Source organism: Gorilla gorilla, chromosome 10 (assembly GCF_029281585.2).
Source record: "Gorilla gorilla gorilla isolate KB3781 chromosome 10, NHGRI_mGorGor1-v2.1_pri, whole genome shotgun sequence".
NCBI lineage: Eukaryota > Metazoa > Chordata > Mammalia > Primates > Hominidae > Gorilla > Gorilla gorilla.
In genome coordinates, this window is record NC_073234.2 from 135,837,516 (window position 1) to 135,898,463 (window position 60,948).

At 47.4% G+C, this 60,948-nt stretch overlaps 4 protein-coding genes and 1 pseudogene across 4 annotated transcripts; 2 read left to right on the plus strand and 3 right to left on the minus strand.

Moving 5' to 3' along the window:
* The first annotated feature begins 25,229 nt into the window (after positions 1-25,229).
* On the plus strand, positions 25,230-28,027 carry COX6A1 (cytochrome c oxidase subunit 6A1). Its single transcript, XM_004053997.5, has 3 exons — positions 25,230-25,542; positions 25,692-25,834; positions 27,751-28,027. Exons 1-3 carry the CDS (start codon positions 25,275-25,277, stop codon positions 27,832-27,834), a joined length of 495 nt encoding a protein of 164 aa, XP_004054045.2. The 5' UTR covers positions 25,230-25,274; the 3' UTR covers positions 27,835-28,027.
* Positions 26,751-26,892, minus strand: LOC115930383 (uncharacterized; annotated as a pseudogene).
* Positions 28,028-31,460: 3,433 nt separating the features above from the next.
* Positions 31,461-33,909, minus strand: TRIAP1 (TP53 regulated inhibitor of apoptosis 1). The gene is made up of 2 exons (XM_004053999.4): positions 33,723-33,909; positions 31,461-32,453 (listed from the first exon to the last, which is right to left on the minus strand). Exons 1-2 carry the CDS (start codon positions 33,867-33,869, stop codon positions 32,370-32,372), a joined length of 231 nt encoding a protein of 76 aa, XP_004054047.1. The 5' UTR covers positions 33,870-33,909; the 3' UTR covers positions 31,461-32,369.
* Positions 33,910-33,932: 23 nt separating this feature from the next.
* GATC (glutamyl-tRNA amidotransferase subunit C) lies at positions 33,933-51,229 on the plus strand. Its single transcript, XM_031000684.3, has 4 exons — positions 33,933-34,058; positions 34,154-34,326; positions 44,543-44,646; positions 47,370-51,229. The coding sequence occupies exons 1-4, from the start codon at positions 33,978-33,980 to the stop codon at positions 47,420-47,422; spliced, it is 411 nt and encodes a 136-aa protein (XP_030856544.1). The 5' UTR covers positions 33,933-33,977; the 3' UTR covers positions 47,423-51,229.
* SRSF9 (serine and arginine rich splicing factor 9) lies at positions 49,145-57,915 on the minus strand. The gene is made up of 4 exons (XM_031000683.3): positions 57,582-57,915; positions 53,107-53,267; positions 51,430-51,602; positions 49,145-49,640 (listed from the first exon to the last, which is right to left on the minus strand). The coding sequence occupies exons 1-4, from the start codon at positions 57,767-57,769 to the stop codon at positions 49,497-49,499; spliced, it is 666 nt and encodes a 221-aa protein (XP_030856543.1). The 5' UTR covers positions 57,770-57,915; the 3' UTR covers positions 49,145-49,496.
* Between the last annotated feature and the right edge of the window lie 3,033 nt (positions 57,916-60,948).

Below are 60,948 nucleotides of genomic sequence, written 5' to 3' on the forward strand. Positions count from 1 at the left end.
TGGCACTTCAGCAGATCGCCCTTGCTACCTCCAACCCTGTCAAGCTGTGTGCCCTCTTTCTGTGTCCAAACAACTTGCCCTCAAAGAAACCTACTTGGGGCCCTGCTCCCTGGAGGCACCTGCGCCTCTGCCTTGGCTCAGGTTCAGCAGAAATCAAGGCCAGACCCAGGAAGCGTTGGCCCCAGCTCTAGCCTGATCCCGGCCCTGGAGAGCCAGCGCTCCCCAGCCTGGGGAGCGAGGGGCCCGGCGCCAGGCGAGGCCCTGGGCTCCCAGAGAGGCCTCCTTCCCGCCCGCTTTCTCTAGGAGTAATTAAGAGTGAAATCCTCCTCCTGGTGACCCCGTGCTCCAGGCCTGGGCTGATTTACACATGAAAGGTCTACGGAGGGCCTGGGCTTTCTCCTTTTCACATTCACAATGAGGCACAGCCTATAAATAAAACCTCTCTGAGAAACAAGAGGCTTCAAAATGTGTGTGTGTGTGTCTGTCCCCCAGAGGGAGTGTGTGTGTGTGTGTGTGTGTGTCCCCCAGAGGGAGTGTGTGTGTGTGTGTGTGTGTCCCCCAGAGGGAGTGTGTGTGTGTGTGTGTGTGTGTGTGTGTGTCCCAGAGGGAGTGTGTGTGTGTCCCAGAGTGTGTGTGTGTGTCCCAGAGTGTGTGTGTGTGTTCCAGAGGGAGTGTGTGTGTGTGTGTGTCTGTGAGAGAGAGAGACAGACCCAGAGGGAGAGAGACCAGAGGGAGAGGGGGAGTTTGAAAGGGCTAGAAAAGGGAAGGAGTGTGAATAAAAGCTGGTGTTAATTGAGTGCTTACTGTGTGCCAGGCAACCATCCTCACAGCAATCCTGTAAGGGTGGTTTTATGGTTCCCATTTTAAAGATGAAGAAACTGAGGTTCAAAGAGGGCAAGAGTTGCCCAAGATAACACAGTGAATTAAGGGGAAGGCTTGGACTTAGGAAGTGGGATGAACATAAGATTCAAATGATGGGCCGGGCGCAGTGGCTTACACCTATAATCCCAGCACTTTGGGAGGCTGAGGCGGGCGGATCACCTGAGGTCAGGAGTTCAAGACCAGTCTGTCCAACATGGTGAAACCCCGTCTCCACTAAAAATACAAAAGTTAGCTGAGCGTGGTGGTGCGTGCCTGTGGTCCCTGCTACTCCGGAGGCTGAGGCAGGATAATTGCTTGAACCTGGGAAGCAGAGGTTGCAGTGAGCCAAGATCACGCCACTGCACTCCAGCCTCGGTAAAAGGGCAAGGTTCCGACTCAAAAAAAAAAAAAAAAGATTCAAATGATGACCTGTGTCTTTGTGTCTTGATTGTGATGATGATTACAGGACTATGCATTTGCCACATATGTACTAAAAAGGGAGAATTTTACTGTATGTATACTGCAATAACCATGACTTTTATCATTTTTAATTTTATTTATTTATTTATTTTTGAGAAAGAGTCTCGCTCTGTTGCCCAGGCTAGACTACAGTGGCATGGTCTCAGCTCACTACAACCTCCACCTCCCAGGTTCAAGCAATTCTCCTACCTCAGCCTCCTGAGTAGCTGGGACTACAGGTGTGCACCACCATGCCCAGCTAATTTTTGTATTTTTTAGTAGAGATGGGGTTTTGCCATGTTGGGCAGGCTGGTCTCAATCTCCTGACCTCAGGTGATTCACCTGCCTCGGCCTCCCAGAGTACTGGGATTACAGGTGTGAGCCACTGTGCCCGGCCAATCCTGACTTTTAAAAAGGTAAAATAAAATAGGCCAGGTGTGGTGGCTCATGTCTGTAATCCCAGCACTTTGGAAGCCGAGGTGGGAGGAGCTCTTGAGCTCAGGAGTTCAAGACCAGCCTGGGCAACATGGCAAGATCCTATCTCTACCAAAAAAAAAAAAAAAAAATTAACTGGGCACAGTGGCACATGCCTGTAGTCCTTGCTAGTGGGGAGGCTGAGATGGGAGGATTGCTTGAGGCTGCAGTGAGTTATGTTTCCACCACTGCACTCCAGCCTGGACAACGGAGTGAGGCCGTGTCTCAAAATTTACAAAATAATAATAATAAAATAAAATACATACAAAAAAACAGAGGCCAATGGGCAGTGATTGGTGAGGTATCCTGGATACTTGAGGCCTCTCTATACCATTCCCTCTAGCAGGCCTGTTAACCTTATTCACCTCTGTATCCCCAGGCTCAGGGCTCAATAATGGGGAATGTAGATATTAGGGAAATGTTTGCTCAATTGATTGAATACATGGGCTAAGTCATTCTCTCTGGACTCATTTTGCCATCTATAAAATGAGAAAATGATGAAACACTATGGCAAACACCTCCTAATCAGCCTCAGAGGTCACCACCTGCAGGAAGTCTTCATGGATTCCCTTCCACCCGCAGATTGATCAAGGGCCTCTTCTGGCCTCTTACAGAGCCAGGTTGTGTTCCCATCCCTGCACTGACTATAGTGTACAATATTTGTCTGGTTCTGCTCTGTGGAGGCACCTGTGCCTCTGCCTTGGCCCGGGTTCAGCAAAAATCAAGGCTAGGCCTAGAAAGTGATGGGAAATACTCCACGTGAATATTCAGGTTCTTTGAGGTAGGGCCCATGTCCATTTTGCTCCTCTCTGTACCCCAAATACCTATCCCATAGCATGTAGAATGTTTGAGAAGTTAATGAATTAATGCATTTATGAGCTCTGGTCTCAGGTTCAAATGTGAATCATGGCTGGGTGCGGTGGCTCACGCCCATAATCCCAGCACTTTGGGAGACCGAGGAGGGTGCATCACCTGAGGTCAGGAGTTGGAGACCAGCCTGGACAACATGGCGAAACCCTGTCTCTACTAAAAGTACCAAAATTAGCCAGGTGTGGTGGTGCACTCCTGTAGTCCCAGCTATTTGGGAGGCTGAGATAGGAGAATTGCTTGAACCTGGGAGGCAGAGGTTGCAGTGAGCCGAGATTATGTCACTGCACTCCAGCCTGGGCAACGAGAGGGAAACTCCATCTCAAAAAAACAGAAAGTGAATCATGCTGGTGTTGGCTGGGGCTGGGCAAGGGTCTCAGGCAGCAGAAACCGGCCAATGGAGAAATCCCTGTGCAGTAAAGATGAGCTAAAAGGCCTGACTTCTAGAGACCCAAGAAAACAATCAGAAGGGCAGATGGTTTGGGGAAGCAGGGAGGCTCTGGTGAGTGGGCAATCTGCCTGCATCTGTTTGAGGCTGAGAGTGAGGTGGGGCATATGGATATGGTTAGGTCCCAGCTCTGCTACTTCTTAGCTATCATTCAGCCCCACCAACCCTCAGTCTCCATATCTGTGAAATGGGCAGGGAATATAATGATACCTGCTCCTACTTTAACATGTTTATTCGGAGGGTGAAGGTACACAATAAGGTCAAAGTGCCTAGTCAGAAATAGTTTGTAATTTATTTATTTAGAGACTGAGTCTCATTCTGTTGCCCAGGCTAGAGTGCAGTGGCGCGATCTCTGCTCACTGCAGCCTCCACCTCCTGGGTTCAAGTGATTCTCCTGTCTCAGCCCCCCGAGTAGCTGGGATTACAGGTTCCCACGACCACACCCGGGTAATTTTTATATTTTTAGTAGAGACGGGGTTTCACAATGTTGGCCAGGCTGGACTTGAACTCCTGACCTCAAGTGATTCGCCCACCTCAGCCTCCCAAAGTACTGGGATTATAGGTACTTATTTATTTTTATAGAGATGGGGTCCTACTATGTTGCCCAGGCTGGTCTTGAACTCCTGGACTCAAGCAATCCTCCTGCCTCAGGCCTCCCAGAGTGCTGTGATTACAGGCATGAGCCAATGTTCCCCACCAGAAATATTTTAAACTCCATAACATCTTTTCCTCTTTTCTCCCAAATGTTTTTCTTTCTTCCTTTTTTTTTTCCTTTGAGACAAAGTCTCACTCAGTTGCTCAAGCTGGAGTACAGTGGCACAATCACGGCTCACTACAGCTTCAATCTCCTGAGCTCAAGCCATCCTCCCAGCTCAGACTCCTGAGTAGCTGGAACTACAGGCACATACTACCACATGCAGCTAATTTAAAATTTTTTGTGGAGACAGGAGTTTCACTATATTCCCCAGACTGGTCTCCAACTCCTGGACTCAAGTGATGCTCCCACCTCAGTCTCCCAAAGTGCTGGGATTACAGGTGTGAGCTACCACACCCTACTCCCATGTTTTTCATCCTAATTAGAGCTGCCACTCATGAATTCCTAAAACTAATATTAGCTTTCCTAACATTTAGTGAGTGTCTTCTGTGTGTCAGGCACTGTACCTACACATATTATTTAATTTAACCTTCACAATCATTCTGTAAGGTAGGTCTGCTATTATTCTTATCAGAGAAGAAATAGGTTCAGAGAGGTGCAGTGACTTGTCTGAGATCACACAGCCTCTGAGTGGTAAACCTGTGAGGTGAGCCATCTGTTAATTTGAGGGAACACCAGAATCCTTTGGAGGGCTTGTTCAAACACAGATTTCTGAGCCCCACCCCAAAGTATCTGATGCAGCAGTTCTGGGGCGGCTCCCAAGAATTTACATTTCTAGCAAGTTCCCAGGCGATGTTGCTGCTGCCGGTCCTGGGGCACACTTTGAGAAACACTGCCTAATACCAAGATTTTTCCACTGTCATTATCCCAGTTAGGCATGTTATGTCAAGTCCAGCCTTTTACAATACGCTCGATTCAAGGAATTTGAAGTCTAGTATAGTTCATTTAGCCCTAGGCATATATGACCCTATAGTCTTAATTAAGTCTTCAAAACACACACACACACACACACACATCCCAACTTTCATCCACATTAAAGGTGCAAAAAGCTGGAAAATATAAATGAGTAAAAAGGACAGAATCAACCCTGGTCACTTCAATTACTCCAGCGAGATCACTTTTTGTTATACTTTTTGTTTATGGTTGTATAGGGAAAGCTTTCTGGATAAACCAACTCACTGGATTAAAAATTCATGGGAGGCCAGACATGGTGGCTCATTCCTGTAATCCCAGCGACTTGAGAGGCCAAGGTAGGAGGATTGCTTGAGGCCAAGAGTTCAGAAGCAGCCTGGGCAACTTGGCAAGACCCCGTCTCTACCAAAAAAAAAAAAAAAAAATCCCTGGAATTGGCTCACTAGCTTAACAAATGCTCGCTTTGCCTGCTATAAAATCTAGAACAATGTGAGGCCCACAGCAGCTGGTGGGTTCATTTCTAGTGTGACAAGCCACTAACTCCTATTGAGTGAAGATGTGACCATGTGGTTATCAAGAGTCAGGGGGGTTGGTTCTCCCATCAGTTACTCCTTTTTTTGAGACGGAGTCTCACTCCGTTGCCCAGGGTGGAGTACAGTGGCATAATCTCGGCTCACTGCAACCTTCACCTCCCAGCTTCAAGCGATTCTTGTGCCTCAGCCTCCCGAGTAGCTGGGATTACGGGCACATACCACCATGCCTGGCTAATTTTTGTATTTTTAGTAGAGACAATGTTTCACCATGTTGGCCAGGCTGGTCTCGAACTCCTGACTTCAAGTAATCTGCCTGCCTCGGCCTCCCAAAGCGCTGGGATTACAGGCATGAGCCGCTGCGCCCGGCCATCAGTTACTCTTGTAATTAAATCTTATAATTATATACGACAAACTGATGAAATATGAGTGGGAAAAGAAGACGGATGTTTCTATGAATGCAGTTGAATGCTTTGGAAAGACTCTAAAAAGTTAGTTGGTACATATCATTATACATCTGTCCAAACCCACAGAATGTGCAGCATCAAGAGTGAGCCATAGCTGGGCGCGGTAGCTCACGCCTGTAATCCCAACACTTTGAGAGGCCGAGGCGGGCGCATCATGACATCAGAAGATAGAGACCATCCTGGCCAAAATGGTGAAACCCCGTCTCTACTAAAAATACAAGCTGGGCGCGGTGGCTCACGCCTGTAATCCCAACACTTTGAGAAGCCGAGGCGGGCGCATCATGACATCAGAAGATAGAGACCATCCTGGCCAAAATGGTGAAACCCCGTCTCTACTAAAAATACAAGCTGGGCGCGGTGGCTCACGCCTGTAATCCCAACACTTTGAGAGGCCAAGGAGGGCGGATCATGAGGTCAGAAGATAGAGACCATCCTGGCCAAAATGGTGAAACTCTGTCTCTACTAAAAATACAGGCTGGGCTCGGTGGCTCATGCGTATAATCCCAGCACTTTAGGAGGTCGAGGCAGGTGGATCACCTGAGGTCAGAAGTTCAAGTGCCTGTAATCCCAGCTACTCGGGAGGCTGAGGCAGGAGAATTGCTTGAACCTGGGAGGCAGAGGTTTCAGGGAGCTGAGATCGCACCGTTGCACTCTAGCCTGGGAGACAAGAGCGAAACTCTGTCTCAAAAAACAAAAAAAGAAAAAATATAAAAATTAGCTGAGTGTGGTGGCACGTGCCTGTAGTCCCAGCTACTTGTGAGGCTGAGGCAGGAGAATCGCTTAAACCCGGGAGTCGGAGGTTGCGGTGAGCCGAGATCACGCCACTGCACTCCAGCCTGGGCAACAGGAGCAGAACTCTGTCTCAAAAACAAACAAACAAACAAAACACCACTCATGTAGGGTACGTTAATAATGGGGGAAGATGTGCCTGTGTCTGGAGAGGAGAGAGATATATAGGAAATCTCTGTACCTTCTGCTTAATATTGCTGTGAACCTAAAACTGCTCCAAAAAATAAAGTTTTTGTTTGCTTGTTTGTTTATTAAGACAGGGTCTCGGCTGGGCATGGTGGCTCACGCCTGTAATCCCAGTACTTTGGGAGGCTGAGGTGGGCGGATCCCAAGGTCAGGAGATCGAGACCATCATGGCTAACACGGTGAAACCCCATCTCTACTAAAAATACAAAAACAAAATTAGTCAGGCGTGGTGGCGGGCGCCTGTAGTCCCAGCTACTCGGGAGGCTGAGGCAGGAGAATGGTGTGAACCCGGGAGGTGGAGCTTGCAGTGAGCCGAGATCGCGCCACTGCACTCAAGCCTCGGCAACAGAGCGAGACTCCGTCTCAAAAAAAAAAAAAAAAAAAAAAGACAGGGTCTCACTCTGTTGTCCAGGCTGGAGTGCAGTGGTGCAATCATGGCTTATTCAGCATTGACCTCCTGAGCTCCTGTGGACCTCCTGAGCTCCTGTGATCCTCCTGCCTCCACCTTCTGAGTAGCTGAGACTACAGGTGTGCACCACCATGCCTGGTTAACTTTTGTATTTTTTGTAGAGACGTGGGTCTCACTATGTTGCCCAGGCTGATCTTGACCTCCTGGGCTCAAGCAATCCTCCTGCCTTGGCCTCCCAAAGTGCTAGGATTACAGGCATGAGCCACCATACGTGGCCAATAAAGCTTAATTAAAAAGAAAAGAAGCCAGGTGCGGTGGTTCATGCCTGTAATCCCAGCACTTTGGGAGGCTGAGGTGGGTGCATCACCTGAGGTCAGGAGTTTGAGACCAGCCTGGTCAACATAGTGAAACCTCATCTCTACCAAAAATACAAAACTTGGCCGGGCATGGTGGCGGGTGCCTGTAATCCCAGCTACTCGGGATGCTGAGACAGGAGAATTGCTTGAACCTGGGAGGCGGAGGTTGCAGTGAGCCAAGATCTGCCACTGCTCTCCAGCCTGGGCAACACAGCGAGACTCTGTCTCAAAAAATAAACTACTGGGAGCCGTGACTCATGCCTGTAATCCCAGCACTTTAGGAGGCCGAGGCGGGCGGATCACCTAAAGTCAGGAGTTCAAGACCAGCCTGGCCAACATGGTGAAACTCCGTCTTTACTAAAAAATACAAAAATTAGCCGGGTATGGTGGCAGGCACCTGTAATCCCAGCTACTTGAGGGGCTAAGACAGGAGAATTGCTTGAACCCAGGAGGCGGAGGTAGCAGTGAGCCAAGATCGTGCCACTGCACTCCAGCCTGGGCAACAGAGCGGGACTCTGTCCAGAAAAAAAAAAAAGAGAGAGAGAGAGAGGAGATTGTGCAGTTCTCAATTATTTATCAATTTTGATTTCCTCTCTCTCCAGACCATAATACTAATATCGGCACCACACTTTGCAGCTTATAAAGCACTTTCAATTCTATTTTATTTAATTCTCGCAACCCCAGGCAGAAGGCTTTTATTACCCCCTTTCTATAGGCTGGGAAACTGAGGCTCAGAGAGGAGAAATGAAGGTTCCAAGTAGAGGTAAGTAAGGCATTCAACTGGGGCAAGAATTTAGAGTTACTTGATGAAGTGCCCAATTAGCCCCAGGGCATGGTGTTGACAAAGGAACTATAATGAAAACACTAAACTCTACCCTTTGTGGAGGAAGATCCCCTGGGGCGGGGGAAGGAGGTAAGGAGTAGAGACTAAGAAGTTGACCATGTCTGGTTCATCTGTGATCCTGGGCCAATGTAGGCCCTCGGGAAAGATTTGGTGCTGGGTTGAAGAAATAAGAAGTGAAGGAGGCCAGGCACGGTGGCTCACGCCTGTAATCTCAGAACTTTGGGAGGCCAAGGTGGGTGGATCATGAAGTCAGGAGTTCAAGACCAGCCTGGCCAAGATAGTGAAACCCCCGTCTCTACTAAAAACACAAAATTAGCCGGGCGTGGTGGTGCATGCCTGTAATCCCAGCTACTCGGGAGGCTAAGGCAGGACAATCGCTTGAATCCAGGAGGCAGAGGTTGCAGTGAGCTGAGATGTCACCATTGCACTCCAGCCTGGGCAACAGGAGCGAAACTCCATCTCAACAACAACACGGTGGCTCATGCCTGTAATCCTAGCACTTTAGGAGGCTGAGGTGGGCAGATCACGAGGTCAGGAGATCAAGACCATCCTGGATAACATGGTGAAACCCCGTCTCTACTAAAAATACAAAAAAAAATTAGCCAGGTGTTGTGGTGGGTGCCTGTAGTCCCAGCTACTCGGGAGGTTGAGGCAGGAGAATGGCATGAACCCAGGAGGTGGAGCTTGCAGTGAGCCGAGATCACGCCACTGCACTTCAGCCTGGGAGACAGAGCGAGACTCCGTCTCAAAAAAAAAAAAAAAAAACAACCAACAACAACCAAAAAAAAAACAAAAAGTGAATGAATAAATGAATGAATAAAGGGAGAAACTTGGAGCAAGACCCCTTCACCCTCTCTGGACTCAGTTTCCCCATTTTTTACTTGTTGACAGCTAAGTTTCTCATCCTTAGGAAAATGAGCAGACACAATATTGTACTCTATTTCCAGATGCACACAGACCACCCTCCTGAACCCCTACTGTGGATCCCTTGGGAGGGGGTGATCCACTGAACCCTATGTAGGGAACCCCTGAATTTGAGGATCTGAGATCCCTTCCAGCCCTGGTGTTAATAGTTGTAATAATGATAATAGTAATAATAATAGGATCCAGAAGTTTTGGGATATTGGCTCTGGGTCAGGCACTGTGCCAAAAGCTTTATCTCATGTAATCTCTTTACAGCCCTGTGACGCAGCCATGGTTATTATCATCTCCATTTTGCAGATGAGAAAACTGAGGCTTAGAGAGGCTAAATGACTTGCTCACGTTGCACAGCCTAAAAGTGAAGTCCATGGTTTCCAATTTAGCACTGCGGACACCAGAGCCCCAGCACTACCCCACCTCCATTACAGAAGAGTAGGACCTCCATGGGGCCTGCCCTTCCTTCCTTCCTTCCTTCTTTCCTTCCTTCCTTCCTCCCTTCCCTCCTTCCCTCCCTCCCCTTCCCCTTCCCCTTCTCCTTCTTCCTTCCTTCCTTCTTTTCATTTTGTTTTGTTTTGTTTCATTTCTTACTTTCTTTTTTCTTTTTCTTTTTTGACGGAGTCTCCCTCTGTCGCCCAGGCTGGAGTGCAGTGGCACGATCTCGGCTCACTGCAACCTCCACCCCCTGGATTCAAGCAATTCTTTTGCTTCAGCCTCCCAAGTAGCTGGGAATACAGGTGCGCACCACATGCCTGGATAACTTTTCTATTTTTAGTAGAGGCGGGGATTTCACTATGTTGGCTAGGCTGGTCTTGAGCTCCTGACCTCAGGTCAGCCACCCAAAGTGCTGGGATTACAGGCGTGAGCCACTGTGCCTGGCCCATGGGGCCATGGGGCTCTTTCAAGGGCAAACTCAAGTTGCTTTTTTCTTTTCTTTTCTTTTTTTTGAGATGGAGTCTCACTCTGTCGCCCAGGCTGGAGTGCAATAGCACCATCTCAGCTCACTGCAACCTCCGCCTCCCAGGTTCAAGTGATTCTCTTGCTTCAGTCCCCTGAGTAGCTGGGATTACAGGCACCTGCCACCACGCCCAGCTAATTTTTGTATTTTTAGTAGAGACACGGTTTCACCATGTTGGCCAGGCTGATCTTGAGCAGCTGACGTCAAGTGATCCTCCTGCCTCGGCCTCCCAAAGTGCTGGGATTATAGGCGTGAGCCACCACTCCTGGCCCAAGTTGCTGTATTTGAAGAGTGTATCATAACACTGGCAACCATTCATTAATTTAAGTATTCATTCAGAAATCATGTATGAGCACCTCCTATGTGCTAGGCACAGACTGGTTAATGTGGGCTCATGAGGATCATGGTCTCTGCCCTCAAGCAGCCCCACTTATTTATTATGTATTTATTTATAGAGACAGAATCTCACTCTGTTGCCCAAGCTGGAGTGCAATGGCATAATCATAGCTTACTGCAGCCTTGAACTTCTGGGCTTAAGCAATCCTCCCACCTCAGCCTCCTGAGTAGCTAGGACTACAGGTACGCACCACCATGCCCAGATAATGTTTTTCGATTTTTTTTTTTTTTTTTTTGTAGAGATGGGAGTCTTACTATGTGGCCCAGGTTGCTCTCGAACTTCTGGGCTCAAGCAATACTCCCACCTCTCCCTCCCAAAGTGCTGAAATTACAGGTGGCATGAGCCACCACACCTGGCCAGTCACATTTATTTTATTGTTCCTCTCCACCAGATTCAGGTGTGAGCTATTGCAGTGCAGAGTCTCGGACCCTGTTGTGGTCCCACAGAGTCGGATGCTTTGTGGTTGGAGCCCAGGAATCTGCATCTTACAAGCTTCCCAGATGCCTTGTAAACACTGAGGTGCGGGAACCCCTGGGTTGGGGCTGAGGTGACCTTGACAAGCAAAAATTCATCACACAGCAAGAAATGTTTGCTTTTTTCTTTTTTTTTTTGAAACACAGTCTCGCTCTGTCACCCAGGCTGGAGTGCAGTGGCACAATCTTGGCTCACTGCAACCTCCACCTCCTGGGTTCAAATGATTCTCATGCCTCACCCCCCCGCCCGAGTAGCTAGGATTACAGGCAGGCGCCACCACACCCAGCTAATTTTTGTATTTTTAGTAGAGCCCAGGTTTCACCATGTTGGCCAGGCTGGTCTTGAATTCTCCTGACCTCAAATGATCAAACTCCCAAAGTGCTGGGATTACAGGTGTGAGCCACCGTGCCCGGCCAAGGAACATTTTCTATAGGGATTATGGGGGTTGCCAGGGAAGGGTTTTGGGAGGAGGTAACCCTTTTTTTTTTTTTTTTTTTTTTTTAGAGACAGGGTCACGCCACGTTGCCCAAGCTAGTTTAGAACTCCTGGGCTCAAGTGATCTTCCTGCCTTAGCCTGCCAAAGTGCTGGGATTACAGGCATGAGCCACCAGGCCCAACCAGAGGTGACCTTTTAAGATGAGACCTGAGGGGTGAGTAGTAGTGAACAAGTCAACGAGAAGGGGGAAGAGACACGGCAATGTAGAAGCCCCAGTCCTTGCCCCAAAGGAGTTGACAGCCAGGTGGGTGGAGGGGATATAGTAATCTAGCATAGCAGATGATGCTCCCAGGAGGTTGTGGAAGGTGAAAGAAGCCCTGACTCAGCCTGAGGAATCCAGGTGACTTTGCCGAGGAGGACCATGTCTTCCAACACCCAGATATGAGTGCAGACTGCGGCACAACTTGGGTGAAGAGAATGGGTGTTCAAAAGAATCAGGGCAGGCCAGGAGTGAGGGAGGGGTCTCCTAAGTGTTAAAGGCCTCTTAACAGCCAACTAGTGATGGGTAGAAGTCCCAGTCGACCTCTGATCTGGATACTGTTTTCACCTCCATTGTCAATGCTAAGCCTTTGTTTGTTTGAACTAAGTCCTTCTATCTGGAGTCCTTAGTGATCCGGCAGTAAATGGTGTAAATGGTGACATTTAAGTGAGTGGAGGACTCCTTTGCAATGGGACCCAGAGAACACCTGCTAATTCAGAGGAATCTCAGGATCTCATCCCTCTCGAAATAACCTTCATGGCCACCATTGCTGAGGAGTGGGTAGTAGAACTCTGGCCCTGACCCTGGCCAGCCTTCATTCAGTCCTAACATGGCTGCTTTCTAATTATCTGTCCTTGGATACGTTGGATACGTGTTACTTAATTTTCTGATGCTGCAATCTCATACTCTGGCGAAGGAGGCTAATAATAGTACTTACTACTGCCAGAGAGTTATTTTGAAAACAGAATTAATTTTCTTATGTATTAACTTTTTTGTGTGAGCTAAATTTTCATTTACAAAAAAGAAATATATATTTATATATAATATATAACATATAATTATATATTTTTATTTATATATAATATATAATTATTCATTTTTAATTTATATATATTTATAATATATAAGTATATATTTTTATATATTTATAATATATAATTATATATAGTATATATATTTATAATATATAATTATATATAGTATATATGCATTTATAATATATAATTATATATAGTATATATATTTATAATATATATAATTATATATTATATATATATATATCGTGTGTGTGTGTGTCTATGTCTGTGTGTGTTTCAGACAGGGTCTCGCTCTGTTGCCCAGGTGGAGTGCGGTGGCATGAACATAGCTCACTGCAGCTTTGAACTGGGCTCAAGCGATCCTCCTACCTCAGCCTCCCGAGTAGCTGGGACCACAGGCATGTACCACCATGCCTAGGTAATGTCTTTTATTTATTAATTTATTTATATTTATTTATTTATTTGAGACAGGGTCTTGCTCTGTTGCCTAGGCTTGAGTGCAGTGGCGTGATCTCAGCTCACTGCAACCTCTGCCTCCCCGGTTCATGCCATTCTCCTGCCTCAGCCTCCTGAGCAGCTGGGACTACAGGTGCGTGCCACCACACCCAGCTAATTTTTTGTATTTTTAGTAGAGATGGGGTTTCACTGTTTTAGCCAGGATGGTCTCGATCTCCTGACCTCATGATCTGCCCACCTCGGCCTCCCAAAGTGCTGGGATTACAGGCGTGAGCCACTGTGCCCAGCATGTCTTTTATTTTTTTATTTTTAATTTAAAAATTTTTTTTTGAGGTGAAGTCTCGCTCTGTTGCCCAGGCTGGAGTGCAGTGGCGTGATCTCGGCTCACTGCAAACTCCACCTCCCGGGTTCAAGCGATTCTCTTGCCTCAGCCTCCTGAGTAGCTTGGATTACAGGTGTCCACCACCACACCCGGCTAATTTTTGTATTTTTAGTAGAAACGGGGTTTCACCATGTTGGCCAGGCTGGTCTTGAACTCCTGACCTAAAGTGATCCACCCGCTTCAGCCTCCTAAAGTGCTGGGATTACAGGTGTGAGCCACCGCGCTTGGCCATGTCTTTTATTTTTGTAGAGATAGGGGCTTGATCTGTGTCACCCAGGCTGGTCTCGAACTCCTGGCCTCAAGCAATCCTCCCACTTTGGCCTGTCAAAGTGTTGGGATTACAGGTGTGAGCCACCTGGCTTCACCCATGTTTTTTATTTGTAGAAGTTTATGGGGCGCATGTGTAATTTTGTTACTTCCATAGGTTGCCTAGTGCTCAAGGCAGGGCATTTAGGGTATCCATGGCCCGAGTACCATACATTGTACCCATTAACTAATTGCTTATCCTCCTCTCAACTCCCACCCTTGAATTTTCTTATGAAATCTTCTTAGGATCTAAGATCACTGCAGCCTCTGCCTGCTGGGCTCAAGTGACCCTCCCGCCCACCTCAGCCTTCCAAGTAGCTGGAACTACAGGCTCACACCACCATTCCATGCTAATTTTTTTGATAGGAGGTTTCGCCACATTGCCCAGGCTGATCTTGAACTCCTGGGCTCAAGTGATCCACCCGCCTCAGCCTCCCAAAATGCTGGAATTACGGGTGTGAGCCACTGCCCCCAGCCTTGTATGAAATCTTTAGAAGAGCACCTGATGCACAGTGAGACCTCAGAAAATGTTAAGTATTGTCATTTTATCAGTTATGTACCAAAAACTGTGCAAAGTGTTGGGGATACAACAACAACAAAGACAAGCTAAATAAGCTAAATGCTCTCGTGGAATTTATAATCTATTTTTTGTTTGTTTTTGAAACAGTCTCACTCTGTCTCCCAGGCTGGAGTGCAGTGGTACAGCGTGATCTCGGCTCACTGCAACCTCCACCTCCCGGGTTCAAGCAATTCTCCTGCCTCAGCCTCCCTAGTAGCTGGGACTACAGGCACGTGCCAACACACCGGGCTAATTTTTTTTTTTTTTTTTTTTTTTTTTGAGACAGAGTCTCGCTCTGTCGCCCAGGCTAGAGTGCAGTGGTGCCATCTCAGCTCACTGCAAGCTCTGCCTCCCAGGTTCACCCCATTCTCCTGCCTCAGCCCACCGAGTAGCTGGGACTACAGGCGCCCACCACCACACCCATCTAATTTTTTGTAGTTTTAGTAGAGACGGGGTTTCACCATGTTAGCCAGGATGGTCTCGATCTCCTGACCTCGTGATCCGCCCACCTCAGCCTCCCAAAGTGCTGGGATTACAGGCGTGAGCCACCATGCCTGGCACACCCAGCTAATTTTTGTATTTTTAGTAGAGATCACACCAGTGCACTCCAGCCTGGGTGACAGAGTAAGACTCCATCTCAAAAAAAAATAAATAAAAAGAATTTTTAAAAATAATAAATTATTATTATTATTATTATTATTATTATTATTTGAGATGGAGTTTCGCTTTTGTTGCCCAGGCTGGAGTGCAATGGCACGATCTCGGCTCACCGCGACCTCCGCCTCCCAGGTTCAAGCAATTCTTCTGCCTCAGCCTCCCTAGTAGCTGGGATTACAGGCATGTGCCACCACGCCTGGCTAATTTTGTATTTTTAGTAGAGACAGGGTTTTTCCACACTGGTCAGGCTGGTCTCAAACTCCCGACCTCAGGTGATCCACCCGCCTCAGCCTTCTAAAATGCTGGGATTACAGGCGTGAGCCACTGCACCCGGCCAAAATGATTTTTTGAGACAGGGTCTCACTCTGTCCCCCAGGGTGGAGTGCAGTGGTGCTCATTGCAGCTTTGACCTCCTGGGCTCAAATTATCCTCCCACCTCAACCTCCCACTGAGTAGCTGGGTTTATAGGCACTCACCACCACGCCCTGCTAATTTTTTTGTTTTTTGTAGAGATGGGAGTCTCACTTTGTTGCCCAGGCTGGTCTTGAACACCTGGGTTCAAGCAATCCTTTCACCTCAGCCTCTGAAAGTGCTGGAATTACAGGTGTGAGCCACCACGCCTGGCTTAAAAAAAAAGTTAAGAACAATTAGTGTTTGTTATTACTCTGCAGACTGTCGTGGGAAATGTAGACAGGACTGTGGTGATTGCCTGGGTGGAGTTTAGAAAATAGCTGTGGAGCACATGAATCTGCTAGATAAAAACAGAATTCATAATTCATGACCTGTTATATTGCACTGTAAGAGTCCAGACATTGTGTCAAAATTTAAAGAAGCAGAATTGACTTGTGTGTATATGTATGTATGTGTGTATATATATATATATATTTTTGATGATACATATATATATATGTATAAAGCTGGGTGTAGTGGCACATGCCTGTAATCCCAGCTACTAGGGAGGCTGAGGCAGGAGAATTGCTTGAACTCAGGAGACAGAGATTGCAGTGAGCCAAGATTGGGCCACTGCACTCCAGCCTGGGTGACAGACTGAGACTCTATCTCAGGAAAAAAAAAAAAAAAATTAAGCACTTTGTTTGTGTCAGGTACTGTGTTTGGTGTTGGGATATAGGAGTCAGCAAGACAGACAAGCTCCCTGCTCTCGTGAAGCTTTTTCCAGGCGACTTAGAAGTTAATGGGGGAGGGGGAAGAGCAGTCCTGGGACAGGGAACCGCCTGAGCGAAGGTCCTGAGGTTGGAAGGGGCTTGGCACATTTCAGAAACAGAAGGAAGCCTAGCTCGGAGGATGGATGTGGTGTCCCTAGGGATAATGGTGGAGATAGGCAGCGATCGTATTCCTTAGCACCTTGGAGGTCAGAGTAAGTAGTTTGAGTTCTATCCTGGGGGCAACAGGGTTTCAAACAGGGATGGTGGGATAGGCAGATTATACTTTAGAAGGATCTCCTGGCCAGGCAACCTGGCTCACACTTGTAATCCCAACACTTTGGGAAGCTGAGGCAGGAGGATCACTTGAATTCAGGAGTTTGAGACCAGCCTGGGCAACATGGTGAAACCCCATCTCTACAAAAAATACAAAACTTGGCCGGGCGTGGTGGCTCACACCTGTAATCCTAGCACTTTGGGAGGCTGAGGCAGGCGGATCACCTGAGGTCAGGAATTCCAGACACGCCTGGCCAACATGGTGAAACCCGGTCTCTACTAAAAATACCAAAATTAGCTGGGCATGGTGGCGGACGCCTGTAAATCCCAGCTACTCAAGAGGCTGAGGCAGGAGAATCGCTTGAACCCGGGAGGCAGACACGATTCTCCTGCCTCAGCCTCCCGAGTAGCTGGGATTACAGGCATGTGCCACCAAGCCCGTTTAATTTTTGTATTTTTAGTAGAGACAGGGTTTCGCCATGTTGGCCAGGCTGGTCTTGAACTCCTGACGTCAGGTGATCCGCCCGCCTAGGCCTCCCAAAGTGCTGGGATTACAGGCGTGAGCCACTCTGCGCCTGGCCGAGGTCTTTCTCTCAAAGCGATCACTAACCTGGCGCCACTGAACTCCAGCCTGGGCGACAGAGACCTTGTCTCTAAAAAAATTATTAAAAAAAAAAAAAAAAAAAAAGAGTCCTTGAGGCCCAGGAAGGGTCCTCTACAGCCCTCGCACAAGCTCCACCTCCCCTCCTCCTCCAAGGATCCAGAGACCAGACAGCCACGTATAAGGTGGCGGGCGTGACTCCTCCGGCCAGGCTCGTGGGCGGCGCCCGCGCATGCGGAGCCTGCCACCCACTGGGCGAGAGCGGTACTGCAGACGCGGCTGTCAAGAGTCGCCCCACCCGGTGGCTTTGCTGTAAATGTTCACTGAGCGCCTTTTCTGTTCCAGGCAGAAGGGGTCCCTGCCCTCATGTGGCTTACAATCTAATGGAACTAATACCAGCAACGGAAGTGCTGCTAGCGACTTGATTAAAACTTTTTTTTTTTTGAGACGGAGTTTCGCTCTTGCTGCCCAGGCTGGAGTACAATGGCGCAATCTCGGCTCACTGCAACCTCTGCCTCCCGGGCTCAAGCGATTCTTCTCAGCCTACAGAGTAGGTGGGACTACAGGCGCCCGCCACCACGCCGGGATAATTTTTTTGTATTTTTAGTAGAGACGGGGTTTCACCGTGTTAGCCAGGATGGTCTCATCTCCTGACCTCGTGATCCACCCGACTCGGCCTCCCAAAGTGCTGGGATTAGAGGCGTGAGCCACCGCGCCCGGCCAATTTTTGTGCTTTTAGTAGAGACAGGGTTTCATCATATTAGTCACAGGCTGGTATCGAGCTCCTGACCTCAGGTGATCCACCCACCTCGGCCTCCTAAAGTGCTGGGATTCCAGGTGTGAGTCACCACGCCTGACCTTTTTAAAATTTCTTTACAGCAATGCAAGAAAAAACTTTTTTTTTTTTTAATAGAGATGGGATCTCCCTATGTTGCCCAGGCTGGTCTTAAAGTCCTGGAATCAAGCAATCCTCCTGCCTCAGCCTCCCAAAGTGTTCCGATTACAGGCATGAGCCACCACGCCTAGCCTATAGCAACTTTATAATCTGCTTTTTGATGAAAGCTTTTGTTCTTATAATACAAGTACTATACGTTCATGGTAGAAAATTTAAAAAGAAAATTTAAAGCCCAGACATAACTTCTGTCAACATGTGAGTGTAGCCCTTACAGAATTGTCGTGTGTTTTACAAAAATAGAAGTATACATTTAATATTTTGTAGCCTGCTTTCTTGTTTTTAACAGCTTTATTGAGATATAATGTAAGAGGGACCGATATCAATACATTCCAATATACCACCTTTTCATATACAATATATCTGCTTTGTTTTAAACTTAATGTAATAGTGGTTTATTAATAATAATATAACACAAATCACTGCTATAGGTTGAGGAAAGTGCTAAGTGCTTTACACACATCATCATGTTCAGTTCTCCCAAAAACCCTAACAGTAGCTACTATTATTTTCCTAATTCTGCAGATGAAGAAACTGAAGCATAAAATTACTTGTCCAGCAATAGCAGCAGAACCTGGATTTATTTTTATATTTTAAGATAGGGTTTTGGCTGGGTGTGGTGGCTCACGCCTGTAATCCCAGCACTTTGGGAGGCCGAGGCAGGTGGATCACGGGGTCAGGAGTTCGAGACCAGCCTGGCCAAGATGGTGAAACCCTGTCTCTACTAAAAATACAAAAATTAGCCAGGCAAGTTGGTGGGTGCCTGTAATCCCAGCCACTCGGGAGGCTGAGGCAGGAGAATCACATGAACCAGGGAGGCAGAGGTTGCAGTGAGCTGAGATTGTGCCACTGCACTCCAGCCTGGGTGACAGAGTGAGACTCCGTCTCAAAAAAAAAAAAAAAAGATAGGGTCTCACTCTGTTGCCCAGGATGGAGTGCAGTGGCATGATCTTGGCTCACTGCAACCTCTACTTCCTGGACTCAAGCAATCCTCCACCTCAGCCTCGCAAGTAGCTGAGATTACAGGCAGGCATCACCACGCCCAGCTAATTTCTGTATTTTTTGTAGAGATAGGGGTTCGCCATGTTGCCTAGGTTGGTCTTGAACTCAAGGGTTCAAGTGATCCTCCTATCTCAGCCTCCCAAAGTGCTGAGATTATAGGTGTGAGCCACCTCACCCAGCCAGAGGTGGACTTAAATCCAGCTTTGTCTGAGAACCTGAGTTCTTAACCATTTTGTTATGCCTGGCCTGTGCCAGGCTTTGAGAGAATTTAGAGGAATCCGAAAAAAAAGGGGTCTCCTGACCGGGCGCAGTGGCTCACGCCTGTAATCCCAGCACTTTGGGAGGCCGAGGTGGGCAGATCACCTGAGGTCAGGAGTTCGAGACCAGCCTGGCCAACGTGGTGAAACCCCATCTCTACTAAAAACACAAAAATTAGCCGGGCGTGGTGGCAGATGCCTGTAATTCCAGCTACTCAGAAGGCTGAGGCAGGAGAATTGCTTGAACCCAGGAGGCGGAGGTTGCAGTGAGTCGAGATCGTGTCACTACACTACAGCCTGGGTGACAGTGCAAGACTCTGTCTTAAAAAAAAAAAAAAAGGTGAGGGGGTCTCCTGCGGCCTGAAGTAGAATGAGGAAGTGGAATAGTCATCATACGAGGTACAGTGAGCTGAACATCACTGGGGGACCAGAGGCCAGGGTCAGGATGTAACCAGGAAAGGCTTCCTGGAAGAGGTGAGAACCGAGTGTGATGTGTGCAGACAGAGGTGGGGAACCATGTGGGGCTGGCCTAAGCAGAACCTCAGGTGTAGATGAGTGTATGAGCATCAACAGGGACCAGTAAGGAAAAATAACTGGGCACCAAATTCTATGGGGTCACAGAGATAGATGATACTGGGGGTCTGCCCTCTAAAGCTGACAATCTAGCTCGGCAGAAGGTTGAGAGGTCGGGGTAGGAACACAGAAATAAGTAATAGTTATCACTGTGCACCCCCGCCCCCACGTGTCAGGCTTTCTACCTACATGGACACATTTAAGCTCACAACATCTCTGGAAGATCCAGTTATTAGCCCCATTTATAAATGAAGAAAGAAAGGCTCAGAGTAAAGCAGATTGCTCTAGGTCTTCCTAGCAGGAAGGGCTAGGGCCAAGGCTCAAACCTGGGTGGCTCAAGGTCTAAACCCAGTGTTCTAACCTGCACAGCTACGCTATTCAGCCTACCCCAGCTGGACCGCCCCCTCCCACTGCAAGGAAACCAACCCTCACACCCAGTCTTCCATGCAAACCTCTAGGTGCACTTCAGTCAGAAATCTTCTTTTTTTTTTTTTTTTTTTTTTTTTTTTTTGAGACGGAGTCTGGCTCTGTTGCCCAGGCTGGATCTTGGCTGACTGCAACCTCCACCTCCCAGGTTCAAGTGATTCTTGTGCTTCAGCCTCCCAAGTAGCTGGGATTATAGGTGCCCGCCACCACACCTGGCTAATTTTTTTTAAGACGGTGTTTCACTCTTGTCGTCCAGGCTGGAGTGCAATGGCGTGATCCTGGCTCACTGAAACCTCTGCCTCCCAGGTCAAGAGATTCTCCTGCCTCAGCCTCCCAAGCAGTTGGGATTACAGATGTCTGCCACCATGCCTGGCTAATTTTTTTTTTTTTTTTTGTATTTTTAGTAGAGACGGGGTTTTACCATGTTGGCCAGGCTGGTCTAGAACTCCTGACCTCAGGTGATCCACCCGCCTCAGCCTCCCAAAGTGCTGGGATTACAGGTGTGAGTCACAGCGCCTGGCCTTTTTTTTTTTTTTTTTTTTTTGACAGAGTCTCCTCTGTTGCCCAGGCTGGAGTGCAATAGTGCAATCATGTCTCACTGCGAGCTCCGCCTCCTGGGTTCAAGTGATTCTCATGCCTCAGCTTCCCAAGTAGCTGGGATTACAGGTGTGTGTCACCACACCCAGCTAATTTTTGTATTTTTAGTAGAGACGGGGTTTTGTCATGTTGGCCAGGCTGCTCTCAAACTCCTGACCTCAGGTGATCCGCCTGCCTTGGCCTCCCAAAGTGCTGGGATTACAGTCATGAGCCACTGCACCCAGCCTCTCTGGTGGTGTCTTTTGGAAAGATATCTTTCTGGAAAACTCTTTCCATCCCAGCCCAAACTTGTCTCTGACTCACTCATTTATTTGAGGGTAGGTGACTTAGATGTCATATCCTACAGGAGGGCAGACTGACTGGACTGACTGCCCCTCCAAAGCCAAAGGCCATTTTGATCGGCTTCTATTGACCCTGTACCACCTCGATCAAGACAATTCTTTGTTTTTTTTTTTCTTTTATGGTCAAAAAATTTAAGACTAGTTCCAACTTGAAGTAGTTTTGTTTCAACAGATCAAGATAATTCCTTGTTTGTTTTTTTTTTTTTCGAGACAGAGTTTCACTCTTGTCACCCAGGCTGGAGTGCAATGGCACGATCTCTGCTCACTGCAACCTCCACCTCCCAGGTTCAAGCGATTCTCCTGCCTCAGCCTTCCAAGTAGCTGGGATTACAGGTGCCCACCATCACGCCCGGCTAATTTTTGTATTTTTAGTAGAGACAGGATTTCACCACGTTGGCCAGGCTGGTCTCGAACTCCTGACCTCAGGTGATCCACCCGCCTCGGCCTCCCAAAGTGCTGGGATTACAGGCATGAGCCATCGCACCTGGACTAGATCAAGATAATTCTAACAGTTAACAATTATTGAGCACTCATTTTGTGCCAGGCACTGTGCTAAGAGTGCAGTATCTCAGAGTGGTTAAACATGGAGGCTTTGGGGCCAGACTTCTAGATTTAAATTCTGGCTCTGGGTCAGGAACAGTGGCCGCCACCTGTAATTCCAGAACTTTGAGAGGCTGAGGTGGGAGGATCGCTTAAACTCAGGAGTTTGAGATCAGCCTGAGCAACATAGTAAGACCCTGTCTCTAAAAAAAAAAAATGAGCTGGATGAGGTGGTGTGCACTTGTAGTCCTCGGGATGCTCGTTAGGTGCAGTGGCTCATGCTTGTAATCCCAGCACTTTGGGAGGCCGAGGCAGGTGAATCACTTGAGGTCAGGAGTTTGAGACCAGCCTGGCCAACATGGTGAAGCCCCATCTCTACTAAAAAATTCACAAATTAGCCACGTGTGGTGGCGCACGCCTGTAATCCCAGCTACTCGGGAGGCTGAGGCAGGAGAATTGCTTGAACCCAGGAGGTGGAGGTTGCAGTGAGCCAAGATTGTGCCACCACACTCCAGCTTGGGTGACAGAGCAAGACTCCATCTCAAAAAAAAAATTTGTTATACAAAGCAATGAATAAATGCATATTACATTATTACATTCCTATTGTAGAGAAGAGGAAGCATAGCTGGTGGCAAACCAGAGATTTGAACCCAGGAGTTCCTGATCCCTGTCTTGAACACTTTCTTTTTCTTTTTGTTTTAGAGATGGTGTCTTGCTATGTTGCCCAGGCTGGACTTGAACTCCTGGGCTTAACGGATCCTCTGGCCTCAGCCTCTCAAGTAGCTAGGACTACAAGCAAGCCCGGCTAGCTTAGACCCTTTGTATGGCCCCAGTGTGGAGCCTCATATACCCTTTGGCTGTGTTTGAGGACGTGTTTGACAGATTTGATGATATTGATTGCACCGTGAAGTATAAAAACGTAGGCTACTGGAGAAAGATTTCATGCTAAATCAGGTTGTAAAGCTCTAGTAATATGATCCTAAGGTTTTGTCTTCATGAAACTGCATGACCTTAAGGCATCGGTTTCAGCTAACCTGCCCAAGGCCACACAGGCTGTAAGGGAACAAGATGTGAACCCAGTCTTCTCACACTAGAGTTCCTGTTTGTTCTCCTACCCGGACTTTTTTGTTGTTGTTGTTGTTTTGAGACCAGAGTCTCTCTCTGTCGCCCAGGCTGGAGTGCAGTGGCACGATCTCAGTTCACTGCAAACCTCGCCTCCTAGGTTCAAGGGATTCTCTTGCTTCAGCCTCCCATGTAGCTGGGACTACAGGCTTGCGCCACGACGCCGAATAATTTTTGTATTTTTAGTGGAGACGGGGTTTCACCATGTTGGCCAGGCTGGTCTCGAACTCCTGACCTCAAGTGACCCACCTGTCTCCGCCTCCCAAAGTGCTGGGATTACAGGCATGAGCCACAGCGCCGGCCTTTTTTTTGTTTTGTTTTGAGATGGGAGTTCAACTCTTGTTGCCCAGATTGGAGTGCAATGGTGCAATCTCAGCTCACTGCAACCTCTGCCTCCTGGGTTCAAGCGATTCTCCTGCCTCAGCCTCCCAAGTAGCTGGGATTACAGGCATGTACCACCATGCCCGGCTAATTTTGTATTTTTAGTAGAGATGGGGTTTCACTATGTTGGTCAGGCTGGTCTCAAACTCCTGAACTCAAGTGATCCACCCACCTCGGACTCCCAAAGTGCTGGGATTACAGGCATGAGCCACTACATGCAGCCCCCAGGAGCTCTTGATCTGAGGCATAAAGATGCTTAGGGGGTTTCCAAATATATTTTATGGTCACCTATTCTCCCAACAATGTGTGCTATACTGTGTGTTTACACATAGGTGTGTTTTTAGAGGAAAGGGTTCAAAGCTTTCATTAGATTCTTTTTTTTTTTCTAATAAAGAAAAAAGCTTTGTTGCCCAGGCTGGTCTCAAACTCTCAAGCTCAAGCAATCTGTCCGCCTCGGCCTCTCAAAGTGTTGGGATTACAGCCATGAGCCACCACGCTGGTCCTCATTACATTCTCAAAGGGGCCTACTGAAAAAAAAAAGGCCGGGCACAGTGGCTCACGCCTGTAATCCCAGCACTTTGGGAGGCCGAGGAAGGCGGATCACAAGGTCAGGAGATGGAGACCATCCTGGCCAATATGGTGAAACCCCGTCTCTACCAAAGTACAAAAAAAAAATTAGCCAGGCGTGGTGGTGCGTGCCTGTAATCCCACCTACTCAGGAGGCTGAGGCAGGGGAATCGCTTGAACCCGGGAGGCGGAGATTGCAGTGAGCTGAGATCGCGCCACTGCACTCCTCCAGCCTGGCAACAGAGCAATATTCCGTTTCAAAAAAAAAAAAAAAGTTTACTGTCATTTTATGTTATATACTTTTTTTTTAAGTTTTATTTTTAAAGCTGCTTTTAGACAAGTCGAAGGAAGAAAGAAGGGGGTAAGGAGGAAAAAATTTTGTAGACAAAATTTAACAGATGTCAATTTTTTTTTTTTTTTTTTTTTGTCTCCCAGGCTGGAGTGCAGTGGCATGATCTCAGCTCACTGCAACTTGCCCTCCCAGGTTCAAGCGATTCCTGTGCCTCAGCCACCCGGGTAGCTGGGATTACAGGTGTGCACCACCATGCCCAGGTAATTTTTGTATTTTTAGTAGAGTTGGGGTTTCACCATGTTGGCCAGGCGGGTCTCGAACTTCTGACGTCAAGTGATCAGCCAGTCTCGGCATCCCAAAGTGCTGGGATTACAGGCGTGAACCACCACTCCCGGCCAGATGTCAATTTTTGTTTCCACAATTTCAAGGAAGAGAAAGCCAGTGTGACCACAGGTCAAAAGATGAGAATGTTGTCCGGGTACGGTGGCTCATGCCTGTCATCCCACTATTTTGGGAGGCCGAGGCAGACAGATCACCTGAGGTCAAGAGTTTGAGACCAGCCTGGCTAACATGGTGAAACACCGTCTCTACTAAAAATACAAAAAAAATTGCTGGGCTTGGTGGTGCGTGCCTGTAATCCCAGCTACTCAGGAGGCTGAGGCAGGAGAACTGTTTGAACCTGGGATGCAGAGGTTGCAGTGAGCCGAGATTGCGCCGCTGCACTCCAGCCTAAGCAACAAGAGTCAAACTCCGTCTCAAAAAAAAAAAAAAAAGATGAGATTGTTGAGTCAGGATTAGGATCCAGGTCTGCTGGCACCAATTTCAGTGCTCTTTATACTTTCTGTTGCTATTCATTCATTCATCCATTCATTCAGCAAATTTATATCAAGTATCTGGTATGTGCCAGGTATGATTCCAAATTACATCATTCCCAGATTATTCTGAGAATGCGGCAGTGCCAAACTCTTGATATCACAGACTTTATATTCTAGTGGGGGAGACAGACAAAATAATAATATAACGACGAAGGTGCAATGTTTTGTGCTATGAGAAAACGCAGTCGGAGGATGGCGAGGAAGGGGAACGGAATTTTAGATAGGGCGGTCTGGGATCAGAACCTCCAGATGCCCGTCCATGGACTCCAACGAAGGGAGCTATTCCAGGTACCAGGGCACCCTGCACAAACCACTCTTGAGCTTCCGCCTCGCCCAGGTGGGGACGGTAGGGAGACCGGAGGGCACACGCATGCGCACGAAGGAAACGGTAAAGCCTGAAGGGAGGTGCAGAGCGCATGCTCTCTCTTGCCCGAGATGCCGAGGATTTTGACAAGGACTCTGTCGTCCCGGATGATAGTGCTCGGATTAATGCCAGTGGGAGGGCGGTGCCCAATAGTAACTTCCTTTGGAGGTTGTAGTACCGCCCCCAGAGCTAATATTCCACTTCCGCTTCCGGCGCTGCGGCAGTCCAGATCAAAAATGGCGGTAGTTGGTGTGTCCTCGGTTTCTCGGCTGCTGGCTCGGTCCCGCCCACAGCTGGGGCGGCCTATGTCGAGTGGCGCCCATGGCGAAGAGGGCTCAGGTACTGGGGCCGGGGTCGACGGGTCGGGCCTCAGCCCCACTCGGGCGAGACAGGGAGGGACTGTGACCTTGGCCCGAGGCCTTGCGGGAGGGAAAGTGAGACCCGGGCCCGCCCCATACCGGCGCTGAACGTTTGTGGCTTCTCCGCAGCTCGCATGTGGAAGACTCTCACCTTCTTCGTCGCGCTCCCCGGGGTGGCAGTCAGCATGCTGAATGTGTACCTGAAGTCGCACCACGGAGAGCACGAGAGACCCGAGTTCATCGCCTACCCCCATCTCCGCATCAGGACCAAGGTACGCCCTTGCGCATCTCTTCAAGCGTCCGTTCTCTTTTCGTTATGTGTGCCTTAGTGCAAGTTCTTCATTCTCTGAAGGCATGGGTGCCAGGCGTGTACAGCTTGTTTATCCTCACAAACAGAAAATGTATTTTCTTCCATTTTGTGGAAGGACAGCTGACACTTGGGATTACGTCTCAATTCTCTTCTTCAAGGTCATACAATAAGTGCCCTTCAGTTTCCCTTTTCTCCGATTCATCCTGCCTCCTGCCTTCTGAGACCTTTTTTTTTTTTTTTTTTTTTTAATTCTGAGACAGTTCTGAAACAGGTGTCCTTTGTGTAAAGCCTGGAGGTTTGGGAAATCCAATTAGAGTGGCAAAGTCTGAAGGTGGTTCGCGTAAGTGAACCCAGCAGCTACATGGGAGGCTGAAGCAGGAGAATCCCTTGAACCTAGGAGGCGGAGTTTGCAGGGAGCTGAGATCGTGCCACTGCACTCCAGCCTGGGCAACAGAGCGAGACTCTGGTCTCAAAACAAAACAAAACAACAACAACAAAACATGGGCATCTGGCAGCTACTAGTTGCATAATGAAGAGACTGACAGCTTTCTCTATTCCCCACCAATACCTTATTTTCTCGACTGTTATATCATTGGCTGTTGATGTAGATATATTACAATGATGTGTCCTCTGTTGTTTGCTGTATCTTTAACAAGGGCTTATTCTGATTCTTCAATACTGGCCATGCGCGGTGGCTCACGCCTGTAATCCCAGCACTTTGGGAGGCCAAGGCGGGTGGATCGCTTGAGGTCAGGAGTTCAAGACCAGCCTGGTCAACGTAGCGAAACACTATCTCTACTAAAAGTACAAAAAGTAGCCGGGCGTGGTGGCGGGCGCCTGTAATCCCAGCTACTCGGGAGGCTGCGGTGGGAGAATCCAGGAGGTTGAACCCAGGAGGAGGAGGTTGCAGTGAGCCAAGATCCAGCCATTGCACTGCAGCCTGGGCAACAGGAGTGAAACTCCGTCTCAAAAAAAATAGTAATAATATACTTGATCTTAGCCAAAAGGCCGAGAAGCGATGAAAAAAAAAATTATTATTATTATTATTACATCACCTAGCCCATATAGGACTGGCCTTGTAGAAACTTAACCTAGACTCCTGAATTTGTTGAGTCTTTGAGCGGCACTCCCATCCTTGTACAGTGCAATTAGAAGCCAAACAGTAAAGGTTTCTCAACCTCAGCACTGTTGACATTTGGGGCTGGGTAATTCTTGTTGGGGGGCTATCCTGTGCATTGTGAAATGTTTAGCCATATCCTTGGCCTGTACCCACTAGGTGGCAGTAGTACCTGTGCAACTCCACTCCCGCTTCCCCCTCCCCCGCCCCCATCACAGTGTCTCCCGATACTACCCAGTGTGCCCTGGAGGGGCAAAATCACCCTGGGTTGGAGACCGTTGCCCTAAAGTAATGCTTTTCAAAGGTAATAGGCAAGATAATTGAGGGCGGGCTGCAGTTTCCCAGCCCAGATATTGTTTGAAGTCTGGGATGGTGCCAGAAATCTGCATTTAATTAAGCATCTCCCTCCCCTAATACTGCCACCATTTTGATATAGGTGATTTGAGGATTACACTTTCATAAACACAGCACTGGATATACTAGTTACTAGGGAGAGGATGATGAGTAACTGACTTGAGCCTGCATTTTCTGCCATCCGTATTTGTTTCTGGAATTAAAACTGTCCTGTAGCCAGGATAACTTTAAGGGCTCCCCTGGTAGTTATAAGAGCTCCTTAAATAATGGGAACTACGCCAGTAGATAAAGGACTAATTTCCATTTTGTTTTTATATATGATCTGTCACCCTGTTACAAGCAGTTCATGACGGTGTTCTTTCTGAATTATTTTCTGGAATTATCTAACTGACATGTTCACTCCACAGCCGTTTCCCTGGGGAGATGGTAACCATACTCTATTCCATAACCCTCATGTGAATCCACTTCCAACTGGCTACGAAGATGAATAAAGAGAATCTGGACCACTACCCAGGCACCAGGGACCACAGCACTGGTTTGGACCGTTACTCTGCACATGGACCAGAAAAAGTATATGGGACCTTAAGCTCACCTTCTTTACTTGTATCAAATGATGACTGGTATACTGGTCTCCCATCCCTTTGCTTGTGGCAGGAGATGGCTTAAATAAATAACTTAAACTTAGATTGGTCATGAGCTGAGAGTTACTTTCTTTGGTTGTGTTTTTTCGCAGAAATTAGCATTTGAGCTTCAAGTCAGTGTCCAAGTTGAAAAGAAATTGGCATTAGTTATTTCTGTTTCCACAGTGAAGGTCTAGGCTGCTGTTTAGTGTTACAGGTCCAATTCAGCCCACTGAATAAGTGTTTATAACAGTCCCTCTTGGTTTATTGTGCCTGATGTGGATAAAGGGACCAAGTGGAGTGGTGCTAATTAAGCATCAAGATTAGTCCTTGGTCAGGTGCGGTGGCTCATGCCTGTAATCCCAGCACTTTGGGAGGCTGAGGCTGGCAGATCACCTGAGGTCAGGAGTTCGAGATCAGCTGGGCCAACATGATGAAATCCTGTCTTTACTAAAAATACAAAAATTAGTTGGGTGTGGTGGCGCACTCCTATAGCTGGGTGTAGAGGCTTGAACCCGGGAGGTGGAGGTTGCAGTGAGCCAAGATCGTGCCACTGCACTCCAGCCTGGGCAACAGATTGAGACTCTGTCTCAAAAAACAAAAGATTGGTCCTTGACGGGCCTGAGATATCAAAGACATTGAATGGCTAGCAGAATGGCTGCAATTTACACCTGAAAGAGGTATCTGTATTTCTCAAGAGGAAGTGCTTGATCTGGGTCTCATCTTTTTCCTGTCCCATTCCACTAGCATTTACTGCAGAATCTTCCCTGTAGTCATAATTTTCTTGAACGGGTCAAGTTCTTTTTTTTTCTTTTTTTTTTTTGAGACGGAGTCTCTCTCTGTCGCCCAGGCTGGAGTGCAGTGACGCGATCTCCACTCGCTGCAAGCTCTGCCTCCCAGGTTCACGCCATTCTCCTGCCTCAGCCTCCCGAGTAGCTGGGACTATAGGCACCCGCCACCACACCCGGCTAATTTTTTGTATTTTCAGTAGAGACAGGGTTTCACCACGTTAGCCAGGATGGTCTCGATCTCCTGACCTCGTGATCCACCCGCCTCAGCCTCCCAAAGTGCTGGGATTACAGGCGTGAGCCACCGCGCCTGGCCTCGAACGTGTCAAGTTCTTACTTTGAGGTAATCTCCTTCAGGGCTGGTAGGGTCGGAAATCTTAAGAGGAACAAAGGGAGTGTGACACATTTCTGCTTATTGGCTTTTCTGTGGAATTAAAACTATCCTGTTTTAGTGGATAGTAAATGGTAGTAGTAGTAGTTACAAAACCACTCTGAGAGGGCAATTAATTGCAATCAAAATTTAAAACCTTTATTTTGGCCGGGTGTGGTGACTCACACCTGTAATTCCAGCACTTTGGGAGGCCAAGGCGGGCAGATCATGAGGTTAAGGGATCAAGACCACCCTGGACAACATGGTGAAACCTCATCTCTACTGAAAATACAAAAATTAGCTGGGCGTGGTGGCACGCACCTGTAGTCCCAGGAGGCGGAGGTTGCAGTGAGCTCAGATCGCTCCACTGCACTCAAAAAAAAACTTTTTTTTTTGAGATGGAGTCTCACTCTGTTGCCCAAGCTACAGTGCAGTGGCATGATCTCAGTTCACTGCAACCTTCTCCCAGGTTGAAGCGATTCTCCTGCCTCAGCCTCCCGAATAGCTGGGACTACAGGCATGCGCCACCATGCTGGGCTAATTTTTTGTGTTTTTAGTAGAGACAAGGTTTCACGTGTTGGCCAGGCTGGTCTTGAACTCCTAACCTCAGGTGATCTGCCCATCTCAGCCTCCCAAAGTGGTAGGATTACAGGTCTGAGCCACTGTGCCTGGCCAGAGCTGGTTTATTTTATTTTATTTTATTTTATTTTTTGAGACAGTTTCGCTTTTGTTGCCCAGGCTGGAGTGCAATGGCATGATCTTGGCCCACCACAACCTCCACCTCCCAGGTTCAAGCAGTTCTCCTGCCTCACCTTCCTGAGTAGCTGTGATTACAGGCATGTGCCACCACACCTGGCTAATTTTTTGTATTTTAAGTAGAGATGGGGTTTCTCCATGTTGGTCAGGCTAGTCTCAAACTCCCAACCTCAGGTGATCTGCCCACCTCAGTCTCCCAAAGTGCTGGGATTACTGGCGTAAGCCACCACGCCCAGCCAGCTGGTTTATTCTTAAGGCTCAAAGGAACACTTTCGTGGTAAGGTTCAAGAGGCAACAAGGTATTTCATATTATATTACATTAAACTGGTAATGCAAAAGTAAGGCATATACAGTACGGAATAGAGAATCTCATTATCTTTGCCATTTTGTAATAGAACAGCCTGCACTTCTGAGTCCCTATAGAGCTGTTTTGGTTGTGGCCAGTCTGAGTTTAGGACAGATGCATTATACTTCAGCTTGCTGCCTGGCCTCCCTTGGCTGGGTTCCAAACATCTTTTATAATCCTTGGATAATGGACCCTACCTAGCCAGTCATAAAATATAAATGAAGAATGTTTTGAAATTACATTAAGGACAAGTCACGTTAAATATGATGTAGCAATTGGTAAAGTGGAGAAAAGACAATAGAATTAGGGCCTTCTATAAATCAAGTTTCTTGGTTTATTTTTCAGACAGGGTCTTGCTGTGTCACCCAGCCTGGAGTGCAGTGGTATAATCACAGCTCAGTCCAGTCTCCACCTCTCTGGCTCAGGTAATTCTCCCACCTCAGCCTTTAGAGTAACTGGGACTACAGGCACACACCACCATACCCAGCTAATTTTTTTGTAGAGACAGAGTTTCGCCATGTTGCCCAGGCTGGTCTCAAATTCCTGAGCTCAAGTGATCCGCCCATCTCAGCTTCCCAAAGTGTTAAGACTACAGGCATGAGCCACCATACCCGGCCTGTAATTCAAGTTTCATACTTCTTTGGGCATCTAATAAAACCAAATTATTCAATTAATTGTGGGGATTACGTGACATTCTGAGGTATGTAAGTGCTCTCCTGATCCTTTTTTGGTACCATAGTGTATTTGTATACCCTATTGTGGAAATTTTAGAAATCAGTGAGGTTTTGGCTGGGTGCAGTGGCTCATGCCTGTAATCCCAGCACTTTGGGAGGTCGAGACTGGCAGATCACCTGAGGTCAAGAGTTCAAGGCCAGCCAACATGGTGAAACCCCATCTCTACTAAAAATACAAAAATTAGCTGGGCATGGTGGTGCATGCCTGTAATCCCAGCTACTTGGGAGACTGAGGCAGGAGAATCATTGGAACCCAGGAGGTGGAGTTTGCAGTAAGCCAAGATTGTGCCACTGCACTCCAGCCTGGGTGACAGAACCAGACTGTCTCAAAAAAAAAAAAGTGAGGTTTCTGATTGCCATACTGTACCACCTAGCTTAAGACAAGTCACTTTTTCTTCACCTTTAAGTTACAAAACACAAAACTCTCCCCACTGTATATATGAGGTTTCTAGGGTAACAGGGTAATAGTTCCATAAAATGCACTGAGTTCCAGAGGCAAATAATGATAGAAAGTAAATGTTACAATTTATTCCATCTTCAGGATTACAGACATTACAGGGCAGGATGAGTAAACAAGGCAAATGAAGCGAGCACCTTCAGCTTCCCCCCTACCCCAACATTTAACCAGATGCAGCATTTTGACATTTTTAGGATATGCAGGTTGACAATTCACTGACTTGGGTTGAGAGCTGACAATAGCAGATTTTTGCAATTTAGGTTCTTCCTCCACAGCTATTCCAAGTATCTTAATTCCTGAACTACACACTGAGAGCTCTGAAATGGTGTTCACTGCAACATTCTTGCAGCTTTCACATCTTAATCTGACACCTCTTGTGAAGGCAGGGAACTGTGTTAAAAGCTGTCTTCCTCTTTGCTAATCCAGGCCACCAGCAATCTTAACCATTAGTTACTATATAAAAATAAAAGTGTGCTCAAAAGCACTCACTGAAACTGTTGTGCCCAGATCCCCTTTCAGAGCATTAGTTCCCTGAGAGGAAAAAAAGAGGTCCTAACCAATTGCTTTCATAAACAGTGACCCCAGTACAGTGTATATGTCTTTCGCAGCAGAAATCAAGAGGTCAGGCAGCTCTGCTCATCCTGACTAGTTTATCATTGTTTGTATACAAGGTATATTTATGTAAAGCTGATTCCACGCCAAGTATTGCAACCATAATCTCAAAAAATTGTTCAATTTTAGCACACTGAGTTCCTGCAAGATACCATAGCAGGTGAGAAATCATCTCAAAGAGTTCATCTTTTACAACTGAGAGGAAAACATCGAAGGAGGAAGTAAAACTCCTCTCTCCTAAGTTCCTCATCAAATCTGATGGCTGTGTTCACAGAGTTAGTTGACAAAAATCCAGAGTCCTCAATTTCTGGACTTGCGAAATCCTTCAAGGTGACTGTCAAGGTCAAGAAGAATTTTCAGGCTTTTCTTTGCCATGGCCCATGAACTCCAGTCCTTCAATAGGAATCTCTTTCTCCTTTATTGCTTTCTGGTAGGAGGAGAAAACACATTATAAAGACCTACATGAAGCTGAAGTTGCAAGCTTTGTAAATAAAATATGACAGTACAAAAGTAAAATCAAGCTGATTATAAAGACTTATAACCATGATTCAAACCACATACTTTTTAAAAAACAAGTACCAGTCGGGTGTGGTGGCTCACGCCTATAATCGCAGCATTTTGGGAGACCAAGGCAGGTGGATCACTTGAGGCCAGAAGTTAGAGACCAACCTGGCCAACATGGCGAGACCCTGTTTATACTAAGAATACAAAAATTAGCTGGGCATGGTGGCGCATGCCTGTAATCCCAGCTACTCGGGTGGCTGAGGCATGAGAATAGCTTGAACCTGGGAGGCGGAGGTTGCAGTGAGCTGAGATTGTGCCATTGCACTCCAGGTTGGGAGACAGAGTGAGACTCTGCCTCAAAAATAAATAAAAACCAGAAGTACCATAATGAATAAATCAAGTGTAAGACCTGAGGGAGACTGGAAAAGGAGTTGTGAGGGAACCGTTAAAATTAAGTGAAATTTGAAAAATAATCATCACTTTGTGTTAGTGAAAGACTTAGGTTCAAATCTGGGTTCCAGGACTTACTGGCTATGTGACTAACTGTAAATGGGATGAAGACAGCAACTACCTCGGGGAATTGCCGTGAGGATGTGTTGGGTTAACTTATTGGAAGTGCTTTGCCCAGTGCTGTTCTTACAATTCAAAGCAGTTCCACATCCATTGGGCCAGAATAAACATTTCCTGGCTGCAGTTGCGGGGACTGGTCAAGAGAGAGAAACAGGCTAACGAAGGGTTTATAACAACAAAAAAATGTGACCCTCCAGTCTGAATTCTGAAGTATAATCCCGCCCAGACCCCAGCAGTAATAGTGGAAAAGTGCACCACCTGCGAAAGAATCAAGGAAACCTGATGCTAGTGAACTCGGATTAATCACTTCCTATTTCTGGGTGTTAGTTTTTTATGTATAAAATATGAGTAACTATGCCCACCTTGCGAGTTTAGGGTGAACACCAAATGAACCAAAGGATATGACTGTGCTTCTTGAAAAGCACTGCCCCAATATTTGTCATTCGGAGAGACACCCAAGTGGCCTCGGTGGTGATGGTAGGGGAGCGAGCTCCTGCCACTGGCCTCACTGCGACTTTTCTCCACCCTTCCAGTCCAGTCCCAATCCCCGTAAAATACGATGAGTGTGGTGGGACACAGCGCCGAGAATGCAGGGCCTGGGAACAGAGGCGGGAGGTCTCACCTGAACACACTGCTGGTAGCGCTTGAAGAGGTCGGTGCACGGGTCCCCGGAGCTGTCCCCCTTGAGAAATTTCTCGGCGAACCAGCGATTGAAGCACTGGTCGTACTCGCGCTTCATGTCCGTGCATGCCTCCCCCACACTGTTCATGGCGACAGTGGTGGCGGCGGCGACGACGGCGCACTCTGATGTCATCACTCTCAGGCGCGTCGCTCGGCGTTACGCGCGGGCGCACTGCGGGAGCCAAGGAAGGAAGAAATGTGGTCGCGGTTGGTGTGGCTGGGCCTTCGGGCCCCTCTGGGCGGGCGCCAGGGCTTCACCTCCAAGGCGGATCCTCAGGTAAAGGCCAGGGCCATCTAGGCGGGTGGCGGAGCAAGCCGGGAGGCACTTCGGAGCGCCGGTGACCCACACTCCCCGCCTCATCCCTCCTCCAGGGCAGTGGCCGGATCACGGCTGAGGTGATCGAGCACCTGGAGCGTCTAGCGCTTGTGGACTTCGGCAGCCGCGAGGCAGTGGCCCGACTGGAGAAAGCTATCGCCTTCGCCGACCGGCTACGCGCCGTGGACACAGACGGGGTAGAGCCCATGGAGTCGGTCCTGGAGGACAGGTAAACTCGCGGCTGCAGCCCCGAAGCCTTGACCGTGGCCCGTTCGCAGCCGTTTAATGTGACGATTAGCGAACAGTTTTCCAGGGGGCTAAAGAGTGTTAGCAAGATTCAGGAACTTGCCCACAGTCACCTCGCGAGTCAGTGGCTTCACTCCTCCCCTTATTCATTACTGATGCTCTCGCTCCTGTCCTCCTAGTGTAAGTGGAAACAAAACCCGAACTGCTAATCACTGCCTTTGTGTTTTTTTTTGTTTGTTTTTGTTTTTGAGACGGAGTCTCGCTGTGTTGCCCAGGCTGGAGTGCAGTGGCTCGATCTCGGCTCACTGCAACCTCCGCCTCCCGTGTTCAAGCAATTCTCTGCCCCAGCCTCCCGAGTAGCTGGGATTACAGGCGACTGCCACCACGCCCGGCTAATTTTTTTTGTATTTTTAGTAGAGACGTGGTTTCACCATCTTGGCCAGGTTGGTCTTGAACTCCTGACCGTGATCCACCCGCCTCGGCCTCCCAAAGTGCTGGGATTACAGGCGTGAGCCACCGTGCCTGGCCTAATCATCGCCTTTAAGGCCCTATTCCATAGAGTCCCTACCTACTCACTCCAACGTACTCTTCTCAGTACCCTCCTTGGCTACCTTGACTGCTTCTCCAGCAAGACAAGTTCTTTTCCTCTCTAGATCTCTGCACTGGCCCTTCGTTTTTTTCCTTCCTCTCAGTATTTGCATGGCTGCCTCCCTCTTGGCACAGGTCTCAGCTTATCTTCTCAGAAAGGGCTCTCCTAACCACTACAAATCCCTTCTCCCCTTCTAGTTAGTAACTCATCCTATTGGGTTTTTTCCCTAACATTTTAATGGACTTTTGTTCATTTGTTATATCTCTTTTATTAAAATGTGAGCTCATTATGTAGTTACTGTTGTATTCCTGCCTCGAATTTTTATTTTATTTGTTTTTGAGATGGAGTCTCACTCTATCACCCAGGTTAGAGTGCAGTGGCATGATCTCAGCTCATTGTAACATCCACCTCCCAGACTCAAGAGAGCCTCCCATCTCAGCCTCCCAAGTACAGGACCACAGGAGCGTGCCACTTGGCCTGGCTAATTTTTTGTATATTTGATAGAGACGGGATTTTGCCATGTTCCCCAGGCTTGTCTCGACTCTTGAGCAAAGGTGATCCACCCATCTCAGCCTCCTAAAGTACTGGGATTACAGGCATGAGCCACAGCGCCTGGCCGTGTTTGATTCTTTCAAATGTCTTCTCTACTTTGCAATTTTCTTTTTCCTTTGGGACGGGGTCTCACTATGTTGCCCAGGCTGGTCGCAAACTACTAGACTCAAGAGATCCTCCTGCCTCAGCCTCCCAAATAGCTGGGACTATAGGTGTGCACCACCACACCTGGCTAATACTTAAATTTTTGTAGAAACAGGGTCTTGCCATGTTACCCCGTCTGGTCTCAAACTCCTGGTCTCAAGCAATCCTCCTGCCTCAGCCTCCCACTTCCTCAAGAAAGTTTTTTTTTTTTTTTTGAGGTGGAGTCCTGCCCCATCACCCAGGCTGGAGTGCAGTGGCATGATTTTGGCTCACTGCAACTTCCACCCTCCAGGTTCAAGTGATTTTTGTGCCTCAGCCTCCGGAGTAGCTGGGATTACAGGCACCCGCCACCACACTCAGCTAATTTTTGTATTTTTAGTAGAGACAGGGTTTCACCATGTTGACCAGGCTGGTCTCGAACCCCTGGCCTCAAGTGATCCGCCCATCTTAGCCTCCCAAAGTGCTGGGATTACAGGTATGAGTCACTGCACTGGCCAAAAAAGTCCATTCCTTTTTTTTTTTTTTTTTTTTGAGACGGAGTTTCACTCTTCCACCCAGGATGGAGTACAGTGGTGCAATCTCAGCTCACTGCAACCTCCACCTTCCGGTTTCAAGTGATTCTCTTGCCTCAGCCTCCCGAGTAGCTGGGACTACAGGCGCCCGCCACCACGCCCAGCTAATTTTTGTATTTTTAGTAGAGACGGGGTTTCACCATGTTGGCCAGGCTGGTCTCGAACTCATGACCTCACAATCCTCCTGCCTCGGCCTCCCAAAGTGCTGGGATTATAGGCGTGAGCCACAAGTCTTCATTCTTTTATACTTAGGTTCTTTTTTTTTTTTTTAATCGAGTCAGAGTCTCGCTCTGTCGCTGAGGCTGGAGTGCAGTGGCGTGATCTTGGCTCACAGCAAGCTCCGCCTCCTGGGTTCATGCCATTCTCCTGCCTCAGCCTCCCAAGTAGCTGGGTCTACAGGTGCCCACTACCACGCCTGGCTAATTTTTTGTATTTTTAGTAGAGACGGGGTTTCACCGTAGCCAAGATGGTCTCGATCTCCTGACCTCGTGATCCGCCCACCTCAGCCTCCCAAAGTGCTGGGATTACAGGCGTGAGCCACTGTGCCTGGCTATACTTAGGTTCTCTACCTGTGGCTCTCGTGATATCCAAAAGGGCTGATTTATACATTCGTTTATACATCTGTTTAAGGGATGTGTTGAGTCTCTGCCCCTCTCCTGCTCACCCACCTTCCACAGCATGTCTGTTTTTCCTTATCATGTTCTCAGTGGTTGGCACTGAGTATTCAGTAAATGTGTTTTGTTTTGTTTTTTTGAGATGGAGTCTCACTCTGTTGCCCACGCTGGAGGCAGTGGCGTGATCTCGGCTCACTGCAACCTCTGCCTCCTGGGTTTGAGATTCTCTTGCCTCAGCCTCCCGAGCACCTGGGATTACAGGCATGCACCACCATGCCTGGTTAATTTTTGTATTTTTAGTAGAGAGGGGTTTCACCATGTTGGCAAGGCTCGTCTTGAACTCCTGACCTCAGGTGATCTGCCTGCCTCAGCCTCCCAAAGTGCTGGGAATACAGCCTTGAGCCGCCGTGCCCGGCCACAGTAAATGTTTAATGAATTTTTTATTTTATTTTTTTAGAGACAGAGTTTTGCTCATGTTGCCCAGGCTGGAGTGCAATGGCGTGATCTCAGCTCACCACAACCTCAGCCTCCTAGGTTCAAGCGATTCTCCTGCCTCAGCCTCCCAAGTAGCTGGGATTACAGGTGCACGCCGCCACGCCCGGCTAATTTTGTATTTTTAGTAGAGACAGGGTTTCTCCATGTTGGTCAGGCTAGTCTCAAACTCCCGACCTCAGGTGATCTGCCCACCTTGGCCTCCCAAAGTGCTGGGATTACAGGCGTGAGCCACCATGCCCGGTCCCAGTGTTCTTTATTAATATCTCTAGGAAAGGAGGGACTGGAAGCACAGAGTCATCAGCATTTCCCCAAGTTATCTAGAGGGTAAATATAAAGAAATATAACCATCATTAATAAGGGAAAAGGTCGTGAAAAAAGATGAGGAATTTGGATCCAGTAGCTAGCATCTCAACCTGGTATTCAGTGATCTGTACTGTTTTTCATAAATTTGGAAACCAGTTTGGGTTAATGATTCCCATTAATCATTTTAACGTGACATTTGTAGGACTTTAATGCTTTGAACACACAGAATGTAAAGTGAAGACAAGTATTAAACCTTTTATTTTTTATTTTTTTGTAGTTTTTATAACTTCATTTGATGTATTTGATGATCAGCAGTTAGTTCCCATCCACACTGACTGTAGATGTGTGAAAGTGGTAACAAGTATATAACCAAAGTATAGAGCTTATTTGGTGAATTTCTAACCTCATTATGTTTTCTGGACCATCCACTGCACATGGACACAGTATGGACATTCCTTACTACTTTGGCCCAGACAGCTTTGTTGAGCCTGGTATCAATGCACATATCTGGAGTTTTCTATCTCCTTCATTACAAATTTCCAGTCTCTTTAAGAGCCTGAGGGGCACACTTCTTGAAGCCCACTCCATGGATACACTTGTGAATATTAATGGTGTACTCTTGGGTCACCACCTAGTTGATGGCATAATGGCCATTCTTCTCACCATCCTTCTTTGCAGGAGCCCAAGTTGCTTAAATGTTTTAGGTAGTAGGCATCTTAGCTATAAAAGCCCTGACTTGGCCGGGCATGATGGCTCACTCCTGTTATCCCAGCATTTTGGGAGGCCGAGGCAGGCAGATCACTTTAGGTCAGGAGTTTGAGACCAGCCTGGCCAACATGGCGAAACCCTGTTTCTACTTAAAAAATACAAAAATTTGCCGGGCATGGTGGTGCATGCCTGTAATCCCAGCTACTCTGAAGGCTGAGGCAGGAGAATTGCTTGAACTCAGGAGGTGGAGGTTGCAGTGAGCCGAGATCACGCCACTGCACTCCAGCCTGGGCAACAGAGCAAGACTCCATCTCAAAAAAAAAAAAAAAAGGTAGACTGGGCGCGGTGGCTCACACCTGTAATTCCAGCACTTTGGGAGGCTGAGGTGGGTGGATCACGGGGTCAGGAGTTGAAGACCAGCCTGGCCAAGATGGTGAAACCCCATCTGTACTAAAAATACAAAATTAGCCAGGCAAGGTGGCAGGCGCCTGTAATCCCAGCTACTCGGGAGGCTGAGGCAGGAGAATCGGTTGAACCAGGGCGGCAGAGGTTGCAGTCAGCCAAGATGGAGCCACTGCACTACAGCCTGGGCGACAGAGTGAGACTCCGTCTTAAAAAATACAAAACAAGGCTGGGCGTGGTGGTTCACGCCTGTAATCCCAGCACTTTGGGAGGCTGAGGCAGGTGGATCACCTGAGGCCAGGAGTTCGAGACCAGCCTGACCAATATGGTGAAACTCCTTCTCTACTAAAAATACAAAAATTAGCCGGGCATGGTGGCGCACTCCTGTAGTCCTAGCTGTTCGGGAGGCTGAGACAGAAGAATTGCTTGAACCTGGGGAGCAGAGGTTGCAGTGAGCCGAGATCACGCCACTGCACTCCAGCCTGGGCGACAGAGCAAGACTCCATCTCAAAACAAACAAACAAACAAACAAAAAACGCCTTGACTGGCTAATAGAAACCTCTTTGCACACTAATAACATGTCATTTGGTTTGAGCTAAAAACAGTATGCTTACGTGCCAGGGGCTAATAAATTATATAAATTCTTTTTTTTTTTTTGAGCCGGAGTCTCACTCTGTCGTCCAGGCTGGATGCAGTGGCACGATCTCAGCTCACTGCAACCTCTGCCTCCCAGGTTGAAGCAATTCTCCTGTCTCAGCCTCCCAAGTAGCTGGGACTACAGGTGCCCGGCACCATGCCCAGCTAATTTTTGTATTTTTAGTAGAGACGGGGTTTCACCATATTGGTCAGGCTGCTCTTGAACTCCTGACGTCAGGTGATCCGCCTGCCCTGGCCTCCCAAAGTGCTGGGATTGCAGGCATGAGCCACCATGCCCGGCCTAAATTATTTCAATTTTCACATGCAGTCCTGGAAGGTCAATACAAGTTATCTATTTTATATAGATAGAAAAAACTGAGGTTCAGAAAGGTTATATAATGTGCCCAAAGTTTCACAGGTAATAAGCAGAGAATTTGGAACTCAGAGCTTCTGCTGCCAAATACTAAGATATGCCAGCTAAAGTCGATTCCTAGGAACTTTACTCTCTTTCATCTGAAATCCAGAGAATGAGTTGACTGCAACTCTGCAGCCAAATACTTAAATGTCCCTCATAGTCTTATGAACCAAAAACTTCAAACTCTTAGACTCAAGCCATCCTCCTGTCTCAGCCTCTCAAGTAGCTGGGACTACAGGTGTGTACCCCTATGGCCAGCTAATTTTTTTCTTTATTATTTTTTTTTTGGTGGAGACAGGATCTTGCTGTGTTGCCCAAGCTGGTCTCGAACTCCTGGGCTCAAGTGATCCTCCTGCCTCGGCCTCCCAAAGTGTTGGGATTATAGGCGTGAGCCATCATGCCTGGCCTGAATCCAGAACTTTTTTTTTCTCATTCTGTTGCCCAGGCTGCAGTGCAGTGGCGCAATCTTGGCTCACTGCAGCCTCCACCTCCTGAACTCAAGTGATCCTCCCACCTCAGCCTCCCGAGTAGCTGAGACTATAGGCACACGCCACCACCCCTGGCTAACTTTTGTATTTTTTAGGGGAGATGGGGTCTCACCATGTTTCCCAGGCTGGTCTTGAACTCCTGGGCTCAAGCAAATTCACCCCCTTCGGCCTCCTGAAGTGTTGGGAATATAGATGTGTGAGCCACCCTGCCTAGCTCAGAACTTTTAACCAAGTTAATTAGCCCCCATTCCAGTCTGCATCAAACTAGAAATAAAGTAGGAGGAAGGGAGAAGGCTTTTAGATGGAAGTAGAGGGGTCCACAAGAAGCTATTCCTTCCAGCCAGATAGCAGGAAAGAAGCTCAAAGAAAAGCAGTGGGAGAACTGTCCCATCAGTGAGTCCAAGGGCTGACAGAATCACAAATGGAGCCACTTTGTCCTCCCTGTTGCCACAGCACTTTCCAATGCCACCGTAGCAGCATTTCCCACAGTTACTTATTGTTCCTGAGTTTTAACCAGCACGGACTTCTAGTTTACAACTGAAGTCTTTCTCAACCAGGGTTCCTCAGCCAAACCAGAACACAGAAAGATTCAAGTGACTTTTTTTCAGTTCTCCCAAGGACAGTATATGACAAATGTTAGCTTAAACACACAGGAGATAAGTTAACTTATCATCAGAATGGGTGTCTTGGGGTATGTAGGCTAACTTATCTTACAGAACCCTGATTGGGAAAGACAGGTGGTGAGGTAGAAGTTTAGTCAATCAGTAATTGATCTGAAAAGCTCATCTGGTCCTGTTCGGTGTTTTATACAATTCTGAGGTCCAAGAAAGTGAAGCAACTCACCAAGTGAGAGGTATGCTTGCTGTACCACTGTCACAGAGACTGTGGGTTCAGGAGCCTGTAATTAATAAAGCTAGGTATGGTGGTGCACACCTGTAATCCCAGCTGCTTGGGAAGCTAAGGGGGGAGGATCACTTGAGCCCAGAAGTTTGAGACCAGCCTAGGCAACACAGCAAGACCCTGTCTCAAAAAAAAAGTAAAAAAAAAAAACAACAACAACAACAAAAAAAACCAACCCCAGAAAATGTGTCTATTTTAGGAACAACTCCATAATAACCAATAACTAAATAGAAATGTATGTATGTATGTACATACATACATAAATAGAAAGGTATGTAAAGGGGTGAATTTTGTTTTCCTGGAAATTTCACTTATGCAGGAAACTTAATTATGAAACTTGATTACTTGATGAGTAAATAAATTAGTTGCTATTAGATCTACTCTTGGGGAAGCAGTAGCATTTAACCGCCTGTTGGCGGTAGTAGAGAGTCTTCCCAAACCTTCAGATGCTAGGCAGGTTATGCCTCATCAGGAGTGCACAGACTTTGAATGAGTGGTAGGGACTGAGATGTACTGGGGTGCACTAAGGCTTTCTGAAAGGAGCAGGTGCTACTCAGAGCCCTCTCTTACTGCCGTGAATGCTGGCTCAGCATTATCAGATCTTGTTTTTTTAACATTTCATTTAATCTTCCCAGAAATCCTATGAAGCATTCAACAAACAAGGAAACTGAAATATAGAGAGGATAAGTAATGTGTAGCAATGGGATCTGAATCCAGCTGTGACTTGAGAGCCTAAGCTCTTAGCCTTTTTGAGACGGAGTCTCGCTCTGTCACCCAGGCTGGAGTGCAGTAGCATGATCTCCACTCACTGCAAGCTCCACCTCCAGGGTTCACGCCGTTCCCCGCCTCAGCCTCTCGCTACAGGCCCCCGCCACCACGCCTGGCTAATTTTTTTTTTTTTTTGTATTTTTAGTAGAGACGGGGTTTCACCCTGTCAGCCAGGATGGTCTGGATCTCCTGACCTCGTGATCTGCCCGCCTCAGTCTCCCAAAGTGCTGGGATTACAGGCATGAGGCACCGTACCCGGCCTCTTAGCCATTTTTTAATACTGTCCAACAGAAACTATAAACTCCAGAAAGTCCAAGGATTACCTTTGAATAGTATAATTATGATTTTTATTTTACTTTTGTTCTCCCAAGTTTTCTTAAATGAATACACAGTCCTTGTGTTGTTAAAAAAAAAAAATCTAGTACAACTCTTTTGTGTGTGTGTGTGTGTGAGACACTGTCTCACTCTGTCACCCAGGTTGGAGTGCAATGGTGTGATCTCCACTCACTACAAATTCTGCTTCCTACATTCAAGTGATTCTTGTGCCTCAGCCTCCCAGGTAGCTGGGATTACAGGTATGCAACACCATGCCCGGCTTTTATATTTTTAGTAGAGACAGGGTTTCACCATATTGGATGGTCTCGAACTCCTGACCTCAGGTGATCCACCTGCTTTGGCCTCCCAAAGTGCTGGGATTACAGGCTTGAGCCACTGTGCCTGGCCTTTTTTTTTTTTTCTTCTTGTTCTGTCGCCCAGGCTGGAGTGCAGTGGTGCCATCTCAGCTCACTGCAACCTCCGCCTCCTGGGTTCAGGCGATTCTCCTGCCTCAGCCTCCCGAGTAGTTGGGATTACACGTGCGTGCCACCACGCTTGGCTAGTTTTTGTATTTTTAGTAGAGATGTGGTTTCCCCACGTTGCCCAGGCTGGTCTCCTGAATTCAGGTGATCCACCCGCCTTAGCCTTCCAAAGTGCTGGGATTACATGCAGGAGCCACCACACCTGGCCTTTCTCCCCCACACCCGCCCACCCCCCCCCAAGAAATTTAATGTCTGAAAAGATCATACTTGTTCAAGGCCACACAATTAAGAATGTGCCAGGTCCTATAACAGACTTCAACTTTCTAATATTCATACCATGAGTAAATATTTGTTGTGTCTAGCTTTGGGCTGGGTGCCACAAAAAAAGAACTAGTCCTTTCCTAAAATAATCTTATTGTGACAACTTAGTTCTCTTTTTTTTTTGAGGCGGAGTATCTCTCTGTCTCCCAGGCTGGAGTGCAGTGGCGCGATCTCGGCTCACTGCAAGCTCCGCCTCCTGGGTTCATGCCATTCTCCTGCCTCACTCAGCCTCCCAAGTAGCTGGGTCTGCAGGCGCCCACCACCACGCCCGGCTAATTTTTTTGTATTTTTAGTAGAGATGGGGTTTCACCGTGTTAGCCAGGATGGTCTCGATCTCCTGACCTCGTGATCCGCCTGCCTCGGCCTCCCAAAGTGCTGGGATTACAGGCGGGAGCCACTGCGCCCGGCTGACAACTTAGTTCGTATGTGCAGCCTTAGCCCAGATGTACCTGTCACATCTTTGTCCCTCTCTGACATGACTCAAACGCCATTAGGGTCTGCCCTCAGTCTGTGCCCACTCAAAGCAGGAGGAGCGTGGCTACTACTGAATACCATATCAGTGATTTAACAGACTTTTTTTTTAATCCAAGTATCTGGAAGCAGGCTTACACACTTTTACACCTTGAAACAATAGTGAAGCCTCATGCAAATGCTCAAGCTCTTGTGTGTTTTTTACCGGTTTGCCATCTGAAGGCTTTAGTAAAGTCACTAGGTCCCACAGAACACTGGGAGATTCTTGAGCTGTTTGTGGCACATCTTGCTCAAGGGCAGGCACATCCACCAAAGTGGCTGTGGTGGAAAAAGCATTCATTTTAGGTGTACCAGATTGGGCTGAGATCCCAGTTGTTACTTAGCAGCCAACATCCTTAAGTTACTCTTGTGGCAAGTTTGCTTCCCCATCTCTGCTTAGCTTTCCAGCTTCATCTTCCACCCCAGCAGACCACACCCCAGCCTGCTAAACTCCCTGTCCTTCTCTGAATCTCTGAGCTCTCGGCTCTATTGCTTTGGGATTCATGCTGCTATACCTGCCAGGAAGTCCATTTCTCATACCTTCATCCCCCAATCCAGCTATTTCTTGCCCATCCTTTAACAGTGACATCAGCTATTCTGAGGATGTGCTACTCACCCAGGCTGGACTAGGTACCCTTTCTATCCTTTGGCAGGCTGTACTAACCTCTGTTAGATTTAAAATATTGTTTTTGTAATTGCTTTTACCTGTCCCCACCAAAAGACAGTTGCCCATATAATCATCAAAAACTATTTGTTAAATCAATCCAGAGAAGTAATTAGCACTTACTTCTCAGGGTTGTTTGGTCAGTCTATAAACTGTAGGCTGTTATTTGGTCTACTGTTGGTCCCAGCTTCTCTATCTTTGAACAGTGCCCATTAACTCAAGAATATACTGCTTCCTTGTTCTCTCCTTCTTGCACCTCTCCACCATCCCCTAAAAGCCCCCTTCTCTGAGAGGGTAACCTTGAGCTTCTGGGTTTTGTAGATGTCTATACCTGAGATCCGACAATGTGGTAGAAGGCAACTGTGCTGATGAATTACTACAAAACTCCCATCGCGTCGTGGAGGAGTATTTTGTGGCCCCCCCAGGTACGTGCTGCCCAGAATGGTTTAACAGATAGTCTCACAGTAACCTTAGGAATGAAGCAAGAAGCATGAGGACCAAAGATGCTATGTGAAGGCACTTTGAAAAGGATGAAGTGCATACAGATGGTGGCATTAAGGTGGCAGTAGGGTCCAGGGTCATACTCACCTCTAGGGGCAGTTAGTAACAGGAATAAGCAAAACAGGATTAGGGGCATGCGGGAGGTTTAAAGTAGGTGGAAATCTGGAGCTCAAGATCTCCCTAAAGGGGCAGCTGGCATTCAGTGTTTCTCAAAGCCACAGTTAAGACCGTGCCAGATCCTGTAATCGACTCCAACTTTCTAGTATTCATACCATGAATAAATATTTGTTAGGTCTAGCTTTGGGCTGGGTACCACAAAAAAACCAATCCTTTCCTAAAAGAATCCTTTTTTTTTTTCTTTTGAGATGGAGTTTCACTCTTGTTGCCCAGGCTGGAGTGCAATGGTGCAATCTCGGCTCACCGCAACCTCCACCTCCCGGGTTCAAGCGATTCTCCTGCCTCAGGCTCCCCAGTAGCTGGGATTACAGGCATGCACCAGCATGCCTGGCTAATTTTTTGTATTTTTAGTAGAGACAGGGTTTCACTGTGTTAGCCAGGATGGTCTCGATCTCCCGACCTCAGGTGATCCACCCACCTCTGCCTCCCAGAACGAATCTTATTGTGACAACTTAGTTATCATGTGTGGCCTTAGCCCAGATGTTTCTGTCACATCTTTGCCTCTCTATGACATGATTCAAACGCCATTAGGGTCTGCCCTCAGTCTGCGCCCATTCAAAGCAGGAGGAGCATGACTGCTATCAGTGGTGCCAGGCAGGAATGTAAACTCATTTCTCCAGAGAACCTGGATACCTGGCATTTTGTGTGATATTTCTTAAATTTTTTTTTTTTTTTTTTGAGACGGAGTCTCGCTCGGTCGCCCAGGCTGGAGTGCAATCTTGACTCACTGCAACCTCTGCCTCCTGGGTTCAAGCAATTCTCTGCCTCAGCCTGCCGAGTAGCTGGGATTACAGGTGCCTGCCACCATGCCTGGCTAATATTTTTGTATATTTAGTAGAGGCAGGATTTCACCATCTTGGCCAGGCTAGTCTTGAACTCGTGATCTACCCGCCTCAGCCTCCCAAAGTGCTGGGATTACAGGGGTGAGCCACTGCACCCCACCGATATTTCTTAAAATTTAAGTGCTGGCAACCAATTCAAAATTTAAAAAACAAAATACCATCCAAGCCAAATAAAACACATTTACAAGCCAGGTGCAGTCTGTGAGCCATCAGTTTACAACAGCTGGTATAGAGATTTGCATCATCTACCTACTGTAAATATTTTAAATAGAAGCTTTAAAATTACTCTGGGCTGACAGTAAAATCCAGAACCTTGGATAGGTTGACTGTTTTTATCTCCTCTGCAGGTAGGTGAGTACTCGGAGCTGTTGTACTACCCCTCTGGGCATCTGGGAGTGGGACTAGCCAAAAGCAGTCAGGTAGCCTGCTAAGTGCCAACTTCCAGTTCAGGATATCCCGAGGGAGAATCATTCTGAGCAGACTCCACAGAAGACACTGGCTCTGGTCAGCTTAAGGTGCCAGTTAAAGGCAGGCTCTGGTTGATGCAAGGATGGGAAAGAAAGCTAGAAATTTTGTGAGCTAAACTTTTTTTTTGTTTGTTTTGAGATGGAGTCTTGCTCTGTTGCCCAAGCTGCAGTGCAGTGGCGCGATCTCGGCTCACTGCAAGCTCCACCTTCCACGTTCATGCCATTCTCCTGCCTTAGCCTCCCAAGTAGCTAGGACTACAGGCGCCCACCACAACGCCCGGCTAATTTTTTGTATTTTTAGTAGAGACGGGGTTTCACCGTGTTAGCCAGGATGGTCTCTCTCTCCTGACCTCGTGATCGCCCGCTTCTGCCTCCCAGAGTGCTGGGATTACAGGTGTAAGCCACCGCACCCGGCCGTGAGCTAAACTCTTAATCATGCCTCCAATCCACTAAACCACCTGTTAACTGTGGAGAGAAAGGAGACTCTCCATCTCAGAGCCTGATAATTGTGGCTCCAGCAGACATATCTTTTGATCAGACATGCTATCTCCCACACAGAACCTTACTTCAGACTTTGCTTTTTGGGACCACCTGAGTTCATGGTCAGTCTTTCCTTCTACTCCTATCTGCATATTAGTGGCTAATCAACCTGTATACTCCTTACTGAAAAAGGTGAATTTGGCTACACTTAGAACTGATTCTTTCAGATACTCCCAGTTAGGAAAACAGGACAGTAGCTACATTACTTCCATATTTTCCATGAGAAAGTAGTGATCAGTTAGCTCAGTAGAGCCAGCTGGGCGGCCGGCTCAGCCATAATATTCTCTTTTGTGGCTGGGCGCGGTGGCTCATGCCTGTAATCCCAGCACTTTGGGAGGCTGAGGCGGGCGGATCACGAGGTCAGGAGATCGAGACCATCCTGGCTAACACGGTGAAACCCCGTCTCTATTAAAAATACAAAAAATTAGCCGGGCGAGGTGGCAGGCGCCTGTAGTTCCAGCTACTCTGGAGGCTGAGGCAGGAGAATGGCGTGAACCCCCAGGGGGCGGAGCCTACAGTGAGCCGAGATTGCGCCACTGCACTCCAGCCTGGGCGACAGCGAGACTCCATCTCAAAACAAAAAAAAAACAAAAAAAATTCTCTTTTGTTATTTTCAAACAGGTAATATCTCTTTGCCAAAGGTGGGTGAACAAGAGCCATTCCCACACAGCTGAGTAGCTCATTCTGGAAAGGGGGTACTCTGTGAACATGTGGAAGCATCATGACAGTATTTTCTTACTGTGAATACCAGTGTTCCTGCTTTTTTCAGTCCCCTGAAAAAATGGATGCTCAAGCATTTCTTAATAACAGATTCTTCTGAAGACAGAATTGGGAAAGATCTGGCCCCAACAAGGCAATGAGTTCCTGATGCTAACTGAGGTGAAAGAAAAGCAAAAGTCAGCTTCCAAGGAATTCACTTAACAGGCCTGTTCAGTATGGAAGACATTATTTATCTGCCTTTAACTCCCCCCAAAGGAGCATACCAACTGCATGAAAGTGAACTTTTCTATCTACGTAACTGGTAGACGGAGCATCTTGATCACTATGTGACAACCTTGGCTGTCATTTTTAGTTGCCATTTGCATTGATTTGAGCAGCCCTATCTTTACCGAACATACCTGAATTTGTTCCTGGGCTCCCACTTTCTTCCCAGAAAAGGGCTAACTTCCTACTAAGGTCTGAAGAGTGTTGAAAGTAGACTAGAGCTTGGGAACTCCTAACCTAGAACTATCTGCCATCCCACAAAGTGATTATATGCCAAAGGGATACTAGTCATACCTAGTGTTTCTCTTTCTGAAAAGAGAACTTATCCTAAAATTAGCCCTGGGCCTGGGACAAAGGAGCCCTCTCCGCCCCCAAAATGATTATTAAATTGAGATGAGTCCAGGATAAAACTCAGATACCAAGGATAAATGAAACTTATTTAGGGATAAAAGTGGGCCGGGCGTGGTAGCTCACTCCTGTAATCCCAGCACTTTGGGAGGCTGAGACGGGCGGATCACAAGGTCAGGAGATCGTGACCATCCTGGCTAACGTGGTGAAACCCCATCTCTACTAAAAATACAAAAAATTAGCTGGGTGTGATGGCAGGTGCCTGTAGTCCCAGCTACTCGGGAGGCTGAGGCAGGAGAATGGCGTGAACCCGGGAGGCGGAGCTTGCAGTAAGCCGAAATCGCACCACTGCACTCCAGCCTGGGCGACAGAGCAAGTCTCAAAAAAAAAAAAAAAAGTGATAGAATCAGAGGGAGTTTTTCCTCTAACCAAACTGCCAAAGTTGGTTTTGGCTAAGAATTTCCCACTAATATTTATGCTGCTGCTCATTTTTTTAGTTTTCTGAGACAGGGGTCTCGCTCTGTCACCCAGGCTGGAGTGCAGTGGTGTGATCACAGATCACTGCAGCCTCCAAACTCCTGGGCTCAAGTGATCCTCCCACCTCAGCCTCCTAAGTAACTGGGACTACATATGTGCATCACCACGTCCAGTTAATTTTTTTTTTAAGTAGAGATGGGGGTCTTGCTATGTTGCCTATCTGGTCATGAACTCCTGGCCTCAAGGGATCCTCTGGCATGCCTTGGCCTCCCAAAGGGCTAGGATCACAGGCAAAAGCCACCGTGTGTTTATTTTTCCCATTCCCTTCCTTTATCTGCAATGCTTTTTTCTTTAAGGCAGCCTAATTTACAAGCTTGGCCTTGAATTAAAAGAGAACCCAGAACCCGCTCTTGGAGTTTACGTTCTCAAACCAACATCAGAGCAACTGTCTATCCCCATATAAATAAAGTTATCTACCCCTGCTCCTTACTAACTGGGTACAAGTTATGACTACAACTCAGTGGTTTTTTAAATTAGTGTGCCTATTTGGTGAAATCTGTGAACTTAATCAAGGACAACCACACATGTCAATTACTAAACGTTTAAAATATATTTCTAAACAGAATGGGCCGACTCAGTCACAGTAACTGTTGATCTCCATAGTAGAGCAACCCACAAAGACAGAACTGATTTTTTTTCCCATAATCAGGGGTGAAAAATATACAACTTGTTTCTGAACCAAAACCACAATTTCTGCAGTTTAAAATGTTTCACTGCTAATATGGCCCTGGTAGAAATTATGTAGTTTTTTTTCTTTAAAAAAAAAAAAAAATTAAAAAAATTTCCTAAGACACTAAATCCTCAATCTGGAATGTAGATTCTGAGCACAAAGCAGCTCAGTTAACCTAAAAAATAAAGAAAAAATTCCCATCACCTGTCTCAGTAGGGCCTGAAAGGAGAGAAGTAGTGTGGGGAACCCCTGCTTTGGTATGGAGAGTCACGGCCCCTTGACCCAGACCGAGACCGTGAGTAGCCATAGCTGGTGCTTCTCTCAGGATAAACTCGGATGTAGGAAGTTTCACCCTGAAATGCAAACAAAAAAAGAGTAAAGGGGAAAAAAATCAGAGCCAGAAGAATAAGCAAACCAACATCTAACAATAATAGTTAAGTATTGAGCACTTACTGTGCACTCTGTGCCTGGCATGAGGCTATCTCATTAAACCTTCATAACATTATGAGGTAGGTACTCTTACTATCCCATTTCAAGAATGAAGAAAATTAAGACTTAAGTTATATCATTTGCCCAAGGTAACACAATAAATGCCAATCTGACATGTTGATACTCAATTAACTATGATAAACAATATATCTGAATTACTGCCATTGACCCCCCTCAAAGCTAAGAACTGGAAAGGATCTCAGGGGTCATATAGTTTAATCCCCTGCCACCTCATGTATGCATCTTTGGATGGGCATCTATGGAAGGAGCTAGCCTGTATTTAATACCTTCCAGGTGTGAGGACCTGAGCTAGATGCTTTAGATGTTATCCTCTTGCTCTAGATTCCTGGCAAGTCTCGTGATGGTGCTATTATGTGACCATTTTGCCCATGAAGGAATCGAGGTTCCAAGAGTAGTTCAGGTAAGGAATTAATAAGCAGCAGAGGAGTCATGTCCAGGCTGGCTTGTCCCCAGGCCCTCTGCCTTCAGCCACCATTCTCAGAAGATCCAAAGATGCCAAGGGGAAAGAAGCCGGATGCTTTTTCACCTTAGGTGAAAGTCAGTAATTGGAGTTACCCTTTCTGAGGCCCTGCTTTGCAGTATAACTGAGGATCAGGTGCTGTTCTGTTTCTGCTCCAAATTCAAGTCCTAGAGGACAGTCTGAACAAAAGCATCATTAAACCAGGGAAGGACCAACCTCTAAGCCAAAAACTAGGCAATTATATGAATCCTCAGAAAAAGAAATGAGCCCAGAGACCTGTGTCCCCAAACATCCGTAAATCTCATAGTAAGGCAGGACAGGATAACCAGAAAAAAACAATGTCCAATTGGTGGTCTGGTTTCTGGTCTCAATGGTACCAAAGGGATAGTCACCACCTCAGTCAAACTGAGATCCAAAACAGCAGCTGCTTTCCTACAAGGAAAGACATCCAGAACTACTGAGTCTCAAGGGTGACGTAATCAACCACAAGAAAATGTTACGGTTTAGCCTGGCACAATGGTGCATGCCTGCAGTCCCAACTACTGGAGAGGCTGAGGTGGGAGGACTGCTTGGGCCCAGGAGTTCAAGGTCAGCCTGGGCAATATAATGAGACTCTGTCTCTAAAATCAAAAATTAGAGAAATATAAAAATTATAAAATTAAAAAAGAAAATGTCATGATAGCTCAGGTTTCAGAGAGGATGCTTGTACTACTCTGGGAAAAAAGTGAAGTGACAGCTCAGCCCTGACAGCAGGACCTAGAAGGGCTGAGATGAAGAGGCTGACCTGTAGAGCTCAGCCTGGACCCACAGGAGGGGTAGTTGAGTTCACAGAGGGATACTGCCATTTAAGCTGGTTGTGAATGGGGTGGTATGAAGACCGACTGCACTAGTATTCTCTCCAGGTTACAAATACCATGACCAAACTGTGTAATGTGATACTAATATGCAGAATAAAGCATATTAAAAAACAAACATACCATGAATGCATACTTCTTTCAGCTATGACCCTGAAGGACTTAGGCATAGCAAATTCCATGGCTTTGTCCACCTAAGATAGATCTCTTATGGTACTGTGAGGTTACCAAATGGCATGGCCTCTTGCTACCTCTGCTAGGTCAGGTTCAAGTGGAGTGATTTGAGTACAAGCTCCTCAACAGAAGGCAAGGACCCACCTCATGAGAGCGGAATTTGGTGTCATCCAGTTTACGCAGGGCATATTCCATGTCTTCTTTTCTGAGATACTCGACCATCCCCACTCCATCCTTCTGCACATCAGCATAACAGACATCCCCAGCTTCTCGCATGTGATCCTTCAGGTCCTGCCAGCTGCCTGACGGAGGAAGTCCTAGGCATGGAGAACATAAGAAAGCCCACATCCTTCAGCTATGTTAACTGCCCTGTTAAGAGCCAGCAATACCTATGGTCCCTTCTCCATGACCACTTAAATCCTGAGGGTCCCCAAATCATAAACCTTGATAAGGGACATGAAATCAGAAAAGAGCACTGAAGTATGTGTGGTAAATAAACCACCTTGAGAAGCTGGTTTTAAGTTCATCTTCCAGAGACCAGGCCTTTTCAACAGAGCAAGAAGTCCATCCCATTACAGGTTTAGTATCTTTGAGAATTCATAGCCTCTTTGTCCTTTAAAATCAATGCCAAACTCCTAATACTTTGAGTTCCAATTTTTTCCATTATGAAATTTAACAGTACCAATTATTTATTGCTTGACAGGGTTTCACAGGACATGGGAATTTTGAAACCAGACAATGAAATAACCAAAGAGTAGCTGAAGGTAACAACACAACAACAAAAAATCTAAAGTTTGTTTTCTTGTAGGTATGAGTGACAAACTATACAGAGTACCTCTTAAAAGATCACCAACACTCTTCAATACAGTGGGGGGGAAGGTAAGACTCAGATGCTAAAACTAGTCGGGAGTCATACAACCCTACCTGATGTCATGAAAGGGAAATGTGCTCCTGCTCTCAAAGGCTGTGTTTACCGCTCACAGCTCAGGACTGCAGCCATTTCCTAATAGTTTTCTAAGCAGGATTTCAGAGCAGCATGGAGAGAAAAAAAGATAATGTATGACATCCTGAAGGAGGGAATAGAGTTCTGGGGTTAAAAAATTACAAAGGGACACAAGATAGGCAGATACTGAGAGTATCATTCTTAAGCACATGGGAGTATGCTGTGATTGTGTGACATTCACATCTTAAAAAGGTGCCAGGCGCCTCGATTTATTTCATTCCACCAGAGCCATAAAACTCCCATGCAATATGCAGAAGGCCCCAGGTCTTTCCAGTGTGTTAATATTTTGAAGACAGATAAACCTCCCAGTTTAGCATTTCATCACTTATAAACACTAGACAGAAATAGTCTATACTTTCCAATAAAATCTCTAAGACTCTTAAGTTATGGGGTTTTAAAAAATATTTAATTCTAAAACCACCACAAAATCTGATCTTCTTCAGGATCCAAGGCTGGGTAAGTTGTTCAAATCTGGCTCCTTGAATGCCTTTCTACCATGTCTGATGCCAAGTATATTCCAAAAGAAGCATCTTTAGAATTGTAGCTCAAGGAGTCTTCCCATCATCTTTCCTTCTCACCACTAGAAAACTCCTTTACAAGAAATATGGTTATGTTCTTCCAAGGCTGCACTCCCAGCGCAATTTCATTTGCAGGATACTTTCCTCACTGGCAATCCAGGGCAAGGCTTCACACAGGCTATTGAAAAGAAAGCCCCCGTGTCCCATGCACTGAAGAATAACAGCTATCATTTCTTGGAAGACAGACTCTGTGTTAAGTATTTTACATGTATCATCTCATTCTGTTTGAAAGGAACATACCTGAAACAAGAACTCGGAAATCAGATCTTCTTGTAGGAGGCCCATTCCTCCCACCACGGGGCCACCCACCCCGACCTCCATAAGTCCTGGGGAACTCCACACGAAGCCGACACTGGCCATAATCATAACCATTTCTTCCATAAATAGCATCCTCCGCATCTCTAAAAAAAACAACAACAACAAAAACGTTTGGAGTTAGTGCTGTTCAGGAGGCCAAGTGACTTTCCAAGTGAGGGGCATGAGTAGTAAGCATAAAAGGGAAACCTAGAGTGAAGAAAAAAACACACAAATCAGGATCCTGAAGCACTTCTGCTTTGGTTTGGAGACGTTTCATGATACTGGAATTAACCTTTACAGCTGTCACACGCAGTTTTAGAGGTATGAAATTATAATGAATGAGCAAACAGATTACTCATAAGAGGGCTAATTCAGAGAAAAAAAAAAGAATCAATTGCTGACAGATTATTGATTTTGCCAATAAACCACCAGTGTTTTTCTAACCTTCGTGAGCATTTTCTCAAAAAGCACACCACACACTAACCCCTTAATATTTTTCTACAAAGCCTAGTGCCATAAAGTCTATGGAAGTAAAAAGTAGGCTGTTAGCCAGGCATGGTGTTGCACGCCTGTAGTCCCAGCTACTTGAGAGGCTGAGATGGGAGTGCAGAGCCAAGATCACACTACTGTACTCCAGCCTGGGTGACAGAGACCCTGTCCCAAAAAACAGGAAAAAAAAAAGTAGCCAGTTGGATAGGAGAGTATTTGAGGGTAAATAAAGTAGGTGGGCATGATGTTTGAGCCCAGGTCAAGGCCAGCCTGGGTAATATAGTGAGACCCGGTCTTTTAAAAAAATAAATAAATAAGGCTCAAAGGACAAAAGAAAAATGCAAATGAGTGTTTTGTGATGTATGTGGAACTTTTTTTTTTTTTTTGAAACGGGGTCTTGCTCTGTCACCAAGGCTGAGTGCAGTGGCTGGAGCATAACTCACAGCAGCTTCTAACTCTTGGGCTCAAGCAGTCCTCCCACCTCAGCCTCCTGAATAGCTAGGGCCACAGGCGTGTACCACTGCACCCAGCTAATTTTTGGATTTTTTGTAGAGACAGGTATCCCTATGTTGGCCAGCCTGGTCTTGAACTCCTGGGCTCAGGCGATCCTTCCCCTCAGTCTCCCAAAGTGCTAGGATTACAGGCATAAGCCACCGCGCCTGGCCTTGGAACTCTTAAGTGTACCTTTTCAGCATGGTTTGGAGAACTATTTTTGTCAAAAAACATTCTTTGGATACAATTTTGCCAAAAGAGATAAATATTCAATAAAATTACTTTAAGTCTTTCCTAGGACTCTAGGAGAGTCAGGAATGCCACGTTGATTCTCCAGTATTGGATGGTAGAAAGTGTGACCTTGGAGCTTGGGTGGACAAGAGGAGCTGAATGTGCTAATGAAGGCATTGTTCAGTGTCACAGGCACATAATCACTTGTAAGATTTTAGAACTAAAAGCAACAATGACCATATCCAGTGCAACCTTGACTACGTAAAATGCAGACTGGGAGAGGCAGAACTGCTAGGAGGTCAGAACAGACTCTGAATAAAAACTGGCCAGCATTCAGGCGCTGTGGCATATGCCTGTAATCTCAGCACTTTGGGAGGCGGAGGCAGGTGGATCACTTGAGGTTACCAGCTTGAGACCAGTCTGGGCAACCTGGTGAAACCCCTCGTCTCTACTAAAAAGATAAAAATTAGCTGGGCATGGCAGTGCGCAGCTGTAATCCCAGCTACTCAGGAGGCTGAGGCACGAGAATCTCTTGAACCCAGGAGGCGAAGGTTGCAGTGAGCTGAGACTGTGCCGCTACACTCCAGCCTGTACAACAGAGCCAGACTCCATCTCAATAAATACAATAAATAAATAAAATTAGCCTGCATTCAAATCATTATTCTGCAAATTACTAGTAGTCATCTCTGGGTAAGTGTTTAATCAAGTTTTTACATCTCTAATGTGAACAGTATGCCTATCTCACAGGGTTACTGTAATGGTTAAATAAGATACTACATGAAATGCTTTGCTTGAATCTTCACATCTAGTGACACCAAAAGATAGTTTTTCTATTATGAAAGGAATGAGGGAAGATGACAATGTAGTGTATCATATAGTAACTTTGCATTCGAAAAACAGAAGAGGGAGTTCAAATCCACTGATCCCAGCCTGGCGTGGTGGCTCAGGCCTGTAATCTCAGCATTTTGGGAGGCTGAGGTGGGTGGATCACTTGAGGTTAGGAGTTCAAGACAAACCTGGCCAACATGGAGAAACCCCATCTCTGCTGAACATAGAAAAATCAGCCAGGCATGATGGCGGGCGCCTGTAATCCCAGCTACTGGGAAGCTGAGGCAGAAGAATCGATTGAACCTGGGAGGCCGAGGTTGCAGTGAGCGGAGACAGTGACATCGCACTCCGGCCTGGGAAACAAGAGCAAAACTCCGTCTCAAAAAAATAAAGAAAAATAAAAAAAACAAATCCCTCGAACTTTTTATCTTTTTTTTTTTTTTTTGAGATGGAGTCTTGCTCTGTCACCAGGCTGGAATGTAGTGGCACCATCTCGGCTCACTGCAACCTCCACGTCCCGGGTTCAAGAGATTCTCCTGCCTCAGCCTCCCGAGGAACTGGGACTACAGGCGCGCGCCACCACGCCCAGCTCATTTTTGTATTTTTAGTAGAGACGGGGTTTCACCATGTTGGCCAGGATGGTCTCGATCTCTTGACCTTGTGATCCGCCCGCCTCGGCCTCCTAAAGTGCTGGGATTGACACTAGCTTTCTATCAGTAACTCTAAATCCTCAATATCCTGATCTGTAAAATCTGGTTAACCATACAGGCCGGGTGAGGTGGCTCACGCCTGTAATCCTAGCACTTTGGGAGGCTGAGGCGGGCGGATCACCTCAGGTCGGGAATTCGAGACCAGCCTGACCAACAAGGAGAAACCCCGTCTCTACTAAAAATACAAAAAAATGAGCCAGGCATGGTGGCGCATACCTATAATCCCAGCTACTCAGGACGCTGAGGCGGGAGAATCGCTTGAACTCAGGTGGCGGAGGTTGCGGTGGGCCGAGATCGCGCCACTGCACTCCAACCTGGGCAACAAGAGTGAAGACCCGTCTCAAAAAAAAAAAAAAATAGTACCTACACCTCATAAATTGTTCAAAATACTAAATACAGGCTGGGCGGGTTGCTCACGCCTGTAATCCTAACAATTTGATCCGCTGAGATGGGAGAATCACCTGAGCTCAGGACTTCGAGACCAGCCTGGGCAACATGGTGAAACCCCCTATTTTATCAATCCAAAAAAATAAGAAGGAAAGAAAAAAAGCTAAATACACACCATGGCACTTGACCCATAGCAACTGTTGAAAAACCACAATGGCACGGTTACTAAATAAGCGAGGCATAGCCTTCTCCGGCTTAGGGGTAAAAATGCCCAGTTCCGGTTTTGAGGCAAATGAGGAGATACTAGGGATGAGCTGTCAGAGTCGACTCTTCAGCCATCAACGCCTCGCGGTGCTTCCTGCCTGCCCTTCCTCAGATGCTCTCCTTGCCCTATCAATACGTCCGCCCCAGGCAGGTCGGACACCCTACGAACATTCCGCGTTCCCCGGGAGCAAATGATGCTAGGAAAACAGGGTGCGGGCTCTTATTTGGCCGGAGTGGAGTGACCAGGTCAGCGCCGCAGCTGCTAACCACCACCAACCACAGTTTTGAAAGTTCCTGGGCTTTTTCCGGCCTGAGGGCCGACGCTGTTTGCAAAATCACAAGCACTCCTTAGAGCCGGGTTAGGAATCTAGAGTTTCCAAATCCCTGGAACCTTTAGCATCTCGCCAAGCCTCCCTCATCAAAGGAGAGAAGTGAAATCAGAGCCCCACTCCGGCTGTTTTAGAAGTTTTCCCGAATCCGTGATCCCTTTACAAAGCCGGGGCCCTGGCCTGCGGGGCGGGGCGCGCGAACGGCGAGCTGTTCCACCAGAGATCCCTCCACGACCTCCAGCGGCATCCGCGACCCTGCAGCTTGCTCTCCAGCCACGGCGAGCACGGGCCGGGGAGAGGCGGGCGGGAAGGGCGAACGGCGACCCCCGCGCTGCCCCGGGGCCGCTTCCCCCTACGGTGCTGCCCCAGGCAGGAGGCGGACAAGGCTCATTTGGACCCCCCGAGGCCGGTGCAGGCGGGCTTGGGCCCTCCGAAGTCTCAGCTTTTGGGTTTCTAAATAAAATATTGGAATAATAAAAATAAAGGAAGTGACGACGGCGCGAAGGACGGCCCGGGCCTGCGAGGAGAGGCTGCCTCATCCTCCACCCGTGAGGGGGCGCCGTGAGGGGTCTGCGCGGAGGCGGGGGGAGGGGAGGCCGGGGGGAGGGGAGCCCTGGGGGAGGGGACAGCAGGGAAGGCGGGGGCCTCAGACACCGAAGAGGAGAGGGCAGGGGCGCGGGGGCCTCACCGGGGGTCCTCGAAGCGCACGAAGGCGAAGGGCACGAGGCCGTGCCGGTTCTTGAGCTCGATCTCGCGGATGCGGCCGTACTTGTAGAACAGGTCCTCCAAGTCCTTCTCGCGCACGTCGGTCGGAAGGTTCCCCACGTAGATGCGCCCGTCGCCCTCGCCGCCGCGCTCGTCCGCCCAGCCCGACATCCGCACCGCCCGACGCCGCGGGCCCGCCGCAGCCCACGTCGCCGCCGCCGCCGCCGCCTCAGCACGGGTCCCCCCGCAGCGTCCCCGCGGGCTCCGAGGCGCTCAGCCGCACTGCATTGTGGGAACGCGGAGCGGAAGCGAAGGGGTCGGCGGAGGCAAAAAGAGTCCTCTTAAAGGGAACGCGGCTGCGACCATTGCGCGTGCGCGCAGGCCGGCGCCCCCTGGAGGTGCGAAGGGCCTTCGGGCGCTGACAGGGAGAGCCTGGGGCCGGGCCGTGTGGATGCCATCCCCGAGCGCTGTTCGCGCTCGGCTGAGGCACTGGACAAGTGACTTGGGCTCCCGCGCCTCAGTTCCTCTCTGTGGCGCCGCCTACCTCACAGACTTGTGAGCACTCACTGACGTGGGTAGCGCCCAGGGCCTGCGGGGCGCAGGAGAGCTGGAGTCAGGCGGAGACCGCAGGCTGACCCCGCAGCGGCCGCAAGGAGCCCCCGGCGGCTGGGCTGTCGCGGCCCCCAGCCTCAGGTCAGTAGGCCCCCGGGCCACCCTGTCCCCATTTTACAGTTGCTCAGAACTGACGGTGTCAGCATGAGATGGACTCCATAGCTTGGCCTTGAGTTTGTCGGAGTCGAGGGAGTAAGACTCTTAATGAGTATCACAGCGATCACTATAGAGTGCATCCGACTTGTGCTTTTCATCCTCTCCCGGGAGGAGTCTGAGGCCACAGAAGGGTCAGGAATGGAACCCAGAGCCATGCTCGCATCCTAAGTACTGAGTCCTTACGGAGCTCAGGTAGACACCCACCTTGACACTTACTTTTCCACATTCACATCCCAGAACGCGGAGCATTGAACCCAGGGACCTTACAGTGAGGCCTTGCACCAGAAGACTTTTTGTTTTTGATACAGGGTCTTACTCTGTTGCTCAGGCTGGAGTGCAATGGCGCGAACACGGCTCACTGCAGTCTCGATCTCGCTGGACTCAGGTGATCCTCCCACCTCGGGGCGCCGTGAGGGGTCTGCGCTGCGTCCAGCTAGTTTATTTTCTATTTTTTGTAGAGAGGCTGGTCTCGAACTCCTGGGCTCAACCCATCCTCCAGCCTTGGCCTCCCAAAGTGTTGGATTACTGGCTTGAGCCCGGCGCCCGGCTGGAATACTCCTAACCTAAAGATTTTTCAGGCTGGGTGCGGTGGCTTACGCCTGTAATCCCAACACTTTGAGAGGCCAAGGCGGGAGGATCACTTGAGGTCAGGAGTTCGAGACTAGCCTGGGCAACATGGGGAAACCCCGTTTCTACTAAAAATACAAAAATTAGCTGGGCGTGGTGGCGTGTTCCTATAATCCCAGTTACGCGGGAGGCTGAGGCAGGAGAATTGCTTGAGCCCGTGAGGCGAAGGTTGCAGTGAGCCGAGATCATGCCACTGCACTTCAGCCTGAGTGACAGAGTGAGACTGTCTCAAAAATAAATGAAGATTTTTCATATTAAAAATGAAACCTGGCTGGGCATGGTGGCTCATGCCTGTAATCCCAGCACTTTAGGAGGATGAGGTGGGTGGATCACTTGAGGCCAGGAGTTCAAGACCAGCCTGGCCAACATGGCAAGACCCGCCCCCCTACTAAAAATACAAAAAAAAAAAAAAAAAAAGAAAAGAAAAATTAGCCAAGCTTGGTGGCACGCCTGTAGTCCCAGCTGCTTGGGAGGATGAGGCACGAGAATCGCTTGAATCTGGGAGGCAGAGGTTGCAGTGAGCCAAGATTGTGCCACTGCACTCCTCCAGCCTGGGTGACAGAGGGAGACTCTGTCTCAAAAACAAGACAAAAGAAAAACAAACAAAAAAAGGGACTAAAACCAAACATTTAATCAGAAGGTAGTTGATTTCTCATTATACCATCTGAGCGTTTTAAAATCAAAACAAACCAAAGACTAGACACCCACATATACTACTGAGTGTATATCTTTTTTGGAATACAAGTTGATAGTATACATCAGGCTTTCATAATATACATATACCCTTCGATCTTGTAATTCTGCTTGTAGGATTTTTTGTTTGTTTGTTTTGAGACGGAGTCTCACACTGTCACCCAGGCTGCAGTGCAGTGGCGTGATCTCGGCTCACTGCAAGCTCCGCCTCCCAGGTTCATGCCATTCTCCTGCCTCAGCCTCCCGAGTAGCTGGGACTACAGGTGCCTGCCACCACGCCCGGCTGATTTTTTTATATTTTTAGTAGAGACAGGGTTTCACCGTGTTAGCCAGGATGATCTCAATCTCCTGACCTCGTGATCCGCCCGCCTCAGCCTCCCAAAGTGCTGGGAATACAGGCGTGAGCCACCGCACCCGGCTGCTTGTAGGATTTTTATCAGACGGAAATAATCAAGAGATTCTCATAATAAATTACATGTGTATATTTATCATTGCATTCTGTGCAATTAAAAAAATTAAACTTGATAATAAGGGAGTGGCTCAACACATTAACTTTGAATGTTACACAATTATTAAGTCATGTTTTTAATATGACAGAGATATTAAAGTCACAGTAATTTACAGTTAAAGTGAATTGAAAGTGGTGTTTAATGTATACACATATATAGTGTATTTGCTGCTTGTAACAAAAAAAAATAGAAAGAAAAAGTTTTCCAAATGTTGTGGTTGTGGAGATATCTCTTGATGGCAGTGATTTCTATGTTTTTATTTATGCTTTTCTGTATTTCTCAAATTGTAATTAGCATGCACTACTTTTATAATTGGAATAAAACACAATGAATGATTCCTAAAATAAAACCATTATAACTGTCTGTTGTATTCTGGATTATGTAAAGCGTCTAGCTGTTCTCTAGACAAGCAGGAAAGAGCCCTGGCCAAATATGATCTCGAGTCTAAGTGTGCAGCCTTATAGGAGCTTACATATCCTATAGGCATCCGGAAGTCCAGATGCCTCCTCATTTTGGGTGGTGTGCTTAGGTGTATTAATACCATTCTCTGAGTCCTACCACTCCTATGTGATTGTTGCCTGGAAAGACAAAAAAGGAAAAAAAGTGCTGTTGGAGACAATTGGGCAGTCTCCTAGGGAGAGAGAAATAGAGTCAGCTAAGTGACTCAATAGGACTGTAGGTGGAAAACTGCTTGCAAATAATAATAATTCAGCTTTAATTGTGCAAAGTCCTGCAGCATACAATCTCCAAAGG

What these genes read in the sequence shown, in the direction of transcription:
- GATC (XM_031000684.3), top strand. Translation starts at nt 33,978, where the DNA reads ATGTGGTCGCGGTTGGTGTGGCTGGGCCTTCGGGCCCCTCTGGGCGGG. An exon ending in GAGTCGGTCCTGGAGGACAG is followed by an intron (nt 34,327 to 44,542) that starts GTAAACTCGCGG and finishes TGGGTTTTGTAG; the next exon opens with ATGTCTATACCTGAGATCCG. An exon ending in GTATTTTGTGGCCCCCCCAG is followed by an intron (nt 44,647 to 47,369) that starts GTACGTGCTGCC and finishes ATTTTCAAACAG; the next exon opens with GTAATATCTCTTTGCCAAAG.
- TRIAP1 (XM_004053999.4), bottom strand. Translation starts at nt 33,869, where the DNA reads ATGAACAGTGTGGGGGAGGCATGCACGGACATGAAGCGCGAGTACGAC. An exon ending in GCTACCAGCAGTGTGTTCAG is followed by an intron (nt 32,454 to 33,722) that starts GTGAGACCTCCC and finishes TCCTCCTACCAG; the next exon opens with AAAGCAATAAAGGAGAAAGA.
- COX6A1 (XM_004053997.5), top strand. Translation starts at nt 25,275, where the DNA reads ATGCCGAGGATTTTGACAAGGACTCTGTCGTCCCGGATGATAGTGCTC. An exon ending in CCATGGCGAAGAGGGCTCAG is followed by an intron (nt 25,543 to 25,691) that starts GTACTGGGGCCG and finishes GCTTCTCCGCAG; the next exon opens with CTCGCATGTGGAAGACTCTC. An exon ending in ATCTCCGCATCAGGACCAAG is followed by an intron (nt 25,835 to 27,750) that starts GTACGCCCTTGC and finishes TTCACTCCACAG; the next exon opens with CCGTTTCCCTGGGGAGATGG.
- SRSF9 (XM_031000683.3), bottom strand. Translation starts at nt 57,769, where the DNA reads ATGTCGGGCTGGGCGGACGAGCGCGGCGGCGAGGGCGACGGGCGCATC. An exon ending in GTGCGCTTCGAGGACCCCCG is followed by an intron (nt 53,268 to 57,581) that starts GTGAGGCCCCCG and finishes TGTTTTTTTTAG; the next exon opens with AGATGCGGAGGATGCTATTT. An exon ending in CCAAATTCCGCTCTCATGAG is followed by an intron (nt 49,641 to 51,429) that starts GTGGGTCCTTGC and finishes TTTGCATTTCAG; the next exon opens with GGTGAAACTTCCTACATCCG.